Here is a 72089-nt window from a genome sequence, read left to right as displayed (position 1 = left end):
TTATACCATAGCATGAGGTTTCGTTTAAAGACTACATGAATGTGCCATGAATTAGCCCAGATATGAAACACCGATAAAGAGAGATTCAATTCCAATCAGACTAGAGGCACTGTGCCTGTTAACTTCCTGAACACAGCTTCGACTCTCTTTTAATCTCCAATCTATGTGTTGTATTCATAGTGTACCACTCACCATACTATTTCCATGCTCCTAATAGAACAATCCATATATTTGTGTAATCATTCACAGATGTGGATGAACTAGTCTTTCTTCAGATGTACAGAATATTGCAGAAATAATAACTGATCGTCTTCCCAATTTAGTTGGCCATGGTCTGAGATTGGAGGTTGGGAAATGGAAATTGGGGTTTGGAAATGATTCATTGGGGGTTGGAAATGATTCATTTAGCAAGTAGCAATGTTCTGAGTGTTCATGAGGCTTGTTAACTTGTCTAGTTCTCCTATCTACTGTAAGTGATACAGCATCAGTATAAACTCTTAACCCCCCCAGTTTCTATGCCAGGCTTAAATTTATTTTCCCACTTTGGTAAAAATTTTCCCTGTTCAGTCTCACCGTCATTTGACTTCTACTCTATTTTAAATCTGTCATATATCATGACAGACAGACTTGTAATTTTGACTCTAATCATTTCAGATCCTCCTGTTGTGACACACACAGACTTGTCTCTCTGCACCTTTCCTCCTCCCCCTTTTTATTCCCATTTAATTGGTGACACATACAGACCTGCCTATTTAACCCTTTCCTTTTCCTAATCTGCTTCCATGCGACACTGGCAGCTAAGAACTTGTCTCCAGTTTAAAATAGGGCTATGTCAAATTGCTTTCCAAAAATAACTCTGCCAAACTGAAAATGATACAGTTTGAAATCACAGGTAGACAGGTTTTTTTTTCTTTCTTTTATTTCACTCTCCAAGATTCCAGTGGCTTTCTTTTGAAATGGCTTCAATTACAGGTGTCTTAATTAGCTTGAGGGCTTTTTTTTTTTAAACATGTTAGTTTGATATTTTGATTTTCTGGAAGTTCCCCTCTGGTTTTGTAAATCTGCTACTACCACAATTTTTATTATCTTAATGCTGCAGGGTTAGAATCCGAATCTGGGTTCCTACCCATGAAAAATGAGACTAAACCAATTGCACATAGGGCCACATTGTGCCCTCAGCCTGCCTGCTATCTGGTTGGGGGAGGGTCTGTGTTGTAGTACAGTTTCATGGGAGAAATACTGGCTCAGGTTCCACAGGAAACCACATGCTAGAACAACAGCTTCTGCCACCCTTTGAAAGGTGCAAAATGTGCCCTGCCCCCACCCCGCCTGGGTCAAATCCACTGCTGCGTGCTGATGGGGCAGGGAGCTAAGCCATGACTATACTTTCACTTTGCCTCCCCTGCCAGGTTGAGATGGCTAGCTCCATTGGCACTGCTAGCTGGGGGCAGTGCCTTCATTTCTCATCCGAACTGTTCAGGGGTGAAGATTTCTTGAGCCATCTCTCCCCACCTTATGTTACAATATGTGCATGTTCAGTGGTTTCTAACATTTGATAAAGCTTCTTAATTCCAGGTTCCCTGTATATTTAATAGATTTTTTTAAATGAATGAAGTTCAGCAACCTCAGCTCTGTGTTAATGCTTTTTTATGTTTGAATATTATTTTAAATACACACACGATGTGGGCAAGACCCCTACAATAACTCATGATTTTTCAGCCCTTGTTGCTCACTGTTGTAGCCTCCTGCACCTGTTTTTTCTACCTTCTGCTTATTATATCTCCTGCACCAGTGAAATGATTCAGAGACCTTGTGGTGTACATGTGTACAGGGGTGGAAATGTGCTGTGAGCATATCATTCAAGCTGTAGAGGTTTTATTTAACTATATGATGAATTGACCCCCTCTTGTCCCAGGCTGGCCCCCCTCACCTCTTAGGACTTCATTTTGCTATGCTAGGCTTAGAAATCAGTTCTGTACAGTGTGTGAAAGGGGAATGAAATTGAGTACAGACAATGGATGCTGGGGAAAAAATCTCAAAACACTGGCACTTATAATGAAGCACAGCCAAGAATTAGTCATCTGAAGGTATAGGAAGAAACAACTTCATTTGCTCTTTTTGAGGCATACTGAAGGAAACCTATAGAAATTAAGATGTATTAGAACTTTAATGAGCTGAGAAGCTCACCGGAAGAAGAAGACGAAGTAGAAGAAATGACCACTTATGGTAGCATAAATTACATGAAGGAACTTCTAATTTGCTGAAGGGTTCTGAAGAAGTCAGAAAAGAAATAAAAAATGCTGAGACATTGGTAAATGCAAGGAGAGGGACCCATGGTAATACTCTTTGCCTGTGGCTAATATTGACCATTTCAATGTTATCTTCATCTAGGAAAAGCCTGGGTTTTTGTTAGCAGCATAGCAGATGCCTATAAATGCATAAACCTGGGACAGATGTTTTATTAAAATTTTTCAACAAATTCTTTTTAGCTCAATGTAAAACTGATATTACGTATCTAGCTATCTTCATGTTTTAGACTTCCACCTCTATAGCATCTAAGCTCCTTCCACATAAAATCTACAGCAATAGCGAAGTTTCTAGTGGACCTCATAGAATCTCTGGCACATCCTTTTTTTTGGAATCAGGCCTCTTTTTGGAGTAGGGCAGGGTTTCTTATAGATTTTAATAATTTCCTCCTTTGGTTGTCTGGTAAGGGTGTAAAGAGAGAAGGAGCTGGCACTATTACACAATAATTATGTTTATTGATGGCATCAGGAGAGGTTTCTAGTAGTTTAGATTCTTTGTAAGAATTTCTTTTGAATTTGGAGATTTTCATCTTTCCAGCTTTGTATGTGTGTGTGTGTGCATGCGTGCATGTAATACAGAGATTAACTATCAAGAGTGTGCAATGCACAAGTCAATGCAGTAGTTATTTGCTTACTGGCTATTTTTATTATAGTAGTTTGTATGAAATATTTTAAGTACCAGCTGACATACCCAAGGACATAATTCTGAAACCATGCAACAACCTCTGTAGCAGTTGGCAACATTCCTGGTTTGTGATCTTCAAAAGCATTTGCTGTGGCTACAGATGAAAAGAAAGCCAAAGCAACAAGATGCCTTAAAATGTGGTCTACTCTGAAAAGTGGCAATATAACAATGGTGCCTTCTTACTCAACCGATCTGCTTCCTGTATGTGTATTCACAGTAATAGCCACTAACTTTAGTGACTAAACACATTTTTACTGTGTGTTACTCCTGTTACCCCTGTGGAGCCAACACAGTTAAGACAGAGCTGGATTTTGTTCCATCTTGTGCATCATTCACAGACAGTTTACTAAATTCTAACCAGGTACACCAAGACAAATCTATTGAAGGCAATGCAGTCGAATAGGTGTCACTGAGAGCATAATTTGGCTTGCAGGCCCCTTGTTCCTGGAGATAATAGACAAGAAGGAAATAACCAACCTTGATATAAGGAGATATCTACACTGGCATTTTTCTCAATATCTCCCACCATTGCAGCTCCACTGGTAATAATAACAGTGAAAGAACTAACATAGATAGAAGACAGATATTTTACCCACAATGTTATTTAATCCTGCCTTATAGACTCCTGAGCAGGCAGTGAACAATACTTTAAGTCTTGGGCTTCCTAATGTAGATAACAACAGTTGCTATTTTTACATGGGAGAAATTATTTGAGGTGGTTATTTTTACCTCCTCTGAGAACATGAGCAGGGAGCAATGCAGCTCGTTTGGGACAGATTCAAAATGTGTAACATGAAGAGGAATTTGCCCTTAGCCTTGGAACTGTCTCTACGATGCAGCTGCACACAAAACCATGAGATAATAAAAAAGTATATTCTTTCAATGTCAAAAATATAGAACTGACAGGACTTCCATTGTTAATAGTCTCTGTCGTGCTTGGAATATGACAATACTTAGAGCAAGAGAATCTGGATTTCGGAGAAGAAAAGGCATTGCTGTGGCATTTTGCCTAGCAATTCTGCAGCCTGGGAGTGATCACTTGTGAAGAACATCTGGTTCTGGACAGAAATGTCTGGTGACTTGGGAAAGAGAGCAAAGCTTGCTGGCTTCAACTCCATCCAGTATTCTGCACTTGTAATGAATGAAGAGCTGATTAAGAGGTGGATTGAAGGCCTGGGGCAAGCTGGAATTGGAAATGTTGAAGGGAGTTGGAAAGTTCAGGAGAATTGTTATTTATTTATGTGAAATTAGAGTAAACCATTGAGAGTAAGTGACATGCTCTAGAGAAGTGAACACATTGCATTCATACTTTCCCCATATACTGCTGATTTAGGCCCCACTCCAGCAAAATACTTAAACATGTGCTTCACTTGAAGCATGTGAGTAGTTTCATGAATTCAAAGGGACTCATGTTTAAAGCTAGGCAAGAGCTTTACTGGAGCAGGTCCTTAGTTTGGGACTTGATATTGGCCAAAAGCTATCTCCTTTCATGCTATTTTCAAGAAAAAAATAATTGATGATCCAAATAAAAATATGGAATGAATCAAAGCACTTCTAAAAAATGCCTTGCTTTCATAAAATATTTTAACAGCACCTGTAAAATAGTGCAACATACTCATACAAAAGAATACCTTGTCTGTATATGCTAATAATGATACAGTACTTAAACTGTATTTCCCATATTTCCCTCCAACCTTTCCTGTTGCATAAGTAATAGTCTTGGCATTAACAGCCCAGATAAAGGATGTTATTTCTGATGTGTAATCAGAATGGTAAAGTTAATCATTTAGCACTTCATTTACATTCACATTCCTAGTGGAAAACTGCACCATGTATCTTATTAGCCACAACAGAATCTGTCTGTAGACAGATTTGTGGACAGTTATGTAATACAGTTTAACAAAAGGCTGGCTATTTATTATAGTTGTGCAGTTTAATATATATATTTCTGCTTTCAAGTTATTTCACTTACTTCCAAAGAGACATCCTAATGCCTGAAAGGTATGGCAATTTTTAATAGTGAATAATAAAAAGATGGGTACTTTAGTATTTCATAGTACATTTCAGTTGATGATCTCAAGATGCTTTACAAACTCTACTTAATTAGATCCCACAACACCTATATGAGTCAGATTAATATTATCCCCATTTTTACAGATGGGTATAATGAGACAGAGCAATTGGAATTGATTCGAAGCCCATGGAAAGACTCCCATTGACTTCCATAGGCTTTGGATCAGGCCCTTGCTTGGGGTACCAGGCCCAGATTTTTAAAGGTACTTAGGCATTGCTTGACAAAGTGCAGCAAAGCCTAATTGCCTTAAGGCTTGTCTACATGGCAAGTTAGCTACATGGCATGAAAAGCTGGGGTGTGAATCTACAGTGCACCAGCTTGCCATGCACTAACATACCATGTGGTCACTGCTACAGTCTATGTGGAGAATTAGTAGTGGGAAGCTGGTGCACTCAGATTCACCCCAGCTTCCTGAGCAGTAACTTGCGATGTAGATAAGTCCTTAGGTGGCTAAGTTCCATTTTCAAAAATGATTTAGGTAGTTAATAGCCCAATTACCATTGATTTTCAGTGACTTAGGCATCAAAGGCCCAGATCCACAAATGTCCTTAGGCACCCAAGTTCAACATGTAAGTGCCGCTGACATTCTCAAAGGCACGGCTTAGCAGTTGCCTAACCCCTAAGCACCTCCTTTTTCTCCGGTTGGCATGCATGAAGCTGCCTAAGCACTGCACTGCACTGCTCTGTAGCTAGTGAACTACTTCAAACACTAATGCAATCTGATGGCCTGGTGGCCCTGAAGCAGGGTTCTCATGCTAAGCGTTCCCCTGTCTATTTCACCTGTGGGTCCTGTTCCCTTAGGCATTCTCAGAGGATGCCTGCAGGATCAGGCCTCACACAAAAGACAGAGTGAAGAGGAGTTCTCTGTGCATCCATCTCCAGAATAGCCAGCAGCCTGGTGGCTAGGGCACTCTTCGGGGATGTGCGTTCAAGTTCCTATTCCAAAGTGAGGTTGTGAACCAAAGGACCATTGTGCTTCTGGGCCCTTTTCTCTTCATCTCACTCCTGGCTGGCTTACGTGGCTCCCCACTCAGCTTGATGGCTTCTGAGAATCCTCTTCTTAGGCACCTAACTATTCCCAGAGATTGTATAAGGAGCCTGGGCATCTAACTGGGGGCTGAGAATTCGACTAAGTGTCAGGGCTCCTAGAGGTTAGGTATTGCCTTGCACTGCAATGCCTAAATCTCTTTGTGGAACTAGCCCTTAACTCCTATTGATTTCAATGTGAGTTAGGTTTATGTACTTTTGAAGATCTGGGCCACTTTTGAAACTGGAGCTTTGTCTTCTAAATTACTCCCCATTGATTTCTTTGGGAATAAGGAATTTAGGTGCTTTTATAAATCCTATTTGGCACCTATCTGTATGTTTGGGCACCTAAATAATTTTAAAAAAAACCCACCTGCATCTCAGTGATGTAAAAGTCTCCTGGGGTGGAAGAATAGGGCCTCTGCTGTGTAATTTGCACTACTCTTACATGGCCTCTGAATTTGACTGGATACCTGGAATTAACTACACTGAGGACCTACTTGTGGGTTACTTCAGAATGCCACCTTCTCAGAGGGTGAGGAAACAGAAAAGGCGTTTTAGTTTGCAATCGTGTTTTCATGACATGGTGTAACATATAAGGCACAGTTTAATAAATCACCTTTAATCAGATGAAGTGTACCAGCTGGCAGCTCTTTTTGCTGACTACTTAAATTGCCACTAAATAATATAGCATTTCTCCAGTTAGCTTCACACATGCCAGCAAGGGTAAATTTGCATAACAGGAACACATTTATTAACAGCTGCATACAATAAACTGACAAAATGTATCATATCAAAGATTCCTAATTTAAATAATGTCATACTATGCTGTGAAACAATATAACCATTACAATAGCTTGTGAAGTGCACATTAAAAGCACTAAGCAGGTTCTACATAATAAGCAATGCCATTTGTTCTTGGTGATATACATCTTTACAGTAGATGTTGACAATGATTATACAATATTGAGATGAAGTTGAAATGCTTCCGTTCATGTAGGACTTAGAGAAAAACAACTTCCAATCTAATAATTATGGAATTAGGACATTTTATCTCTTGACATTTCTCTTTACAGTTTTAAAAGGTATTATATATTTTTGTTCTATTTTATTTTTAAAATAATTGAACTTAAAAAATGATGTGATAGTTTTGCAAAACTGACAGTAAACAAGAAAAGTAGTGTTTTTTAAAATTTTAATTAAAAATAATAATTTCAATTAACACCCAAACCAACAGTAGGGTCTATACCGTGTGTTACATCAGAAGTAAAATATCTGGAAATATTACATTAAATAAAGATTTAATGCTGGATTAAAATGGAGGATTATGCAGGTATCATTTTTGAGGTGTGATATATGTATTGTTTCAATTATCCTTTGCCATAGGCATGAATTAGTTTGTAAGTTCCCAGAGTTAGCTTATTTCAGCAAGTCTTGAAATGACACCCAAATGACCTCAAATATAATCTGTCTTTTAGTGCTGTTTTATACGTTAACCTCTTGTACGATATTGATAGAGTCAAAAGGCCCAACCATTCCATGGATGTCTCTCTTTGCCAAGGAGAAAGGGAGTGCATGCCATTTCCTGAGTATTCCTGAGACTTGCTGAACAGCCTCTATATGAAGAACTACCCTGGAGGCTGCTATAGTGTAAGGTCCTCAAGTTAGACTTTGGCTTTTGTATTTAATTTTCTTCTAATATTAGAGAGCCCCAAATTACCTACAGTCTATCTGGAGAAGGTTTGCCTGCTGATATAGATAGAGGCCTGTATTCAGGCTAATGAAAGCAGTAAAGTTGTGGTGCGCTGAGGGGAAGCAAGGGAAACAAAGGTAGGAGAAGTGGCACTGGCTACTTCCTAGCAAATTTTGAAATGCTAGATACAATTTCCTTCATTTTGGAAGATTTTAGGTTAAAGAAACAATAAAAAGAAGGAAAATAAAAGCAGAACACATTGTGACAAAGTTCCTTCTCTACCTTGGTGGGTCTTGCGCTTATTGGTGGATTTGCTTGCCTTGGAGCTTCACGGCAGCTCTCAGTTTGGCCATTTTCCTGAGCCCAAAGTCCAGGTCAACTCCTCCGGTGTCTGACCAGGAATTGGGAGGTTTGGGGGGAACCTGGGCCTGCCCCCTACTCCGGGTTCCAGCTCAGGGCCCTGTGGAATGCAGCTGTCTAAAGTGCCTCCTGGAACAGCTGTGCATCAGCTACAACTCCCTGGGCTACTTCCCCATGGCCTCCTCCCAACACCTTCTTTATCCTCACTATAGGACCTTCCTCCTGATGTCTGATAATGCTTGTACTCCTCAGTCGTCCAACAGTATGCGTTCTCACTCTCAGCTCCTAGCGCCTCTTGCTCCCAGCTCCTTACTTGCACACCACAAACTGAAGTGAGCACCTTTTTAAACCCAGGTACCCTGATTAGCCTACCTTAATTGATTCTAGTAGCTTCTTGATTGGCTGCAGGTGTTCTAATCAGCCTGTCTGTCTTAATTGTCTCCAGAAGGTTCCTGATTGTTCTGGAACCTTCCCTGTTACCTTATCCAGGGAAAAGGGACCTACTTAACCTAGGGCTAATATATCTGTCTTCTATTACTCTCCTGTAGCCATCCGTCCCGACCCTGTCACAACATACAGCTCGCCTCAAAACAAAAAAAAGAACAAACTAAATGTCTGCAACTACGTATTTTGAATTGTGGAACAACCTGTCAGTTTGCAAATAATGATAAACATGCACTTGAGTGATCTAGGCCCCAAAACATTCTATCTCCATAATGCTGTAGGAACACTAGAGTCTCACAGGCTGCACCCAACCTGAAGCACTATTGCATCACTACTGGACATTAGTAACAACCATTTCAGTCAATGGGAGCAATGAGTTCTAAGCATCTCTGAAACTCAGGCCTCAAATAGGCAGTCACAAGTGAGGTATGTGGTATTAATGATCACTTCAGAGTATGGGTCTGCTTGTCAAGGGACTGACCAAACTGTGCGTTCCTGTCATAACCAGTATCTTCTCTTCCGCCATCCTACAATGAAAACAGTTCTCCACAGAGAACAATATGATGCCACCTGCCAGGAAACAAGGAGGCAAAAAGACAGTCACTCTTATAGTATTTGGTATAAATAACCCAGCCCACCCATTTCCTCCTCAGCATCATAAACCTCAAAAATGAAAGGGGAAAAAAACCAACACAGATACAGGAGGGAAGAGAAAGGGCAAAGTAGAATGCAAGGACAGGAAGAGCAACAATACAATATACACAGTTATCATGAGGCAGTTCTTCCTTGTTGAAAATATACCGTTTTTTCATCCTACTTTCTCTACCGTCCTCCTATGTCAGACAGATCTATTTTCTAAGAGAAGAAGAAAAACTAATGAGCAACCAGCATTTTAATGAAATAGTCGTTACATTTTTGATTGCTTGCAGACACCAGCCCTGACAAATTCATAGCCGGAAACCAGACCAGCTCACCTGTGTGTTAATATTGTTCAAGACAGGTGTTTGACTTGTAAGGATGTGTTTAGTGTTTAGACTCTATAAAATGCTTCTAAATTGCTGCATACATTAACCTTACTTGTAATGTCTGTATCCCAGGCTATAAGGTAATATGTAAGTTTTGCTTTATCATTGTAAAAATGCCTCATTTGAACTTGTGTACCAAGGCAGGAAATGTGGTAGTGGTTCTCCCACCCATACAGAAGAACGATCAAGACTCAACAAGTCTGTTACTCCCTGGTAAGACTGTTACAGTGATCCAGGAGTCCACATTTGTTACTGGGTTGGTGAAATCTAAGTATGGAACATACAACCAGTTTGGGGTGTGTGCCCTGCTTTCTGGCACTGTCGGTCATGAGCCACTTCAGACAGTGTGACACAGCTTACCATAAGCCGTGCTGATAAAGGATCTATAGCTAACTATAGTTAACTAAATAGAAGCTTTCTGTAATATGGCAGCAAAATATAAATATTTAGGCTATATATCTTACAATGAAGGATGATAGCAGTAATTTCAAATCAGAGACCAAGAATAGTGGTTTTTCTCTATAGGGTTGCTGAGACAACCTTAGAATACTGTGTAGTTCTGGGCCCCTAAATACCAGAGCTGTTATCAAACTGAAGTGAATCCAAATAAGTGATTGCCTGTGTTATGCAGGAGGTCAGACTAGATAATCATAATGGTCCCTTCTATGAAGAACAACAGAAATGAGTAGGGGGATGAAAGTGTTGTTCTATGAGAAAATATCTGAAAGAACAAAATATGCGTAACTTGGATAAATAGTGGCTAAAGCGTCTGTAAGTATTTGAAGGATATAAATACCAGAGGGAGATTTGTTTAAGGTGGTCAAAAAAGGATATAACTTGGATGAAACTGGGCAAAGTGAAATGTAGGATGAATACTGAAAAAAGACTATCCTAACAGTAAGGTCTAATAGACTGTATAATAATAACATAAGGTACGTTATGTAATACCACCTTTACTTGAGTCATTTAAAACAAGACTTGAAAAATACTAGAGTATGTATTGTAGAGAATAATCCTGGAATTAGCAGAAAGGATCATAGAATCATAGAATCATAGAATATCAGGGTTGGAAGGGACCCCAGAAGGTCATCTAGTCCAACCCCCTGCTCAAAGCAGGACCAAGTCCCAGTTAAATCATCCCAGCTAGGGCTTTGTCAAGCCTGACCTTAAAAACCTCTAAGGAAGGAGATTCTACCACCTCCCTAGGTAACGCATTCCAGTGTTTCACCACCCTCTTAGTGAAAAAGTTTTTCCTAATATCCAATCTAAACCTCCCCCATTGCAACTTGAGACCATTACTCCTCGTTCTGTCATCTGCTACCATTGAGAACAGTCTAGAGCCATCCTCTTTGAAACCCCCTTTCAGGTAGTTGAAAGCAGCTATCAAATCCCCCCTCATTCTTCTCTTCTGCAGACTAAACAATCCCAGCTCCCTCAGCCTCTCCTCATAAGTCATGTGCTCTAGACCCCTAATCATTTTCGTTGCCCTTCGTTGTACTCTTTCCAATTTATCCACATCCTTCCTGTAGTGTGGGGCCCAAAACTGGACACAGTACTCCAGATGAGGCCTCACCAGTGTCGAATAGAGGGGAACGATCACGTCCCTCGATCTGCTCGCTATGCCCCTACTTATACAACCCAAAATGCCATTGGCCTTCTTGGCAACAAGGGCACACTGCTGACTCATATCCAGCTTCTCGTCCACTGTCACCCCTAGGTCCTTTTCCGCAGAACTGCTGCCGAGCCATTCGGTCCCTAGTCTGTAGCGGTGCATTGGATTCTTCCATCCTAAGTGCAGGGTCCTGCACTTATCCTTATTGAACCTCATTAGATTTCTTTTGGCCCAATCCTCCAATTTGTCTAGGTCCTTCTGTATCCTATCCCTCCCCTCCAGCGTATCTACCACTCCTCCCAGTTTAGTATCATCCGCAAATTTGCTGAGAGTGCAATCCACACCATCCTCCAGATCATTTATGAAGATATTGAACAAAACGGGCCCCAGGACCGACCCCTGGGGCACTCCACTTGACACCGGCTGCCAACTAGACATGGAGCCATTGATCACTACCCGTTGAGCCCGACAATCTAGCCAGCTTTCTACCCACCTTATAGTGCATTCATCCAGCCCATACTTCCTTAACTTGCTGACAAGAATGCTGTGGGAGACCGTGTCAAAAGCTTTGCTAAAGTCAAGAAACAATACATCCACTGCTTTCCCTTCATCCACAGAACCAGTAATCTCATCATAAAAGGCGATTAGATTAGTCAGGCATGACCTTCCCTTGGTGAATCCATGCTGACTGTTCCTGATCACTTTCCTCTCCTCTAAGTGCTTCAGGATTGATTCTTTGAGGACCTGCTCCATGATTTTTCCAGGGACTGAGGTGAGGCTGACCGGCCTGTAGTTCCCAGGATCCTCCTTCTTCCCTTTTTTAAAGATGGGCACTACATTAGCCTTTTTCCAGTCATCCGGGACTTCCCCCGTTCGCCACGAGTTTTCAAAGATAATGGCCAAGGGCTCTGCAATCACAGCCGCCAATTCCTTCAGCACTCTCGGATGCAATTCGTCCGGCCCCATGGACTTGTGCACGTCCAGCTTTTCTAAATAGTCCCTAACCACCTCTATCTCTACAGAGGGCTGGCCATCTCTTCCCCATTTTGTGTTGCCCAGCACAGCAGTCTGGGAGCTGACCTTGTTAGTGAAAACAGAGGCAAAAAAAGCATTGAGTACATTAGCTTTTTCCACATCCTCTGTCACTAGCTTGCCTCCCTCATTCAGTAAGGGGCCCACACTTTCCTTGGCTTTCTTCTTGTTGCCAACATACCTGAAGAAACCCTTCTTGTTACTCTTGACATCTCTTGCTAGCTGCAGCTCCAGGTGCGATTTGGCCCTCCTGATATCTTATAGACTAGAATAGACAAGATGACCTAATCGATTTTTTTGCCTCTAATTTGCATGTAACTGTGCTAAATCTTTGCTGTTTTGGAGGTTAATGAACATATTTTTACTGATTTAAATGCAGACCACATGCTCAGTTAATTTTATGGTACATTCATTTCTATAGCTTGTCCATTTACTGTATGTTTCATTCTTTTTATAGTGCACCTACTTTCTACAGTAAATTCTATGAACACGATTAACACATCAGCATACATTGCAAGGAGTTCTTTCAAATTAAGACATCCATTCTAAGTTCATGGTAACAATATTCAATAAATTGCTACTAAATAAATACAGCTAATACTGAGAAGCCTGATTGGTTCACCTGCATAAATAATCTTTACATTAATAAAGTGACTGGTGATTCCTTCTGTTTACTCTCTGTTACAATGGTCTTTTCAATTGTCTTAGCTAACTAACCTTATCTCAGCAATTACAGTTTTCAAGGTATTTTCTGAGTTCAGGGAGGTGCAAAGTAATAGTGCAGTAGGGTAACTTTATATATTTATCTATGGCTCCAGTTGTGAGAAACAATTATTTATAAAACTGAAAATCTACTTGAATCTGACCAGCTTGAAACTCAGACCAGCCTGTTGAGCAAACAGGGGCTGATTTTATATTTTGTGTCAAAACTACACAAGTCTCATGATTTTGCATGAGACTCAAATTGTACAACCCCCCCACACTTCTACCCCAAATGAAAACTAAAGGAAAGTTCAGGAAAATCATATACTCTTTCTAGATTTCCTTCTGTGCCCAGATCTCTCTGTGATTCAGTTGTATGGGTTCAAAGTTAGTTTCTGTTAGTTAAGATTAAGAAGAAAGAATTAGTAACCTAGAAGTTGTAAATCTGCTATTAGTTAGTACGGCTTCTGCTCAGTGATGTCTCTGATTACATTACTAGAGAAGGAGATTTTTATATTGTGTCCATATTCTTGCCATTTTAGGAAATACTCTGTATATACTCTGTACTGTAACATGGCTATACTAGCCACATATTAACTGTAATAATGACATAGGATTTTAATTATTGGATTCAATTGTGTGTTCTCTTGAAAACGATCATTACTGGATGAGACCTAAGGAAGAAAGGAGCTTTCACTTCCTCATATGACAGAAACTATAGTCAAAAGAAATGGAACAACATCAATCTACTTTTCCTTACAGTGATTGTGATGAGACTAGGAAATGTAACAATACAGTTCTGTTTCAGTATTAAAATTATAATCTTGTTGCAGGAGTGACTTGCTGTAAGAGCTTTTCTAGCTCTAGGCTGAGATTCAATCCAGACAAGTTCACTAGTGACTGAAAGTAATTACTGATCTTCAGTGACAGCTGTGGGTGCTCATCACCTTTGAAAACAAAGCCCTACCTAATGTAATTTGTGACCTTGTGTGAAATATACTGGTGGTCTCAGCCCAAATCCCCACAGACTGGTTATAACATTATCACTCTAAGAAGCATGGGAATATATGAGCCTGAACATCCCTCAGACCCTTGCTAGGTGGTCCTTCTAGGACAGGGTTTGAGACACAGTTAAGAATCATGAGACTGCGTGTGGAAGTTTGTACTGCTGCCTGTGATTTACAGGTATTATATGTGGATACAGAGTGGTTAATCCAGCACACTTTACCACCACAACATTCAAAGAACATTTACAAATATATATTTTTTAAAAAATATAAATAAATTAGCAAAATCTTGTGGTTTTCCTTGGGGCGCATGTAAGGGAAATCAGAGATTTATTGAATGTGTTTCACACAATAGCATCACTACAAGCACCCAGGAATTATCTGCAAAGCCACCACATTGTAGCACCTTTAAATTCTCATTGAAACTCTCCTCTGCCATGATGCCTACAGAAGACATGACAATGGTTTGACAGCTGGTGGACTTATACGTCAAAATTATCTTGTTACCTTGTAATTAATTCCTTTTGTTTGTTGTTATCCCCCTATTGTCTCTCATATTATCCTTACATAGTAGGGACTTTTTGTTAGGTGTTTTGTTTACACTGCAACTAGCACAGTAGGGCTGGGTCCTCTAGGTGATACAGTAATACAAATAATCAATATTAAGAATGATGACATTGGCAAAGTTCATTGTCAGAATAAGATTTACATTATTGCTTAGTACCTGAACCTGAAATTGTTGAAGCTTGGTCATATATAATTAACTTTTATTTAAAAATTCCTTTTATTAATTGCTTCCAAGAAGATATTTGAAATCATTAGTGTGGTAAGATTTGAGTGTCTGTGAAACTTTATAGCTAACACTGATGTGTTTGTGATGTATTCTTTTCACATATGATACATCACCGTGCAGTTAGCACAAACTATCAGGGACCTTCAACATATGACTACTACATATATTCAGCTCAACATGCCTCCTTCTTTTCCCATCTTTGTCCTTTACCTAAACTATGGGTTCTCAATATGGACAAATGTGTTAAACTATAATTAATTCCTCCACACACAGATGCACACAAATGATACCATCCAGAAACTGCTGGCCATAAAGATAATGGAAGGGTGGACGATTTTTATTGGCTTGTAAATGCAAATGTCACTGTGGAAAGTGAATCAAAACAGCAATCAAAGAGCTTGAAGGAAAAATAGTATTTCACTGACATCTATGACCAGTACCTTCAACTAAGAAAAATATGAAGATCTTCCTTAAAACTGGGCATACTTTTCTGTTACTGTAAATTACAGGATTTTGTTGTATGTATTCATGTTGGTTACTAGGTGCCTAGTCAAGGGGAAGTGGGTGTGGTCACTAAATTGCTGAGCCCCAGCTGCTGAAAAAATTAAAATTACCAGTGAAATTCTGATTTTCAGCTGTGCCAAGGTCTAACTAGCTATACTTGAAGATCTGTTCATTTAACTGTATGCACAACTCCATACATTCGAAGGCTAGAAGGGACCATTGTGATCATCTAATCTGACATCCTATATAACACAGGCAATAGACTTTCCCCAAAATAATTCCTTTTGAACTAGAGCATATTTTTTAGGAAAAAAAAATCCAATCTTGATTTTAAAATTACCAGTGATGGAGATTCCACTGTGGCTCTTGGTAAACTTGTTGGTAAATTGTTCCAATGGTTAATTATCATCACTGTTAAAAATGACCCTTTATTTCCAGTTGGAATTTGTCTAGATTCAATTCCCCTGCACTGTAGGTTCCTTTATATGCTGAGCATGGCAGCTTCTCTCTTAATTCAGAGTTCCTTTTTAACTAAAAACAAAATGATGGCATAGGGCTTCCTGCAGAATTTTAATAAAGCAGCTTTAGACTGACTTAGAAATACAGATTGTTTGCAGTGTTGTTGTAGCCATGTTGGTCCAGGATATTAGGGAGACAAGGTGGGTAAGGTAATATCTTTCATTGGACCAACTTCTGTTGGTGAAAGAGAAAAGTTTTCGAGCTTACACAGAGCTCTTCTTTAGGTCTGAATATTGAAAGTTTGTCTCTTTTACCAAAAGAATTTGGTCCAATAAAAGATATTACCTCACCCACCTTGTCTCTTTAGAAATACAGAGACATTTTCTCATTCCATTTTGTTTCTTAAATGGAACTCATACCTTTCACTTAGATATTTTTTCTGGTACATATGGCCTTTTAAGTGCCCCTCTTAAGCCCTTATATTCCATCTTAGCCATTTCCTATGAAAAATCTTTAAGCACTCACTGCAAATATTGCTCTTTCGGATTTTCTCCTCTCTTTCTTTTATAGCCTTCTTCTTTCTGAAGTTTCAAGTTCTTCACATATATGGAGGTAGCTTACAGTTTTGTGGGACCCTCGGACAGAGCAAGTGGGGGCCCCTCCCCACCCCTTCTGCCTGCAGTCCCCCACCGAGGAGCGTGGTTGGGGCGCTGGGGCTTCCCCCACTCCCCGGCAGGAGCACCGGGTGGGCTGTGCAGAGCAAGCCCCTGCCCTGCGACCCTATTGTCTAGCAGGAGTGCTGGTTGGGTGGAGAAGGTTGGGGTGCAGGGGTGCCCATTTTTCTGGGCTCCCCCAATTAGCAGGGACATATATTACTGTTCTTTTTGCATGGAACTGGAATCCTTCCATGTTACTGTAAGTGGTCACAGAATACCAACCCAAGAGTCCAAAAATAGTGAGTCAGGATCCCCAAATTATTAAATAGGCTTAAAAATCGTGAGATTTTAAAAAATCACAATTTTTGTGTCTTTTTATTTGCCTTCTGGTGTTTGAGGCTTACCGAGGGCTAGAAACTATTTTTTTAATAAATAAATAAATTAAATAAAAAAGAAGAAGAAGAAGAAATGTGAGATTCTCTCATTTGGCTCCTGGCAATAATTGGGACACCAAATATCACCTGACTCAGGATAAAATTAGGAGAGCTTGGAGAACTAGGGTCATTCAACCATTTCTATTTTTTACTTTTTTTAACCAACAGATCCTGAGCTCTTTGTTTTACAATCCCATCCTCACCTTCAGAATTCATATTGTGTTTTCCAAACGCAAAGAGCAGCCATATGCATTTGGTTTCAATCCATTTTATTTTAGATTAAAGTAAAAACAACTAAACAAGACAAATCAAATGTGTGTGTGTTTCTCCTCTGTAACAGGGTGCAGAAGTTCTGAGAACACAATGGTTCTTGTCTCATCTCTGCAGACAGGCAGAGCTCTGAAATACTTAAAGGTGCAGAATATAGAAAACAAGCATAAAAAAACATAACAGTAACCAAGATGAATATATTGGACCGACTATGATCTTACCTACTGTATATTTTATCCTATTCTGGCTTGTATTACCTACTGTATATTTTATCCTATTCCATTGAGAGCCTTAAAGTACTTTACATACGCTACTGAATTAAGCCTCACAACTCTCCTGTGAGCAAGGATAATATTATTGCTGCTTCCAAGGCTTGTGTTTAAACGACAAGCTGATATTCCCTCTCCTACGACATACAGTATGGACCATAAAAACTAGACACTTTTATATAACTATCTGGTAATGCTATAGAGTTATAGAGCAATCACTTTAAAAGTTTATGTAGAAGGTTGAATTTTGTGTTTTATATTTCTGCTGGCAAATTGTTGCTGTGAGGTAGGTTTAGGAGGAGCAGCAGCAGGATATTTTGTTACTTCCTTGGCTTTGGGAGTGATATCTGTTTGTAGGTATTATTTATTATCTCTGTGTGGGGCCTGCAAATCAATTCTATTTCAGGAGTGGCCCCTGGCTGGTAGATTCCAGAAAGCCATCTGTTCCCAATGGGACATCTTGAGTGCCTCAGCCATTAGAAAGTAGCAGATGAATACTCAAAGCATATAAGAGGGATATGGACAAGTAGAAATAGAAAATTAGATACGAAGAATCTAGTTTAAGAGTTGCATTAGCAAATTATGAAAAGCATGGAGGTAATAAACATGTGACTGAAAGAGCTAGGTTTGAAAACACTCCATAATAATGTGCTATTCTCTTCAAGAGACACTGATTGAGTTACTTTAGTAGCATAAGTTTCTGACGATACCAAATAAAAAAGGATAGACACACACAGCATAGGTTATGGGAAAAGTTACATGTTGAGCTGTCATACAAGTATTTCTTTATGAAAGTGTATGACTTTGATTTATCTCCTGTAGAGTTTCTTTCTTTCTGGATCACTTTTGCACCTTTTTCTAGTCACTGACCCTTGATACAATTATGAGGCACTTGAAAGGTTAGAGAATGAATTATAATCGTAGCATAGATATGATTCTGATCTATAGCCTACAGTGCGTTTCCTTAGGCTTCCATTCTTGGACCGCAGGCAGAAATTGTTTCACTTTCTTTATACTATACTTAGGACACTAACATTGTTTATTGAGGAAAACTGTTTTGAACATACATTGCTGTCATGACTGTCAATATAACTTCATTGTTTTGCACCAGCCTTATAAAGATTGCCATTTTAACTTTAATTATATTACTGTATACACAATATATTATTACACTGAGGTACAAAAGAGAAGGCTTCTTAGAGAAAGAGAGGAAATAAACTACATGTGTATAAATACCTATTTGTAAAGCACATTATTTTCAATGAAGCACAACCTTCTTGAGTTACATAGTTATTACAAGAACATGCACTGTAATATTCTTTGATTAAATCTGTTTGCTGCCTAATGTTTTGCCTTGGGACACCAGAAGATACCAGTGTTTTAAGTATGATGAATTTCCTGGCATTTCCAAACACAGGACAAAACTAAGTAGAAGCTTAGGCGAGACCAGAGACCTTTAATTGGCTTCATAAATACCAATACAATAATTAGTCAATCAAAAACAATCATGCTGAAAATAAGCCATGCATGTATCCTCTCACCAAACATAAGGGATCTGAGATATATACATTTATATCAATTGTTGCTAAACTCTTATGTGAATCCATATTATGTCCACATAAAAAGCAAATGTATTCATCACGAGTAATGTTGTGACAATGAATATTGTTAAGTGGATGTGAAGACTTTTTTTCCTTCTATAATCAAAAAGGTTCGGCTTACATATCCTGGAACACAATGTGAATTAATTCCAGCACTAGAAAAGGACTGTGTGTGTGTGTGTGTGTGTATGTGTGTGTGTGTGTGTGTGTGTGTGTGTGTGTGTAGAGAGAGAGAGAGAGAGTGCACCCTATAGGGCTGCATACAGCTGAAAGGGAATAGCCAAAAAACATTCAGTTCTGTGGAAAAAATAGTTTGTGATCCTATAATTAAAGACGGTATCATGATTTAAAAGATATGCTTTAGGTTCAGTAGTTCTCAAACAATAGGGTGGGCCTCTCAAGAGAGTTGCAGGAATGTGTCAAGGGAGGCCCTAGGTGTGTGCTTTTTTTTTTTTTTTTTTAAAGAGCTCTGGCTGTCAGCCCTGGGTGGCCGGGGTTCACGTACAAGGGCCATGCACACCTGAGGCAGGGATAAAAGGTCAGCCGGAACCTTGCCACTAGGGCGCAGGTTCTCCTTCCCTCCCGCCCCATCCCTCACCTGATGATGGCGGGGTGTCTGTCAGCCCTGCAGTGTTAGCAGCAGTGCAGAAGTAAGGTGGCAATGGGGTGGTAAGTCTGCTGTGAAAAGTGATATTGATAAATATCTTTACTTCTGTGCTGCTGCTGGCATGGTGCTGGCTTCAGAGCTGGGTGCCCGGCCAGCAGCCCCTGCTCTCCTCTCTGCCTTCGGTACATATACTGTGGGGGAGAGGGGTGGAGGTGTAAACAACTACAGACATAAAGAAGGAGACCCGATGAAATACGGTTGAGAACCACTGTGTAACAAGTTCTACGTTCTCTGTTATACAGGAGGTCAGACACAATGCTCAAAATTGTCTCTTCTGGCCTTGGAATCTATAAATCTATCTATACAATAAGATTCCAAGAATGTCACTTTGTCTGTCATTTTGAAGCCTAAATGGCTACTAGAAAAGGAGTACTTGTGGCACCTTAGAGACTAACAAATTTATTAGAGCATAAGCTTTCGTGAGCTACAGCTCACTTCAACAGACTAACACGGCTGCTACTCTGAAACCTGTCATAAATGGCTACTGAATCAGTGTGAAGCCATGGAAGCAGCTACAGTCATGGCTGAGAGTGCTTTTTGTTCAGAATATCACCATTTTGAATCATCACTGGGTTTTGCTGTCTTTTACTGTCCAACTTTTAAGTTCTCAGCCATTTTAATGTTACAAATTACATCCATGTGGTGTACAGCTACAGTAAGGCATGTATCTATGCCATCCCAAGAGTCCTAGGCCATCATGATACCAGAGGTAACTCTGCCAATAACTACCCTTTATCCACAGCTAATTTGCATGCAACAATTTTATTCATTGTATGAGGAAGACTGCACAGATGACGGACTAATTGGTTTAACTGCCACAGCCCTGCACCAAATTTCCACTCACACAAATCAACACAACCCACGTAAAACACAACCAGCACACACAACAACCCCAAACACACACAGCCCCTCACCACAGCAAACACCCCTAATTCTCCACCTGCACAAATCCAGAACAACCCACAAGGCTTCATCAAAGCTCCCCTCTAAGGGGAGATGGTCAGTAGGGTGGCTGTGCAGAAGCGCAGTCCATTCTTAAAGCTTTTGGGATCTGTACCAATTTCCCAAAGTCAGTTTCTTTCCGTTGTCCTAGATCCACTGTCTGTTCCATGAGAGATTTTATGTGTACAAGGGGCAGGATAGTGGGATTGGACCTGGGGTAACAAACTGGGACCCCAAGACCTCTTGATGCTGGCTGTCAGAGGACACATGGGTACTTAGAGATACAGAAATCCCTTGGGTTTACCAAATGGGGTCATGTAAGGACTCTCATGAAAGTCTGTGTCACACCGGTCACCACAATCATTGCAAAATGTATGTACAGAAAATATATGAAGAATTATGTAAGTATACTAAAAATTATGTTCTCTAGGTCTGTGAGCTAGGCAGGTCAGCAACTGGTGATCTGCATACTCCTGTCAGGCAGGGGAGGAAGAAACACTTAAGTTACTCTGGCTGGTCATGTGCCAACTGAGTATTGTGTGGTTCACAATGGATGCCCATTTATAATTGAAGCAAAATGGTGAGAGATGCAGGGGAAAAACAAAAACAGCAAGAGTTATCCTGTTTAGGAGTAAGATAGTGAACTTTTGAAACTTAATCTGCAGTGCAGATGAGCCCCCTGTTATTCCTTTTTAGTCTGTAAGGATAAGCCACCAATGGGCCTGATCTTCTGAGAAGAGATCTCAGCTAAACTGATTGAAAACACTGGGAAAAGGACTTGGGGTAAGCTATCTTGCAGGAGACAGGGAAATGCCCTGTGAGTTAAGTTTAGGCTCTAGAAAGCATGTTATGATTTGGTTTTATATGCAACCATTTGTTTCCAATATTCTCAATCTCTATCACTGGAATCTCTGTTCTTTGATAATTTTTGTTTTCATTACGTATATCTATCTAAGTGCTATGTGTTACGTGGTGTGGTGATCCTGAATTAAGTATAATAAGCTGGGAAGTACTACTCCTTTGGGAACAGATGATCTGTGAGTGTTCAGTGGAATAGGTGTTGGGTACTCAAGAGGGTTTTTTTGGAGGACTTGGTGATTGGTGTGTGTCTATTGCTACTGGTACAGAGACTGAGGCCCGCGGAGACCTGGAAAGTAGTGGTTGTGTTGTCAGAGGCTGAGGGAGTCAGGGAGATGATCCACAGCAAGCACACACATGGGCAGGTGGCAGTGAGGTGCCTCACAACACTGGGCACCCCCAGGAAAGATCACACAAACCCTTTCCTCAAAACCAAACTATGAGCAGGAAGCTCTGCAAATCGAAATCTGACTCTTTTTTGGTCCATCACTAATTGGAACATAAAGCTGTGCTCATGAAGCTGAGCTCAGCTTCTTCAAGTTCCACCTTTGAAGTTAGGTTAAAGTCCCGGTCAAAAGAAAATGAATAAAACCAGGGGGAAGCTAAGATCTGAGTCATATTTTATGGCAAATTGTTACCGGAAAAGAAGGGGGTAGATGTGTGCTACATAATGACTTCCCTGATCTTTCAAATGAGCACTGGACTAATCTAAGACTATTCAGATTGTCTTCTGAATATGGGCTAAGATTTTATTCTTGGCTACCTCTGTGCAACACCAGATGAGGTTGCACTGTTGTAACTGAGAGCAGAATTTGCCCCATTATGCGTGTCTAAATTATTATGATTGTTTTATTATGGAAAAAATATACAAACCAAACCCCCTAACCAGCATGTCAGAAGCATGGAGAAGAATAAAGCCTTCCGATCCAGCAGTGTCTTGAGTTACCCTGGCTCAATCCCAGAGATTCATGTCATACAGTAATGCCAAGTGACGTTATCATAAATAATTTAGAAAAATAAAAAGACAGGAAACAGCTCAGTAACCCCTTTTCTAGTCTGAGCTGTGGATGGTTAAAGAGTTCACAGTGAAATGTCACTACTCCAGCAGAAGCAGATTCTTGTGGTTTGGCACACATTCAGCTGAGTTTACAATGTGTCAGAATGTTGAACTGTGTGAGAAAAGAGCAATGGGTGATTCAATGTGATCTTTTGGCATTTTATCCTGGGGGCTTTGCTGCATATGCATGTGTGCACAGGCTGGGGGAGGTGGAAGAGCTGTGGATTGAGCTCAGCAGTGTGCCCTTGTTGCCAAGAAGGCCAATGGCATTTTGGGATGTATAAGTAGGGGCATAGCGAGCAGATCGAGGGACGTGATCGTTCCCCTCTATTCGACACTGGTGAGGCCTCATCTGGAGTACTGTGTCCAGTTTTGGGCCCCACACTACAGGAAGGATGTGGATAAATTGGAAAGAGTACAACGAAGGGCAACGAAAATGATTAGGGGTCTAGAGCACATGACTTATGAGGAGAGGCTGAGGGAGCTGGGATTGTTTAGTCTGCAGAAGAGAAGAATGAGGGGGGATTTGATAGCTGCTTTCAACTACCTGAAAGGGGGTTTCAAAGAGGATGGCTCTAGACTGTTCTCAATGGTAGCAGATGACAGAACGAGGAGTAATGGTCTCAAGTTGCAATGGGGGAGGTTTAGATTGGATATTAGGAAAAACTTTTTCACTAAGAGGGTGGTGAAACACTGGAATGCGTTACCTAGGGAGGTGGTAGAATCTCCTTCCTTAGAGGTTTTTAAGGTCAGGCTTGACAAAGCCCTGGCTGGGATGATTTAACTGGGACTTGGTCCTGCTTTGAGCAGGGGGTTGGACTAGATGACCTTCTGGGGTCCCTTCCAACCCTGATATTCTATGATTCTATGATTCTATGATTGTGTACAATACGCGAGCTGTTATATTTTAATAGAAGGCACACAGTATTTTGGAATCTTCCTGCATAGCACTGAAAGCCTGGCTTTTGTGTCCTCTGATGGGCAGAGGGTGTCATAGCTCTCACAATCTCATTCTCCTACAGAGGCATGCGATGACATCACTGCTTCTCTCACACGGGTCAGAAGAAAGCACCTCATTTCAGATATGTTTTTTCTTATTGGATGGGCTTTCAGCAGTGTAATCTGCTGCCAGCCAATAATTGTGAATTCTTTGAGTGACATTCATCCCGTCAGACTGGACAAAGTCGAAGGCAGTAGCAAGTAGCCTGTATTGATGAATTCTGTTTAACAAGCAAATGAATATGTGTGTCCCCATTAGCTAGCTGGAATGGTCGATGCTGTCAGATAGTTGCTTAGCCTCTTTGTGCATTAACAACATGTATGAACTGCAAGGACAGGGAAACAAAAGTTGTAGAATCCATGTAATTGTTCTTCTAAAAAATCTCAAGTACACCAGGGGTTTGCAAACTCTTCAGTTAAATGGATTACATTTGAATAGAGAGGTTGTCTTCTAGATTATGTTGAGGACCTTCTCTCCTGTATATCATCCATGTTGCAACATTACAAGTTTCTTACATTGGACTGTACCAATAAGAAAATATTTAAATGCTTTAACTTTATTTAATTAGCAGGGATCCTACTTTTCCGTGATAAAAAAACCAATGTTCGCTAATAAAAAAACATAAAAATCTGAATTTTTCCACAATTAAAATGAAATGCTGAACTTTAGTTTCCCTAGTCACAATATATACAAGTATCAGTTGAACACAAAGTTTTATTGAAAAACTGTAGAACTCGTTTATCCGAACTTCCATTTTCTAGCTCTTTGTATTAACTAAAGCACCAGCTGTCTGGGGCTGACAGCCCAAGACCCGCCCCAATCTTAAAATAAGGGATAGAAAGCTCTTTGCCAATTCTCCTGAATTTTGATTATCCAATCTAGCTCCAGTCCCAATTAAATTGACTAAATGGGGTCCCACTGTAAATTTAAAGCACATTCAAAAATCAACCACAAGAGGGGGAGGTTGTGCTCATTGAATAAGTGACATTTGTACTTTCAACAATATTTAGTTAAAATTTGTTTTTTATTTTTTTTACAAAATGTAAAAACTAAAGATTCTCTGTAAAAATGCAAATTTCACATTTTTCTGCATTTTTCCATGGCTATCAGATTTCTAGGATCCCTGTTAATTAGATAGTAGAGAGGCAGGGCGGGTGATTTAATATCTTTTATTGAACCAACTTCTGTTGGTGAGAGAGACAAGCTTTTGAGTTACAGAGCACTCTTTTTCAGGTCTGGGAATGTCACTAAATACAAGATTGAACAGCGTATGATGCTCTAAGTACCTTTCCCAGAACTTAAGGAAGAGCTCTGTGTACCTTGAAAGCTTGTCTCTCACCAATAGAAGTTGATCCAATAAAAGATATTTCCTCACCCACCTTGCCTCTGTAATATCCTGGAAGTGACACTTTAATTAGATAAGTATTTTGACATTTTTTAAAGGTTTAATCATGTTGTATCCTCATTTCATCTCCCCTTCCCATATGTTCTATTCCCATCTCCTCACTACTCTCCACTTGGTTCTCTGACACTATATTTCCTTCTCCTCTTCTTCCCCTCAACATCCTGTTTCCTGCTTCTTTTCTCCATTTGCACAAGTTTCGTTGCTGCATGATGCCTTTCCTCACTGCTCCCATGAACATACAGCCCAGACCCTAGGCCTCTTCTCTTCCTGCTCTTCTGGATGTATTGCTTGTCTGCTTCATTCCCTTCTCCCTTGCAATCTTGGACATTTCTTTCCCACTGGTGCCTGGAAGCTCCAATCCAAGTGGTAGATCCAGTCCCTGAGGAAGACTCCTGTTTCTCTTCTCCTTCTCCTTCTTCTCCTTCTTCAATAGTGACTCCCTATAGAGGCAGCTAGCTTGGCTCTTCTTTCATTTCAGACTCCATAGAAAGCTTTTGTTAGTATGTTTCTCCAGAAGTTAAAAGTACTGCACCATCCCAAATTTACATCCTCATCCACATTATATATATTGATATTAACCCAGTGTGGAGCATTATGGTCCTGGTTATCTCCTACAAACAGGTCTGAGAAGAGGTATCAGCCACAAGCCATTTTGTTATGGAGAAGCACAGGTCTGAGTAACAGGCTCCTTTTTTATTCACATGACTCGTGCATGTGTGATAGTGACTTCCTTTAGTTTAATTTGCTTCTTCATTATGGTAAACCACAGACAAGAGCTGCAGGCTTTCTTTTACCACAATTCTTGTACTTCAACTTATTTAAAAAACATTGTTCATGTTTTTCATTCCCATGCATTGGAAATCTGGATCTCTCCAGTTTGCTGATGTCCCCCTGAATGTAATGGCTTCTTATGGATTGGACCTTCATTCCTTCACATAATGCGTGGTAGAGTTTGTCTCAGACAATTCTTTTGGTGGACTCAAACGCTAATCTGCATGAATCAGTCCTTCCAGGTTTAGTTCCTTTATGTGAACAATTCTCAGCAGGTTTCAGAGTAGCAGCCGTGTTAGTCTGTATTCGCAAAAAGAAAAGGAGTACTTGTGGCACCTTAGAGACTAACAAATTTATTAGAGCATAAGCTTTCATGAGCTACAGCTCAGCAGTCTGTCTCTTAATTCTCAAGTAATTCCTGAAGACGTCTTACACACTATTACCAAAATGAGGAGACATGAACATCTTTTAAGACTAGCCTAAACATCAGATGTGCTTTCTCCTTCTCTTTATTATCTTAAGTGAAATATATATTTCAGGTAAGAGGTTTGTTAGTGTAGGATGTGCTTTTTAAACATTTCAGTCAAGTTATTGTAGTTCATATGACCTGGATCTTGGGGCAAAAATACAATTTTTCAGAACAGCAAATGTTTCTTTTCCAACTAAAGTTAGAAAAACGGATCTTTTCCTTGAGACTTTCTTCAATACCATGGGCATAAAAACAGTATATCGGCCTATGTACAAAAACTTCAAAATCCTTGCCTCATCAAAGGATCAAATCATCAAAGCAGAATGTATCTATTTTTCAATTTTAGACATTTTTACCTTCCTTTTTCTTAATTTTAACCAGTGATCTCTCCTAGCTTCTGTTTCACTGGTCACCTTGCTCTATTAAAGGACCCCATCAGTGCAATGCTAGCAAAGGCACCCTGCTCTAGTTAATTTTCTCTTTATGTCTTCCAAATTCCAGTCAGTCAGTCAGTCAGTCAGTCAGTCAGTCAGTCATGTCTTTTAACTACAGACAATGGATACTGGATTGAAATAATAAGAACATTAAATAACAGGAAAGTAACCAAGTTAGCACAAAAGAAAAGGAGTACTTGTGGCACCTTAGAGACTAACACATTTATCTGAGCATAAGCTTTCGTGAGCTACAGCTCACTTCATCGGATGCATTTGGTGGAAAATACAGTGGGGAGATTTATATACACACACAGAGAACATGAAACAATGGGTCTTATCATACAAACTGTAAGGAGAGTGATCACTTAAGATGAGCTATTACCAGCAAGAAGGAGGGGGGGAAAGGAGGAAAACCTTTTGTGGTGATAATCAAGGTGGGCCATTTCCAGCAGTTAACAAGAACGTCTGAGGAACAGTGGGGGGTGGTCTGGGGGGAGAAATAACATGGGGAAATAGTTTTACTTTATGTAATGACCCATCCACTCCCAGTCTCTAGTCAAGCCTAAGTTAATTGTATCCAGTTTGCAAATATGAGTGGGTCCTTGTTTGCAAGGTAGATCCTGCCCTGCTTCATTCTTATGTCCAGCCTCCAAAGAACTGTTGGAACTGTTTCCAACCGTTCAAGTCTCCTTGAACTTTTCATCCAGAATGTTCCAGGTTTTAAAGGTTCAATGACCACATCCAGTCACCACAGTTCTGAAAGTGCCATGGACCAATTTCCAGTCATTTTTTACAAGCCTCCATACTCTTCTTGCAGTTAACAGCCTGGACAGTTGTAGCTGTAGCTGGAGAGCCAACATCACATGACCAGTCAGCTATCTTTCAGACCACCAGTAAACTACCGTATAGCAGACACTCAAACCTACTTTGGGGGTTTATAATGGGATCCCCTCCCCATTTTTGCATTTTTCCCTATATTTCCATTTTTAAAAGTCTCATGTCACATTGGCCCTCCTTATGGAGAGGATCCCTGGATGTCAGTCATATCATCAACGCTCCTTTGGTCAGTCAGAAAGGTCCCTTGTGATCAGCACTGGCTGCTCCTTCCTTACCCAAGTGGCTGGTTGAACAATTTGAACATGTTCCAAGGTTCAGCATCTGATTGAACATATAACCTGAACTAAGATCCACTAGGTTGGTAGCCAGCTGCATTCCTCACTATAAATGTTATTCTACTATTTGCTAAGAATTTCTCCATATACCTTGGCTTGCCCAGAAACAAGAGGTGATGTTAGCAACATCCCAGTGCTGGCACTGCAGAAGTAGAATATTAGATTGTCCTGTAAAAGACACAGTTCAGCATATTGGTGTCTATTCACATAATTCTATTAAATAACAATTTTGAGCCTAATTTACACCAGTTTCCACTGGTTTAACTCCATTGGCTTCAGTAGAGTGAGTCCTCCCTCACTCTAGTGCAAGAGCAGCATCAGACTCTGTGTGTGCCCAATCTATCACTGTCAACCCCAAATATTCAAAATCATGAATCAATGCCCAGAAAATCATCACACTGGTTTAAAACTCATGAGATTTTTAAAATAATTACCATGGGTCCTTTTATTTCCCCTTTGTGAATCTTTAGAGTTCATGTTTTACAGCTTTCCTGTGCAACCACAAGGGCTAGCAACTTCCTTTTTTTTTAAAAAAAAAGAAAAGCTGGAATTTTCACTTATTCACATGACCCCAGAAGCTGGAGCTACCAGAAAAACCAGATTCATACATTCAATTTTGTATGTATAATGGCCAGAAGGGGCCATTATAATCATCTAGTCTGATCTCTTGCATAGCACAGGCCAGAGAACCTCACCCAATAATTTCTAAATTGAACCAATGACTTCTGTTAGCGCTAGAACACAGGTTTTGGACAGAAATTAAAATATTTTTCAAATATTGTGAGAGACAAAAAAATTGCGAGCGTTACTATTACATCAATGTATCTCCATTGAGTTCACTGGAGCAATGCAGTGGAGAATCAGGCCCGATATCTCTGAAACCCCAGAATCTTAACTTTGTGTAATAGACCATCTGCTCTCTGTATGACAAACTCCTATCCAGCACTTTGTCAGTATTTACAAATGATAAATAATAATAATAGCTCTGCTTTGACAGTACTTCCAGTGGATAACAGCTGATTGTGCTTACTGCCTCCAGGAAAGAAAAGTCAAGGGGAAAACAAAATGAATCCAAGCAGCTATGGAGCTATTTTTGAAAAGATGGTGAATTAAGATAGTTGCCCAGTGTTTTCCCCAGGAATTGAAATTAGGGGGTATGTTCAAACTTACGGGGTGGGGGGGTTAGGGCCAATGAGGGGTGAGACCATGAGGGTGAAGGTGGGCTGTATGGCACATAGTAAAAACTGAAAAATGTTTCATGACCATTTTATTAGATTTTAAAATCATCACACAAATTAAAGTTGGTTGCTCAAGCCTTCTATGAAGCACTACATCTACATCCTTCTTGGTTTCTTGTTATAATTTTGCACAACTCTGTTAATGAACTTCTTGAATGCAATGCATTCATCTTTGGTGGCTTCTCGTGTGTCCAATACTTCCATTACTTCAATTGATATGCTCATTAGTTTATTCACATGATCAGGCAGAAGATGACTTCTTTCAAAACACAAAATTCTATTCAATGATGAAAAAGAATGCTCAACTGTAGCTTTTGTGACTGGGAATAGTAAGAGATGAATTCCTATTTCTTTCAGCGCAAGAAATATAGCATAAAGATCAAGTCAAGCTACTAGTGATGATAAAAAAGAAGTTGAAGTCAAATCTTCATTCATTCGTCATATGATATTCCACTCTGTGTTCAAATTCTCTATTCTGTCCTGAGCACATGGCAGCCCCATTGCTGGTAGTGCCTCACTCCACTCAACTGTCGGTGTTTTATAAGACAGGGATCCGTAAAATCTACGCAGAGGTTGAGTAGAATCTAGAAATTGCTGTTGTAGATTTTTAAGAATCAAGTCTGTGTACTTTTTCAGTTGTCTTAACAAACACTTCTTGTCCTCTTCACTTAAGGATTCAATATAAATGCCTTCATTAGTCAACTTCTGGTCTGAAGTCTTTGCTTCTTCTAGTACTTTTTCAATGGTTGCTTTCTGATTGATCCAAATGAAGCTTCTATTGCTGGACAAAGATCTACGCTGTTGTAGCAGATGCCTGGATGGCATTGGTTAATGAACCAAGTGGTTTCAACAGTAGACTTACAAGAGAGAGAATGACAGGTTTCAGAGTAGAGAATGGCAATAGTCTTCTCTGAACGTAGTAGCAAAAGTAATCCACCAGCCTCACTACTTAGATCCATCCCATCTTGGTAGATACTTTCCAAAGCCAGTAATAACGACTGGAGTAATTTAAGATAACAGCCAAGGATCACTCATGAGAAAGCCAGAGGGTTTTCCCAGGTTGGACTAATTTGAACTTCAGTCCCAGTGTATCTTCTATATTTTCCAAGATATTCAGTCTTTTTGGACTCTTGCTGAAAAAAGAATATAATGAAGACTTTAAATTTATAGCTTTTTAAATGTCTTTTGAAGAGTCTGCAGCTCATACTAGCACTAGTTGGAGTAGATGGCCTCTGCATTGCGTATAGGAGAGACTAGGGTTACTCTTTTCTCTGAGCAAAGCTTGTGCTCCACCATGTCTTCCAGAGAAGTTTGCACCTCCATCAAATGCACAAGACACCATCTGTTTGGGGTCCCATTGACAAGCATTTAACTCTTCTAAGATGTGGATTGTCACAGATGCAGCCAATCTATCTTCTATATCTTGAACATCTAGAAATGCATCTACTGGTCTACCACTGACATCAAGATAACGTACACAATGACTTAATACTTGATGACCATTTGCATTGGTGCATTCATCAGCCATGTATGCAATTTTTTTTAATGTGGTGAGAGAGTTCTTCACTTTTTCAACTGTTGAGTCTTTCACTGTTGCACCACATGCATCTAGCCAGTCAGTTGAGTTTCTTGCAGAATGATAGTGAGCATTTTCTGGTCTTGTTCGGAACCAGTGTTCAACTTCAGGATGAACAAGTGACAATGTACTTAACATTGGCCTCCAGTTTGTCATGTGTGGTATCTCTTGCTTAAATAGAAAGTATGATGCCACGGCCATGTTTGTTCGCATGAACTGTGTTCTGTCTCCAACATTCTTAACAGCCTCATTAACATCATCGGTGTTGTCCTTCATCAGTGGACACTCAGAGTTCACAGGTGCTTTCACGTGATTTCATCTCCCAGGTGGGGGGCAAGAAGACACCTTGTTCATTCCTCCAGCTACTCACTGTTTGCTCTGGCCACTGTTGTGCCACCATTTACTCCATTGCTCTGATGCCAATGGCCCTGCACCATCACCTTCTGCTGCCACTTGCCACTGTGACGTCTGCAAGTTGGTCGCTTGAGGTTCCACCCAGCTCTCAGTAATTTTAGCTGAGCTCTCAGTGCGGGAACCTCGCTGCTAGTGCAGACTGGGCCATCTTTTCCATGGAAACACTGTCCCACAGCAGGTCTAAGCACTTAGACCTGATTATCAGTGATTTCAGCTGTAGTGATCACTTAACAAAACAAAGACTATCTATGGAACCTAATTAGCTCTGTCTTTAAACAGTGGAGAGGGGCAGGTCTAATAGTACTTATGACTCAGACAGACCATCAAGCAAAACACCTGTCCCCACCCTCTCTCTTGATGCCCTCAATCAGCACAGGCTAAGTACAGTTCTACTGCCCTTTACTCATACAATAACAACATTTCATTACACCTTCCTGCCCCCTTCCCCCCTGCATTCAAGTGATTTGTAACCCAACCCCAGCCAAAATCTATCACTTGGGCAACACAGCTCTGTTTGCTGGATACCTAGGTAGATTAGGTGTGAATGTAAATACAATCTGGTCCTGAAGCCTTTCCCCCTAGCCCCCAGTTCATCACTAGCTGTCAGGGAGAGCTCATTTAGACTTTGCTTACAAATCATAATTTGAAATTATTAGGTTGGCCAACAGCACCGAAATGAATGCACTGACATTATCATAAACAGCTGTACAAGGAAGCTAGTCTATGTTCATACTTTTCAAATCTATTATACTTTTTCAGATACACGTATTTTATCATACACTGTATATGCTTTTAAAGTGTATATTGTTTCAATTTCAATTCACATTTCCAAAAAATCACTAAATTGGCAACACTGCATGTAACTAGTTCACAAAACTTGGGGTAGGGGGTTGGGGAAATTCAGGGGGGGTAAACACCCCCGGGGGGCATATAGGGAAATCCCTGGTTCTTGTTGCCTTCAAAGGTGCTATCGTCAGGGCCGGCCCACAAGATTTTGGCCCCTGAGGCGGGGAGCTCAAATCATGACCCCATGCCCCCTTGCTTGGGCCAAAACTTTGAAACTCTGGGTCCAAGTGGTGCCCCCACACAGTCTGGCACATGAGTCGGCTGCCTCAGTTTGCCTCATGGTAAGGCCAGCCCTGGCTATTGTCACTCCTCAGAGTTCGCCATGTGTCCTTTAAGTGAAACATGCACATGTACCTTTTAAATGAGATGTGAACTAATTTGCTTTTAAAATAATGCATAGAAACTGTAAGAGATCCAAGCAATTGACACAATGCATGTAACTATAAACAACGCATAGGAACTGAATAAATGTCTTGATTGATATACTGGTGTACATTTACCATCTGAGGTTCAAGGCCCCTAAGTGCCTTAGCTTTTACATTGAAGGAACTACAGCATCAAAACTCTATGCCTCAGTGTTATAACTCCAAGGCCTTGTCCCTCAGCACTTACTCTAGGGCACATGCATCATCATAACTCCAAGGCCTCTTTGTGCATCAGTTCTGACACTGATGCAAATACGACACTGTAGTTCCAAGTTCCTTGCTGTTGCCAGGACAATTTAAATGAAGACGATTTAAAGATAGGGTGATTGAGATTTTAAATGTCGCATTGAACACACTGCAAACCAGTCCTCATAAGAAAGGGAAATACTGAAAAAACTGCCTTACACTTTATTCTGAATGATGAAGTCCTCCTTTTTAGAAGTGAAACTTGGCAGTTCTTCCTCACTGTGGACTTTTGTATTGTTTGGCATTAAGCCTTAAAGAGACCTCAAAGCAGTTTATATGCTGACCAAGAAACACTTTCTATAAACAGGCAAAGAAGGGTTTAGGTTAAATGAATGTTGTTTATCATTGCCATTGTTGCAGTATATTAAGATAACAGACGAGACAGAACTCTGACAGCTCCTAAAGCCACTGAATAAACCTAAGAGTGCACGTAGTCCTTTGCCTGGGGCTGCCTAAAACTACTGCCTTGGTTTTCCTCCTGCCTCTGCTTGTTGATTTCCTTCAAAATCAGTTAGAAAGGAACTCATCAGGTCTACATAATTCCATGCACACTTCCTCTCACCTCCAAACTGAAAGGTCAGCTCCTGGACAAACTTTGATTCCACTCCTTTGAAAGAGTCTGTTGTGTTTCATTTTTTTTGAGTGGAGCAATTATCAGTAATTATTGGGAAATGAGCAGGAGTCAGAGGCAATTCCAAAGCCACCCAGAATAAACTGTGCATTGTTGAAGGGTTGTAGCAGAGCCTACGGAAACCCCATGTTTCAGAGAATTAACATTCTGCAATGGTTAGAAGTGACAGTTTCCTTTTCAGGACTGTAAGGAGAACAAGCCACTATATTACTGCTTTAAGGTAAATCTTGATATTAGGAGAAGGAGTTCTATAGGGAGAACTTCAAGGAATGTCATAGATTCTTTTGCTGTCCTTTTTCTTTTTAAGAGAGCCTAGTTGTATTGCACATGGTTGATGGGTGTGCTGAAAGAATCATTAAATGCCAGAAAAAAAATATATCTATCAAAGTTAGAGCTGGTGAAAAAATTTCTTTTTAAACTTTTCTTTCCCCAGGAAAAATGGCCTTTAATTGAAAATGAACATTTTCAATATTTTCCAAATTTTTTGATGTGGAAACTAGTGAGATTGCAAGATGATACATGAGAAGGAAAATATGAAAAGTGTGATTGTCATAGGCTTTAAAGTGGAACAAGCATGAGCATTGAAAATTGAGTTATTAAAATATTTGACCCTAGAGTTTTGTCTTTATGGGCCTGTTTCTCCTTTTACTTGCACTGGTGGAAATAACTGAACTCAGCAAAATTACAGTAGTGCAAAGCTAACATGAGAAAATAATCAGGCCCTATAGATGCAGGGAAAACTGTCAGTTTGTCGGTGAGTCAAATTTAATTCATGCCAAAATACCTGCTGAAATAATTATATGGGGCTTATTTTTAAAGAGCCATGCACACTTTTACCACTACAGAAATATGTTAAATAACAATAATAACAATCTGTTATTTGCTTCAGGTTGGGGGGCTGTCTGTAAGCTGTAGACAATGGATCAAGCTCTAAGATACATTGGCTGTAGACAAGCTCTAAGATACAACCACATTTGCTCCAAACCTTCAGAGAGAGACAAACACCTACAAGATCTCTATCAAGCATTCTTAAAACTACAATACCCAGCTGATGAAGTGAAAAAACAGATTGACAGAGCCAGAAGAGTCCCCAGAAATACCTACTACAGGACAGGCCCAACAAAGAAAATAACAGAATGCCACTAACTGTCACCTTCAGCCCCCAACTACAACCTCTCCAGAGCAACATCAAAGATTTACAACCTATCCTGAAAAATGATCCCTCATTCTCACAGATCTTGAGAGACATGCCAGTCCTCACTTACAGACAGCCCCCCAACCTGAAGCAAATACTCTCTAGCAGCCACACACCACACAACAAAAACACTAACCCAGGAACCTATCCTTGCAACAAAGCCTGATGCCAACCCTGTCCATATATTTATTCCAGTGACACCATCATAGGACCTAATCACATTAGCCATGCCATCAGGGGCTCATTCACCTGCACATCTACAATGTGATATATGCCATCATGTGCTAGTAATGCCCCTCTGCCATGTACATTGGCCAAACTGGACAGTCTCTACGCAAAAGAATAAATGGACACAAATCTGACATCAGGAATCATAATATTCAAAAACCGGTAGGAGAACACTTCAACCTCTCTGGTCACTCAGTAAAAGAATTAAGGGTGGCAATTTTGCAACAGAAAAGCTTCAAAAACCGACTCCAAGGAGAAACTGCTGAGCTTCAATTAATATGCAAATTATATACCATTAACTTGGGTTTAAATAGAGACTGGGAGTGGCTGGGTCATTACACATATTGAATCTATTTCCCTAAATTAAGTATCCTCACACCTTCTTGTCAACTGTCTAAATGGGCCATCTTGATTATCACTACAAAATTTTTTTCTCCTGCTGATAATAACTCATCTTAACTAATTATCTGCTTACAGTTTGTATGGCAACTTCCAACTTCTCTGTATGTATATATATGTATATATATATGTCTTCTTACTATATGTTCCATTCTATGCATCTGATGAAGTGGGCTGTAGCCCACTGTGAGCTTATGCTCTAATAAATTTGTTAGTCTTTAAGATGCCACAAGTACTCCTTTTCTTATAATAGGATACAATCTTCAACCCAGGTTACTGGTTCAACTCTAGGCCAAGTTTAAAGTTATTTAGGCTGTTTAATGGGTTGGAGGACTGAGTCCAGATCCTAGAGGAAAGAGGTCCACATCACAAATGGCACTCACTGGGTGAGGCAGAAGCAAGTTTGTCAGGGTAATGTAGAGAAGCTCACACTAAGCTTGGTCCAATGCCTGTTGAAGTCAATGGAGATATTTCCCATGAGAGGTGTTGTGATAATTGGGCCTAGAAATTTGCCCTAATTGTGAGCTCAGCTGTGAGGAATGAAAGTTCATGAATGTCACAATAACCTAATACAGTAAATGTGGATGGGAAAAGGTGCACAAGCAAGGTAGAAAGTCTGAATTAGTCCAAACAAAAAGGCCTATTGATATAACTCAAGAACTATGTTAAGATCATGCCTGGTAAACAAGAACAGAGTGAAACCAAAAATCAATTAACCAAAATTGGTGTGTTGGAAATTCGGCCTAACTGGTGGACAAAAATAATTAGTGGATGAGCTATTCAATCCACCACTTCCTTTTGGGGGTTCTCAAAAGGAGACTTTTTTGTGGGGAGGGGGAAGGAAGGTGGCTACCACAACGTTGGTTGACTGAAAGACAAGAGAAGGGGAAGAAGCAAGCTTCACCATCATGGCTGCGACCCCCACTGTCTTTTGGGACCCCAGACCTTCTTCATGCTAATCCCAAGAGACATCCTGATGAGACTGGGCCAGAGAGAGATGGATCCAGATGACACTGACCCTTCCACTGGCTCTAGCTGAATCACAAACTCCATCTGGGATGTGAGATGTTGTCTTTCCTCCACCCCCCACAAAAAAGGTGTCTTTTTCCTTCCCCACCTTATTTCTTCTCTCTCTCTCTCCGTTTTTTACTTCTGTCTGATAAGAATCTGCCTTAGCCAGCCAGGACTGTATATTTTGCAAGACTGCTGTAAGTCTGTGACTAGAAAGAGGCAACTAAAAGCATTTCCCTAAACAGCCTAATGATGGTAAAAGTTTGCCCTAGTGTTGCCAACCCGCCAGGATTGTCCTGGAGTTTCCAGGAATTAAAGATTAATCTTTAATGAAAGATTATGTCATGTGATGAAGCCTTCACCAATGCGTCCAACCAAAATTGGTAACCCTAGAACTTTGCCAGTCTCAGAGAGGCTGATAGGGCCATGTGGAGTGCCTATTTCTCCAGCAGTGAGGTTGCAAGTGAAAGTAAACACCAGAGACAGATGTTGCATTTTCTATCTTTGCTGTTCTTTCCTCTCCCCTTTTGTGTGTGTTTGTCTTGTTTTGTCTTCTTAGAAATCTTGGACTTTAACAGCAACAATAACAACAGCTCCAGCTTGAGTCAACTTTTCCCCAAAAAGGACAGTTATTACTATCTTTAATACTATTGAAAGGAAAGTCAAACAAAGAATTTTTCCCTCTAAACACTGTCTCCAGCTAGAGAGAAAGGGAACAAGGGATGTTGTTAAAATGAACGGCTTACTTAATACTTTACATTTCAGATGCTTTAACTGGGTTTTCTTCTTTTTCTGTATCTTTAATAAAAGGTTAAAAGGCTTTTTAATGGTGTGTTTGCCATGGTACTAAGCAAGCTGAAGTCTCTGTATATCAGACCCTGAACTTTGTTTAACACTGTTTAATGTTGGACAGTGACAAGGTCTTGTTAACACTTTCGATTTGTTGGGCCCACACATTCCATCTAAATTAATACAATCGTGTGTGAATTGAATTCAAGGGGCTTTGGGTGAGGAACAGCTACTGCCCATGCTGTTCTGACCAAGGTTCATCTTGCCCCTGGCAAGCTTATTATACCAGGAAGGCTAGGAATAGGTGGGGCAAAGCCTATTATAGTGAATTTACTAGGCAAAGTATCTCTGTATGCCTGTATGCAGGAGCAATTCTGCACAGCTCCGTAAGTAGCAGTGATGGAGGAATCTCAGAATGTTGGCGGTTGCTGAGCAAGCTGGACTACCTTTACGCATCTTTGTTGGAATGGGAGCAGGTAAGTACCATTCTCTGCAAACTTAGCAGCTGCTTCTTGTCTTGCCGGCCAAACACTTCAAACCTGCAGGCCTGAGACCTACTAACAAAAGCTTTGAAGCATATCTTCTGAAGTGGATGCAGCATGTTTTTTTTGGATAGCCAGTGTTGTGATACTTTTTTTTTAAACAGGGAGGTTCCTTGGGACTCTATTCTTGTTCCCATAAGTAGAGTTAGATTTCATTGCTCACGTGTGCTGCCAATATATAGAACTATCTTTGTATTCCTGCCAAATGGAATGAAGTGATGGCATGACTTAGCACTTGTGTCTCTGAGATTCATGCTTGGGTGAGTTTTACCTTGTGAAACTGAATGCTGAGAAAACATCTCCTTTTGGTTGTACTTCAGTTCACCACCTGGAAGCATTTACTTCTCTGATTTTACACTTTGAAGCTTTAAATCTGCTTCAAGAAGCAATGTGACCTTGGAGTCATTTTGATTCTGAACTTTCTTTTTTCCAGTGCCTGTTAATAACATCAGTAAACATTCTTATGACCACACTTGGAATATCTCTTGGTTTTAGCCTATGCTTTGGTCTCTTCTGCACTAGATTGTAGTAATTGGCGAAAAGCTGGCATTTCTGTTGGTTTGCAGGCAGAGTTCACGTGCCATGATTAAGGGTGGCCAGTGTATATTTTTGTGAGCAGAAAATGTTCGAGTTTATTCACGTTTCATTTTATAATCCAGGAATTGCATGTTTTATGAATTACATCAAAAATACGATTGCAGTGTGAGATTAACTGCTCACTCAGTTCTACAGTAGGAGAAGCACACTCAAGTTTCGAGACAAATTGAGATATTTTACATTTAAGAACCTAAATGAAAACACTAAAATTAACCACTTTGTATAGTTCAGTGACTTTTATTTTGGAATTTTTTGGCATATCCTGAAATCAAATTTAAGTCATCCATGCTGAGTTATACTTTCCATAAATGCTGTATATGAGTGATTCTCTGCTTTTATCATCGCTAGGGTAAGATACTTACCGTCTTGTTTTGAAATCTTTTCTCATCAGGAAGTTTTGATAGTATTAGAAGAGCTTCTATGCGGAAAAGCAGAAGGACTTGCAACAGCTAGTAAGGATGACATCACTAAAAAGCAATGAATGTTAGGAATATTTCTGTGTTCTAATCCAGGCCACACATCCTGCTGCCCTGGAACGCATCCAAACCCAACATCCTTTTAGGGTGACAGGGCAGGCTGTAGCCTTTCACAGCGTGCTTTAGTAATCTCTGCATGTGGAATATTCACTGGCAGACATTACAATAAAATCTAAAATTACTCCATCAGAAAGCTGCCGTTCCACCCTTCCTGCATTCTTCCCTGACACTGAAATTTCCCAAACAGAGCTTTATTATATTTCATGGGTTTATCTGAAGAACTGTGCACCGCTGATGGGATCTTTAATAACTGACTATGAATAGGTTAACAGTATGTTCCACTAGAATCCTTAAAAATACAGATGACATTGATATTCTAATTACTGGCAAATTAGAACCACATTTAGGGCTCAATCCTTTACTCCATAATCACAGTGGAATTCCTCATGTGAGTAAAGGCTGCAGGGTTTGCATAGTATGAATCTTATTCTCTTTTAATTCACACTAGTTTTACAATGGAGTAGCATTGGACCAGATGCTCAGCCACACTAAGTCCCTTTTCACCACCACAGCACAAAGGGGACTTAAAAATGCACTAAATGCACAGCTGAATACACTCAGGAGATTCTCTGAGCAGTGGGGAATCCTAGGCTGGGTAAGAGGAAGCACAGCTGACTCTCTATGCCACCCCCATTCTTCTCTCCTGCTATAGGCAGTGTGTTGGGGGGTGCAGGAGGCAGTAGGGATACTGTGGTAGCAATAAGAAGCCTCAATTAGGTTAGAGCCCCATAGCTTTAGGCTCTGAACAAACACACAGCAAATGGTAGTTCCTATCCTAAATAGCTGTCTCTTTATCTATGCATTTGTCTGCCAGGCACCCTTATGGTGCTACAGAATATAAGTAATAATAAATTATTTTTTTAGCCCAAGATGCTTTACAGTATGTTAGGCAGATGTTTGATAACAGAGGTGGCATTTTGCATCCAGAGTTCTTTGGTAGTGGTTCAATTGGAAAGCTCAGCATGAGCACACTGCAAAGCACACTATGCAAAAGTTGCAAGCATTTTGATATTTAAAGCAATCTGTATAAAGTGAACTATTGTCTGGAAAAAGAAAATATATAGGTGAAGTATAATCAGAAAGACAGCAGGAACTGAAATATCTAGGAGTGATTTATAACAAATGGCAGTACCTTGTAGTCAAAACAACCACTGGGAGACAAGGTGAGGGAAATGTAGACACTGTACAGTGTATTGTTACACTGTTAATCTCATCAATTTTTCATTTGGCCAGTTTGGGTTGTTATATGTGTATAGGAGGAAAGGAAATCTAGTCACATTGTAAAAGACGTCTTTTGGCTTTTGTCTATGGCTAACTTCTTAGAGTTAAAGCCCACCTCTTTCCTTGGTGGTAGAAGGCTTTAATCATAAAAAAATTATAGTGGCTCATTTGTACAGGTGGCAAGAAAAGGCTGTGCAAGAGACCAGAGTCTCTTCGCTATGTGGAACAATGCTTCATGTGTATCTCTGTGTGGCAGCATTAGGAAATGGTATAATGGTCTGCAGCATGGACAATGGGTGACATGCCCCCTTTGCCCCCCCCCCCATGCTCTGGCCCTTTATGCCAGGTAAAAGGGTGTGGCAGTATAAAGGGGCAATAACAGTCCCATTTCTGGATGGGGAAGGATTCCCCCAGTGCAGGCACTGTGGAACACAGCTTTAAGGTTGCCTTCTGCAGGCCCCCTTGCAAGTCTGGTCTAGGGAATGTATCGTGGATAAAACAGAGGATAGGAGAAGTGTGGGAAGCTCTGTGCAGCACTCTGGCCCATAGGGCAAGCTGGGGAAGCTGCCAAAACTTAGATAGGCTCCTGTACCTGTCCCATGCACTGGGAGGGCATAAAGATGGCTTAGAACCATTATAGCCACCCTCCCAATTGGCTGTGAGTTCTGAGCTGCATCTCTTAGAGGCTCAGCATAGAATTTCACCCAATCAGTTTACACTGATATGGTGGACTAGGGAAGCAGTGATTGCCTTGATACGTTGCATTGTGGAAGGAGAGGATTCCATCCTCACCCTGCCTCTATGGAGATTCCCTATGGAAAACCTGTTTAATCTGTTTTTGCAGAGAGGCCAGGATTCAGTCCATATGGAGCACCATATTTATTTAACTTTATTTAACTGATAAGAGGTGGTAGTTGGCACTTGTATGCTTTGGAAAATATTCAGTACAGAAAACTTCTGTATAAAGTTTCAGTTCTCTCTGTTTTTAATTTCTTTCGTAAAAAAAAATTAAATTGCTGCCATATAAATCTCCAATACCATGCAACAGTTTTGTTAAAGATCCTCCTTGTTAAGATCCCATGAGGAACTTTGAATGAGAAACTTTGCAAAGATCTGACATTTGATAATGCTTTCCCCCCTCTCCACTGCATTGAGATGGCAGAGCAGGTAAAGATGAGTGAGTACGGTTTGAAACTTCTGGATTATTTTTGTTTTGTTTTGTTTTGCTTTGTTTTCTTAAGCACTTGGAAATGTTGTCAGAAAAATGTTCTCAGAGACCTTTGATAAATTAGAGAAGGGATTAATGCCTTTTCTCATATGCCAACTCTAGCAGGTACCATGCAGTGCCATGAACAAGAATAGTCTGAAGGAAGTTTGCTGATTAATGTCTTTGGGAAAAGAAAAGCTCTAAAGTCTGCTGAGAGGTGGCACAAAATTCGTAGCATTCCTGAAAAGACAAAGAGGCCAGAAACCTAACAGGGCTTGGCATGAGCAGCTCACCCAACACGCTAAAGTAACTCTCAGAATAAAGAAGACATACATATTTATTTCTATCACCAGCAATTCCTTTGTACTGTACTATTCTTATGGCATTGAGGATATTATTTTTTACCATGATCAGTGACTGAACAGGAAAAATACATCCTGTCTGCATTATCACTTTGCTGCACAGGGAACTCCTATAATGCTACTGTGGAAATGGTTAGTTTGCAGGTTAACATAAAATACTAAAGGTCACTCCTTTCCTCTTTCTTTTTCCTTATTGTTTGGAATTTCTCAGCTTGGAGGCACACTGCTCCAAGCATGGATCATCCACCAGTACACCAAAACCACCAATTCATCCATTCCTCAAATTCCCAGTGAACATGCCCAGCTACCACAGGAGACGTGCCATAGTGATCAATACAAACCTAGATGACCTGAGAAATTCAACTGAAGGCAGTGTAGCTGGGTGGTTGGAGATAGACAGTGTGAGATAGGGAGTACTGGAGGCTGCAGGCGGAGGAGCACCTGAACTCTTGAGGTAATGCTGATGGTAGACAGAGACCATCATTGCTACTGGGCTGATGCAACTCAGCTTTCTGAGAGATGTTAGAGGCATGGCTAGTTGTAGCATCACCTATTATTAAGATTATCTGACAGTTTTCATTATAAGACCTTGGTTTCATAGCTTATAACTTTTCCAGACCATTTGATCTGAAATTTTTCATATTGGTTGTCTGCCTTAGGCTGAAGTTTTTTGAAAACTTGCCACCAAAATGGTTCAACTATTTTCGAGGACAAGGGTAGGGAAAAATACATTGCTGTGCCTTGGTTAAAGTAGTCTGACAACCTTTTCTTTAAATAGCTCTAGTACCCCCATGCTTTGTAGCAGGGACTGGAATGAGGGATGGCCTCTGTGTCAGGGATATGCCTTTTGCCACTTCTGTGAAAATCTGCCCAAATTTGGCCAAGTTATAAACTTTTGAAAAACCTCAGTTTGCACGTGCCCAAGAGAGACTTCTTTGCTTTTCACTGCTAAAATCTCCAAAGATTCCATCCTCACTGAGCACGCTAGAGCCTCCCACAGCTCCTACTCCTAGTACTACTCTGATTGCACGTGGCCATCCCTACAGAGTGACTGAGCATGAGCTCTCACCTGTGAAAGGACTACATATGTGCCAGTATCTGGATGAAGCTGGACTTTCCCTGCAATGGCTGCTCCAGCTTTTCCAGGCTGGGTGGCTCTGGGCACTAGCAGTGACCCAGTCACTTCTGAGCTCTCAGCAACGCTCCTGCTGGCACTCAGATAGCATGGAGGAGGAAGCCATTTGATGTGAATGAACAGGAGACAAAAGCCAGACCAGGGTGAGGGAAAGACGTAGATTGAGACATGTGGTCTGCTAGGACTGGGACTGCAGGGAGGGAGGGTAAAGGAAAACCAGGATTGGGACTGGCTGGCTAAGGAGACTGGGGCTGGGAATTGGTGAGGGAAATGGGGAAGGGAAGTGGGAGCTATTTGGCTGGAGGTGGAACACTGAGATTGGATGAAGAGCGGGAGGGAGGAGGAGAGACAGGGACTGATTGTACAAGGAGACTTGGAGTATGTGTGTGGGGGAACCAGAGTGGGGAAACATGGGATTGGGGAGAAGGAAGATGGGGTTCAGGGGGAGAACTAGAATTGGCTGGGCAAAGAGATTAGGGACAACGAGTTGGCTGGAAGGGGGGAACTAGGACTAGATGGACTAGGAGACTGGGAATGGGTGTAGTGAGGGAGATTGGGACTCAGACAGCAAGTCTGGAAAGGGAGATTAGTACTAGCCAGGCAAGGAGACTGGGATTGGGTTGAGAATCCTGAGCAGAGGAGACTGATAGTGGGTAGGCAAGAAAAATGGGACTAGGGCAAGCAGCCATGGGTGAAGAAGAGACAGGATTGGGACTGGGACAGGTTGGAGAAAGAAGGGGTCATGCTGATGGGATCTGTGTGCACTAGATCACACTCCCCTTCAGAGCCTGCGATGGAGCCCAAGATTCCTGAGTATCACCATTCCTCTGCTGTCAGCAAACATCTGTGAAACCCACTGACCACATCTGTGTCTCATCTCCTTGTAGGGCTGGTCCACACAGAAGATGGCAATCTACTACTGCTACTAGTTACTCTGATAACTCAAGTGTCAGTGGTCTGTGTGTGGTAGAGCTAAAGGTCCCATCTTGAACCATGTGGATGTCAATGTGGTGCAACAAATGGAATTTCTATTTGTTCAGTTTGCTTTTTTAAAAACCTAGAAAATTATGCCTCCCCCCTTCCCCCAACACACATTAAGATTGCAAAGACAAAGGCTCAGAAGTTTGGAAATGCCAGAATTAAGATTACCTAGAGTAGTCAGGAGGGTATTAAACTAATAATAAAGGGGAGGGTAAAAAAATGAAAGATATGAGCACTCATTAGCACAAAATTAAGATGCTGAGAACAAAATCAAGGCACCAAAAGACACGAAGGGAAGAAATTTCTTAATTGCCTATATACCAATACTAGGAGTCAGGTAACAAAGAAAAGGCATTGAAATTGCTCATTATTAGCATAAATTCGATCTAGTTAGTATTAGTGAAACCTGGTGGGGTGATCCAATGACTGGAATTTTAAAATCAATGGTTATAACCTATCTAGGAATGATTGAGTGTGCAAAAGAGGGGAAGGGAAGTGGAACTCTATGTCAAAAACAGAGTTACTGATAACTTGGAAGAAAATGATCTTAAATACTTATAGTTCAATCTCATGGCAGATAAAGTACAAGATGGGATACTAGTTGGTATCTGCTATAGATCACACATTTGCACAAGGGAACAGGATATATAATGTATGGGAGAAAAAATGAATGATCATGGGGGACTTCAATTTGAGTGAGATATGCTGGAGGTCTCATGCTGCCAATACTAAAACAGCATTGAAATTTCTGAATTATATAGATGACAATTTTCTATCTCAAAAAGTGTTGCATCCAACCCAGAGAGATTATATATTAAACATTGTCTTGAGAGATAAAGAGGAACTGAACTGAAAATTAATAATAATTTAGGTACAAATGATCATGACTTGATCACATTTATAATGTGCAAACAGAATAAAGTCCCAAACCAGTAAGGTATATACTTGGTGCTTTAAAAGGGCTTGTTTCACAAAGCTGAAGAAAATTATGAGCCAATTCAGCTGGGAGGAAGAATTTAATCAGAAAAATGTGACTGATACTTAAGTATTGTTTAAGAGCACTTTACTAGGTACCCAAAAATCCACAATTCCTAAGTTAAGGAAGAAGGCTGAACTGCTTAAAAAACCTGTCTGATTTAGAGGGAAAGTGAAGTCAGCTATACAAAATTATACAATACAATGACCCCATTTTATTCCATGTTGACCCTTGTAAACCGCACAGTTTGGGGATGTTACTGTGGCTTGGTGTAGTATTTTTAAGTGGAAACTAAAACTATTCTTTCAGAACCACCCTCTTCCTCTCAAAGAAGAGAAACTCAAAGGTCTGTGTGGACTGTATATGTAAAGTTCTTTGCAGTGTTTGTGTATGTTTGTGTGCATTTGTATGTCTAATAGGTGAACATCAAAGTTCCAATTCTTTGTTACAAGGTCAAATTAAAACAATTTTCTAATGAGTTTTCTATTTCCAAGGCAATAGATATGAACATTAATTGTGAGGTACTTAAGTATGAAATGTTAATAGCAGTTACTTATCTTAACTTGTAGTTCTCTATGTTTTCAGGTACTAATCAATGGGGTGGAAAATTAATTTAGCACTAGAGGTGTTTTGATGGCATAACTCTCCATCAGGGAATTTCGGAAGGCACTTTGTACACTGGGGGGAGTGGGAGCGTTACAATTCTATAATTACCTTTCAGAATTGTTATAGAAGAGAAAGACACACACTACTATTATTAGATGGGTGATTAGCAGAGAATCTAAAATTAGAAAGTTTTCTGGCAGTCATGAGAACTCACCCTTCCAAATTTGCAGACCTTAACACAGAGCACTTTGGCTGGGAAAAGGACAAGTCTGAGAGTTAAAGCTCTGTCACTGACTCCCTGTGTGGCTGTGAGCAAGTCACTTCACTTCTCTGTGAGTTAGGAAGCAGCAAAATTTTGAGCCAGATGAAAGGAAATGTACCCGCTGAAGATGTATCTCAAAATGTGCAGAACAGAGAAAATATGCTCTCTTCCTTAACCTGAGTTAGTTCCACATTCAGTTATTGTTTTTTATTGATATATTTGGTTATTTACAGGCATTTCCTGGAGAAAGCCTGTGTGGATATGGTATATGGATAAGGTGTATCTTATATTTCGCTCTGTTCTTTCTCAGGCTTGTGCTCAGTCTGATGATTCTCTACCCGCAACCCCTAATAATCTAACCCAGGATTTTGCCAGCTTCTTTATCACGTTAGGACATAGCTGTCTTGAAGTATTGTAAGAAGTAAGGTGCTCTCATTGTATATTTTAGGCTGCAAAGAAAACCCATAGATGTTTCTCTATTACATTCATTTTCCGTTAGGGATAGGAAAATACCTAATTACCCTTCTGAATTCAGTTTGTTTCCAATACCAGCATCCATACCTTCAATGGCTAGTGTAGTACAATTAGATTAACAAGATTTGTTTTGTATCACTCTGTTAACAGCAAACTGCAGTATACCAGATTTAGCTTCTATGCTCTAATCCTCTTCCAGTTAGCTACACTGACTGCCAAGCTTGCTTCACTTCCCTTGTGTATATGATGACACTGTGGAGTAATCCAGCTGGCATAGTAAGAGGGAAGCAGTGTGATGGCAGCAAGTACTGCAAGGTCATGATTATTTTGTCTTCAAACAAGGATCCTGCTAATTGGTTGGGAAACTTCTCATTTTAGGCAGTGTGTCCCAGATCCATAAAGGTATTTAAGCTCCAAACTTCTGCTGAAAGGAGTTTAATGCCTTTGTGGATTTGGGCCTAAGATACTACAGTGCCTAGTATATATGGACTTTGATTTTAACTCGTAAACTGCAGTGAATGCCCATATTTATTCTCCCATGACATGTATTTGGCTTTTTGAATAAAGAAAAGAAAGATCTCAATCATTTTTTAGATATCAAAATTCAGTCTGTTTCAATCACTAGTGTTTCTGCCCTACCTAGATCTAATTTGAGCTAAGGTATTTCTTAGGCCCCTGTCACTGTGATATCTAAGTGCCAATAGTTCAAGGATGGGACTGGCAGTCAAGAGATTTATCTGTGTTCTTCTGGCTCTAGCAAGTCATATGAACTTCACTCAGAATCAGTTTTCCCCATCAGTTCAGTGGAGACAATAATTATTTATTACCTCACAGGAGTGTTTGGGAGTTTCCTTCATTCGAGTTTGTAAATGCTTTGAAATCCACAGACAGAAGTTGCTATAGACAGGTAAAGGATGATGATTGATTGATTATTATTATTGGCTTATATTTGAAAAGCAATTGGTGAGTTTGGGTTCCTCAGTTTTGGGGGCCATGTCAGCACACCCATCCTCTGTAAATCAGGCCCCTTCATGATGTCTCTTTGGGCAGCCCAAAATTGAGGCACCAAAAATCACTAGTCACTTTTGAGGATCTTGACCAATAGTAATAACAATCTGTCCTCATTCTTTGCAGGGCTTTTGCACCTTCTGTCTATGGCTTTTAAATAATTTTACAGACAAATGAATGAACCTCCAAACACTACTTTGAGTGTTTTATTATTATTAATAACAGGTGATGGATTTCAGTAGAAGAGCTACTGAAAATGATGAAAAAAGGAACCCTCCCACAATGCCATTCCTCCAAAGGGACCTCTTCTGTGTTTATATTGGTAATTATTGTGTCTATGGGGAGAATTTCTGTGGAAGCAGAGAGCTGAAATTACACCTGCACGAAGTTGAATGTGTGGACAAGCTGACATGAATTTAGTGAAATAATGAACATGTTTCTCAAGTGCTTACCAGTGTTCTGCACCCCATGCTATAATTTAAACTTGGAAGGGTGATTGACTATGAAAGCTGCTTTGTTGGAAAAATGAGAACTGTACTTGAGAGTAAACCCATCATTAATAATTTGGGAGCTGTTTATTGACTTGTCTGCTGAGGCCGGAAAATAAAATGAAAATAAAATGGACTGTGATTATGCTCATTTGACTTGCACATAGCAAAAGGATCACACTAATTTTCCTCCAGCTCTTTCAGTCTCAAGGGAGCTAAGCTTCAGAGTGAAAACAAACAGAGAAAAACTGGTAGCATGAGAGGAGACTTAAACAAACAGTGGCTGCCAAATGATTTGCAGGTGTCAACCAAGTCCAACATCTGCAAGAAGCTCCATGCCCTGACCTTGCTGTTCATGACTCCATTCCAGAGCAGCTAATATTATGTAATTGGATCAGCTGTTAATGCTCTTGAGTTTCAGATTTCAGAATGGATATAGCTGTAGCAGACTCTCTTTGGTCTCAGACCCTTATATTTTAAATATATTTAATTTAACTTGTTTACAAAGGACACTAGTGTTTTCACAATGTTATTTGTAGGGCAGGACAGTCCAGTTGCTCAGTCATTGTCCTTTCCTTCAGACGAACAAACCAGCATTTAAAAAAATTCTGTGGGTGTCTTCCCCTTCAACCCACTCCCCTGCACATTATTTTAAAAGTTTGTATTGCATATTGCACTGTACAAATATAGGAAGCTAGCAGAGGAATACCATTAAACAAACTATAAGTTGAACTGCTGAATGGAATCATTAGAAAATGGAAAAATGATTTTAAGTGTAGATTTTACTAGGATATCAACAATGTATTGTATATGGGTAAACTTCATACTTGTTTGTGCTACTCAGTATTTTGTTAGTACCTAGAGGCTCCAACTGACAGAGCCGTACAAATGCATAGTAAGAGTCAGTTCCTCTCCTGAAGAGCTTATATTTTAAATAGACAATGGAGGTATTATTATCCCCAGTTTAAGAACATAAGAATGGCCATTTTGGGTCAGACCAATGGTCCATGTAGCCCAGTATACTGACCTCTGACTGTGGCCAATGCCAGGTGCTTTAGGGAAAATAAACAGAACAGGCAATCCCAGATAAAACAGGCAATCCTAGATTTTGGCAGACAGAGGCTTGGGACACCCAAAGTATGGGGTTGCATCCCTGACCATCTTGGCTAATAGCTATTGATTGATCGATCCTCCATAAACTTATCTAGTTCTTTTTTGAACCCTGTTATAGTTTTGGCCTTCACAACATCCCCTGGCAACAAGTTCCACACGTTGACTGCATGTCATGTGAAGAAGTACTTCCTTTAGTTTGTTTTAAACCTGCTGCCTATTAATTTCATTGGGTGAACCCTTGTTCTTGCATTATGGGAAGGAGTAAATAACACTTCCTTATTCACTTTCTCCACACCATTCATGATTTTATAGACATCTATCATAATCCCCCTTAGTCATCTCTTTTCCAAGCTGAAAAGTCCCAATCTTTTAACTCTCTCCTCATATGGAAGCTGTTCTATACTCTTACTCATTTTTATTGTCCTTCTTTGTTCCTTTTCCAATTCTAATATATGTTTTTGAGATGGGGTTACCAGAACTGAATTCAATATTCAGGTATGGGACTACCCTGGATTTATACAGTGACATTATGATATTTTTTGTTTTATTATCTATCCCTTTCCTAATGGTTCCTAACCTTTTGTTAGCTTTTTTGACTGCTGTTGCACATTGAGCAGATGTTTTTGGAGAACTATCCACAATGACTCCAAGATCTCTTTCATGAGTGGCAACAGCTAATTTAGACTCTATCATTTTATATGTATAGTTGGGATTATGTTTTCCAATGTGCATTATGTTGCATTTATCAACATTAAATTTCATCTGCCATTTTGTTGCCCAGTCACTCAGGTTTGTGAGATCCCTTTGTAACTTCTCATAGTCTCCTTTGGACTTAACTATCTTGAATAATTTTGTTTCATCTGCAGATTTTGCCACCTCACTGTCTATCCCTTTTTCCAGATCATTTATGAATATGTTGAACAGCATTGGTCCCAGTACAGACCCCTGGGGGACACCACTATTCACCTCTCTCCATTCTGAAAACCAACCATTTATTCCTACCCTTTGTTTCCTGTCTTTTAACCAGTTACTGATCCATGAGACAACCTTCTTTCTTACAGACAGGAACTGAGGCACATAGAGATTAAGGCCCAGATCCTCAAAGTGGTTAGGCATCTCCTCTCCACTTAAAATCTATAGGAGGGAGGTGCCTAAATACCTTTGAAGTTCTGGGCCAAAGAGGTTTGCTCAGAGTCATAAAGGAAGTCTATATCAGTGCTTGGAACTGAACCAGATTTCCTGAGTCCCAGTTCAGTTCCTTAACCACAAGACCATCCTTCCTCTCATTTTGATACAGCCCTACATTGGGAGTGTGGTGGAGGTTCACCACCAAAGGAGGACTATAAGTGAATACTGCCTTACAGAGCTTCCCAGGTTCCCTTTTAAGGGTTGCAGCATACTCCCCACTGTGCAACTGGTCACCTCTGCAGGGCAGCAGGTGTGAGGATTTGAAGCCAAGGCTCTTGCCTACTCTTGTCCTCTCCCGGACCTCTTTGGAGTTCTGTGTTCCTTTAAGACAGTAGTTAGTGAGCAAGACCAGCAATTGTGCCTGGTCCTTATTCAGGGTGCACAAAGGGAGAGGCTTTTTTCTCCCTCCATCTCCACATGGCACTTGCCTAAGGGTAAGGTGGAATCTTGCCCACTGTATTTTATGCTCTCACATTGGCATATTAGTAAAGACACATTTAATGTCACCGTAGCTTCTGTAATTAATTGGATGTGTTCTAAAACATCCCTCCCAGACATTGGGCTAACTCCTGGACTCTGTGCCCAGATATCCTGTGATGGGCGCAATATAAATTCTTGGATGGATGGAGGCAGAGATTCCTGAACAAAGCCCCATTAAAAGACCGTGCCCAGGAGATCTCCATGGATGGTGGCGGGGATAGAATCCTCACCTTTCACAGAGCACCACATATTCAACCACTCTTGTCACTCTCTTGTAAAACCTCTCTGTTCTGTTTTTGAAATGGCAGTTTCCTAACTCTTAGGTGCTAAAATAGGCTGGACTCTTCTTTTTTCCTTTTTCAACTACTTTAAAAGTGCTGATGTTAAACTGCTAATTTTAATGATATTTTCCTATTTTGCTGAAGTGCTTTTGGTTCACTGTTTATTGAACACATCCATGTAAGAATGATGCACTCAGAATGGAAAGAAGGGTTAAGAGGGGCATATAAGCACAAAACCTCTCATTTAGGAAGCTGAGCTTCACTGCAACCTTCATTTGCCTGAACCCCCACTGTTAACGTTAGGTTTCACAGAGTCATAGATTCCAAGGCCCGAAGGCATCAATGTGATTATCTAGTCTGGCCTCCTATACAACACAGGCCATACAACTTCTCCAAAATAATTTCTAGAGCAGAATTTGTAGAGAAACATCCAATCTTGATTTAAAAATTGTCAGTGGTGGAGAATCCACCATAATCCTTGTTGTTCCAATGGTTAACTACACTCACTGTAAAAAATTTACCCCTTATATCCAGTCTGAATTTGTCTAGCTTCAGCTTCCATGGATCATGTTATACTGTTCTCTGCTAGACTGAAGAGCCCATAATTAAATATTTGTTCCCCATGTAGGTACTTATAGACTGTAATCAATCTTCTCTTTGTGAAGATAAATAGATTGAGTTCCTTCAGGCTATCACTATTAGGAATGTTTTCTAGTTCATTCTCATGATTCTTTTCTGAATCCTATCCAATCTATCAACATCTTTCGTGAGTTGTTGACACCAGAACTGGACATGGTATGCCAGAAGTGATTACATAACTGCCAAATACAGAGTTAAAATAGCTTCCCTCCTCCTACTTGAGATTCTCCTTTTTATGCATCTCAGTGTCGTATTTTCCCTTTTGGCTACAGCATAGCACTTGGAGCTCATGTTCAGCTGATAATCAGTCATGACCCCAACTCTTTTTCAGAGTCACTGCTTACGAGGATAAAGTACTTCATCCTGTAGGTATGACCCACATTCTTTGTTCCCAGATGTATACATTTATGTTTAGCAATATTAATTAATTAGTAGTATTTATACTGCAGTAGCAGCTAGGACCCTCAGTCATGGATCAGGACCCATGTGCTCAGTTGGGCTTGTCTGACTGTCCTATAGTTTACCCAGTAGATGGGAAAAATCCTTAAGTCATGCTGAAGGTCCCATTTGTTTCCTTACACCATCATTAACTGCTGCACCATCTTACTCATTCTTTTTTGCAGGAGAAATCAGATAATTAGAAGGCTGAATTCTACTGTTTTGCACCTCCAAAGGATATGTATTTGCAAAACTAGAGGTGCAAATAATTGCTAATGACATGTTTTGAAAATTTAGCCCCAGTTGACCCACCACCCGGTTATACAGGAAGTCTGTGTGGCAGGGACAGGAATGGAAGCAGGATTTTCTGATTCAGGGTCCTGTGCCTTAAAGAGAATCTACAAATAAGGATGTTGAATCTTCAACACAAGTTTCTTCAATTCTAAATGTTGGTTATCTCATTATCTTCCTTCAAATGCCAACTTAAAACTGAAATTTTTGGTTGCTGAGGTCCAACAAAATTATAGTTTTTGGCCTTTCAATGAAAGCATAAAAATTCCCATGGAAAATTGCAACCAAAGTAAAAAATGTTTTCATTTTCAGTGAAATTTTCCTCAGGGGGAAAAAAATTGCTGACCAGCTTCACTAAAATTATCTTCTTCTTTAATATCTTAACTTTCTGGTCTTGTGAGATCACCACTTCACTTGTTCTCCAGTTATCATAGTCTTCCAGCCTAGACAGGACCTTCATTTCTAATATTAACAACAAGCCCCTCCAATAAAATCCTTTAAAAGAGAACAACTTTCAGACCCTCTTTATCCATCATAAAGAAGCAAGAAAAGGGCATAAGCCTAATTTTTTTTTCCTTCTCAGTTGACATTTAACCATGACATCAGCCTTCTTACTAAACTCTGGGCCTTATTTTGCAAACACTTACTGCTTTCCTATATTAGGATTATTCACTTGAATAAGGGCTATAAGATTAGGTTCTAAATCTACAGTTTTAGGGCCTGGTCTATGCTATGGTGTTAGGTCAACATAAGGCAGCTTATGTCCTAATTATTGGACCTAATTATGTCAGTGTACACCTACACTGACATAATTCCACTTCCACAAGAGGCGTATGTGTAGTTAAGGTGATGTGGTGTAGAATATAGTTATGTCAGTGTAGTTAGGGCAACACGGTGTCCTTGTAGACACTGTGTTACGTACATCTATTGGATGTCATTCTTGTCAATTTAATGGCATCCTACTGCCTGCCACCTCCCCCCCCCGCCCTGGGGTCACTGATCCCAAATGAGGTGCTGCCCAGGCTCCCAGCTCCCCTCTCCAATCTGGCTGCCACCCAGGCTCTCGGCTCCCAGCTTCCTGCCAGGAACAGGACAGCCGACCAGACAGTGGGTGCAGATCTTCCCACTGGGAGCTTGACTTCCCCCTGGGCTCTCAACTCCCCACTGGGAGCACAGCTGCCCCAGTGGGGAGCTCTTTGCCTGGAGTCCGATGGGCTGCCCTGTTCCCACTGGGGAGTGGGGAGCCAAGGGGTGGGGAGCAGCTGGGCCCCCAGTGGGGAGCAGGGAGCTGGGTTACTGGCAGGGAGCTGCATGTGGAGCTGAAAGCCCTGGCTCTGAGCCCCCTACACTGCCCCTCTAAAGGTGGTGGAAGCGCTGCTGGTGAGGAGGGTAGTGTGGACATGAATCACTGCAGTAATTACTGTGGTGGCTGTAAGTCAATCTAACATAGGTCAACTTAAGTTTATAGCATAGAAGTGCCCTAGGTGATTATTTCTAACACAGAAAATACTAAATAATCATGAAGTAAATTCAGATTTAATTTGTTAGATTTATAAGGTATACTTTATCCTAAGATATTGATAGATGTCAGCAGTGTTTGTCTTTACCCACCACAAAGATTAGTTCCCCACAGATAGTTGAAACATTACATACCTGGGAAACACAACTTTGTACTGTATTTACAAAGTCTATGTTCATTTCTTTGAGCTGTCAACAGATGTGTCACAAAAATTCCCAGTTGTGTGTTACATTATTTTATTTGTAAGTTCTGCTCTATTTATAGTTCTGTAGCAGGCACCTACCTGGAATAATTAGAAAGAAACTTTTGTTCTCATGTATCATAAACATCCTTGGCTTCTAAACAGCCTAGAATTATTTTATGTTTTTAGGCTTTTATGTTATCTTTGCATTATATTTTTTTGTGTGTGATAATATGGCATGGCCAATGACTATCTATCTATCTATGTATCTATCTATCTAATTCTCAGTATTTAAAAATTTAAATAACAATAGTATTCTCATAGACTCATAGACTTTAAGGTCAGAAGGGACCACCTCAATCATCTAATCTGACCTCCTCCATTTGCAGCCACAGAACCTCACCCACCCACTCCTGTAGCATGCTCATAACCTCTGGCTGAGTTACTGAAATAATGATTTAAAGACTTCAAGTTACAGAGACTCTGACATTTACACTTGTTTAAACCTGCAAGTGACCTGCACCCCATGCTGCAGAGGAAGGCGAAAAAGTCCCAGGGTATCTGCCAATCTGACCTGTGGGAAAATTTCTTCCTGACCCCAAATACGGCAATCAGTTGGATCCTGAGCATGTGGGCGAGACCCACCAGCAAGACACCTGGGAAAGAATTCTTGGTAATAACTCAGAGCCCTCCCCAAGCTCAGTCTTGAAGCCAGTTAGCATATTTGCCCACACTACTCCCCTTGGAAGGCTGTTCCAGAACTTCACTCCTCTGATGGTTCATCTAATTTCAAGCCTAAACTTGTTGATGGCCAGTTTATATCCATTTGTTTTTCTGTCCACTATGGTGCTTAACTTAAATAACTCCTCTCTTTCCCTCCCTGGTATTTATCCCTCTCATGTATTAATAGAGAGCAATCAAATCTCTGCTCAGCCTTCTTTTGGTTAGGCTAAACAAGCCAAGCTCTTTGAGTCTCGTCTCATAAGGTAGGTTTTCCATTCTTCGGATCATCCTTGTCGCCTTTCTCTGCACCTGTTCTAATTTGAATTTATCTTTCTTAAAGATGGGAGACCAGAACTGCAAACAGTATTCCAGATGAGGTCTCACCAGTACTTTGTATAATGGTACTAACACTTCCTCATCTGTACTGGAAATACCTCGCCCGACACATGCTTTAAACAAACATTAATGAGCTCACTGTTACAGGCAGATAAATATGACCAGGTTGGTTTTAATCGGTTAATAATTCATATGTGATATAGGGCAGACTTAATGTTAAGAGACCCGTGGTTTTTAGGGTTTGTCTACACTGCAGTCTGGGTGTGTGATGGTAGTACATGTAGATACACCCAGACAACTTTAATGTCGCTAGTGTGGGTACCAATAACAGTGAAGCTAACCCAGGACACTGAGTAATTTTTTGGGCGGTTAGCTCCCACTGAAGGCTGCACTGCTGTGGCTTCACTATTGGTAGCAAAGCTAGAATGATTAAAGCTTGCTCAGATATGTTTACACATGCTGCACTCAGACCTCTGATTCAGTGTAGACAAACTCCTAGCAGCAAAGCAGAACTGAGGTGTCTGCTCAGTTAATGCCTTTTGTCAGGGACAACAGACATCAGAAAGGAGGCCATACCCTAAGCGTGATATGGGTTGCAACTGTGAGCTGAAAATCTGCAGATGAAGGTGGATCAACCTCAAAGGAATATTTGAGTCAATGCAAAGGTATAATACACACACAGAAATAACAAACTGTTTAGCAAAAGCACTGAATACAATACTGGATTAAATTTTGGACAGACTGAAGGTATACCACTTAGTTGAGAAGGATTGTCTGGTATAATGGTAAGCCAGGTGCATTAAAGAAACACTTGAGGAGGCTGAAAGCAATGGGGTGTGACTTGGACAGCCTGGAAAGCTGAAAGGGTTAAAGCGGAGACAGGAGAAAGTGCTTTCCAGAAATGTAAGATATATTTTTTATTCTTTGTAACTAAACCTAAGGTGAACCTTTTTTAGATGAGCTCTGCAAAGTGTCAGACTAAATATCTCCTGCACACTTGTTTCCTTTGTTTCAATCTGATCTTCTCTTACCATTCTTAATATAGTTATTATTATGATTTGATTTTATTTATTCATTGTTAATTTAGTGTTACAATAGAGCCTAGAGACCTCAGCTGATGCAAACGAATCATTGTGCTAGGCACTATAAAAAAATTACACCAGCTCTGCTTATAAATATGAGCCATTAGGTGCCATCAGGTGTACCACAAGGTCTACCCATGTACGTTTTTAAATACAAATGCTGAGTCTCCTTACAAATCAAAATACAACACTCTTTGAGGCACATATGGTACAGCCCACACTGCTGTATTCACCACAGCAAAATGTGTTTTAGGCTTCTATTGTGCACATTGTTTTGAAGCACATTTTCTTGCATGTCAGCTTTTGATGCTGTCGCATCTTTCTATTCACAGTGCATCACTAGGAGTGAAAATAAAAAATAACAGCATGAGCACGAATACAGACTAAACGGCTGCTACTCTGAAGCATGAGGAGAGTAAGCTCTATTTTCAGGAGGATATTTGATAACTCAGAACAGAAAAACTATATGGACAATTGTTGGTACCATGGCCTCACTCAAAGCCAGAAGGCAGAAAGCAGTACAGAAAATTAAACTGATGAAAGAGTTATCTTGAGTTCTCACCTTGCTGTACAAATACTGACTGCTGTTTGGAGGAATTAGTGGACAAACCAGTACCCCATATGCTACTGTATACCTATATAGTTATATGTTATGCCAGTAGCCTTGAGCATAATGATGACAGAAGATCTAAATCCCCATCTTTACGCCTCTCTTTAAAGTGCCTCACTAGCTGTTGGCATTATACAAGTAATAATAATAATAATATGATACAGATTATGAAATCTTATCAGATAAGGAAAAAGGATGCAATTAAGGAAGGCATTTGCAGTTGATTTTGTTATTTCCTGCATTTTGTAAATTGATATGGGGCAGCAGATGATACAGAATGAATCTCAATGACTCTTGTTCAGGTATTTTAAAATAAAATGCAAAATGAAGTATATGGATTTTGTGTTTACCAAAGCTTTTAAAATAATATTAAAAGTTGTAGATGTTCATTAGCATTTTTCAAAGAAACATTTTGCCAGGAAAATAGGACCATGTAATGTAACAACTTTCCCTTTCATATCCCAGCTTATGTTTTCTCAACACAACAATTCATAGCCACTGTACTGAAATATGCCCCATGTGCATAACGTCAGATGATCTCCAGCCCTGAGTCTACTCATAGACAGCCTTTTACCCTTTCATACCAAACTATTAATTATCCATGAACATGTTTTTGAAGCTAACAACTGATCCAAGTCTTGATTTTTGCAGGCAGTGTCCCCTGTAAAAAAGGTCTTTTTGTCCCTTGTGATCTCATACTTACCTGTCCTACACTAACCACAAGTCTCCTAAATTTTTGTAACAGTGATCCAGCCTTCAGGGAAAGAAAGAAAGAAAGAAAGAAAGAAAGAAAGAAAGAAAGAAAGAAAGAAAAAAAATTTATTGCTTCTTTGAAAAATTAAAAGCTCCATTTCATTAGGAATGGGAGAAACACCCTAATAAAATAAGAATGTGTTCCCCAAATTCGAAAGTTTCTGAGATCTCAAAAATGTGGATACATTTTCTCTAAGATTTTTCCTTTTGTAAAAATCCCAGGTTTCAGAACTGTGATTGGAAATCTTACTGCTAAAGCACACTGAGAAAACTTTGTTCTCACAAACCTAGGATTCTATCTATGCCAGCATTGCAAACACCAGTTCAACTCCACCAGTGATAATAATGGCAGGAGACCTAGTGTATATTGGCCACTAACTGCCATAGGAATTTTAAACACTGTGTCACGTAATCCTGCTCAGAATAGGTCTAATCAACACCAAGTTGAAAATGTCTGAGACAGCTAGAGGCCTGTCTATTCTAGGTCTCCCAAATTGATGAACATTAGTAGAACTTAACTGGTATTGGAAAGAGTAGGAAAGTTTTGGATAATTTTCAGGGCATAGGGATCTGATCCTGTGGCTTTCAAGATGATTAAGGATAATGGGAGTTGAGGGCACCTATCAGGCCCTATTTTTGCTGTCTTGGCTAAAGATTCAATCATAATTCAAACTTTTGGGTGCTCATCTGTGTGGAACTTGAACTTACAAAGTTTTCTCCAGTGGTATCAGTTATCCTACTTTTCCAAAAAACAATTCGGGATGGCTGTTGAAAGGGTAAATATACACAGGTTTGTAGAATGAATGCGTTTGCTAAACAAACATTGTTTCTGCCCTCATGAGAAATGACTTCCCCCTCCTCATTCTTAACACTTGCAATGGGTTTATAGCCTCCATAGCAAAGGACATAAATAGGATTTGAGGAAGATGTTTTTAGGTCTCACATCTGGCGTAACCCTGTTATTCCACTTTTCTTCCCCCTCTGTTCAGTTGGGATATCAATTCCCCGTAACTTTATTTAGTGTTCAAAATACACAGAACTCCTTATGTTTATTTTGATCAGAGTTTAACTAAACTGAAGCTTTAACCAACTTCTATGGTCCGTTGGTGATTGATGCCCCAAAGCCACAAAGGACGAAATAAGGCCCCGTTGCTCAATCAGTTGCTTTTCAGGAAGTCACCTATGGCTCTGCATAATTTATAGGTGACCAATCTTTTATTTAACAGCAGCTCATCTTACAGAAGGGTTGATACACTTGGGTACCAACCTAAGGAAGAAAAGTCAAATCTGATAGTGCTTAGCAAAAAAGAAAGCCTTCTCTGTTTCCTGAAACCTCAGGACTAGGATGGAGTGGTGGTTTTATTTCTTTAAGAAAGCGTATGTAAGCAGGATTTACAATGTACACCACTGATGTGAAATGCTACCTGAAGAGAGAAATATTTTGAATTTTTGAATTTCTATTCAACGAGTCAGTTCCTAGTCTCTATAAATAGTAATTTAAAGGAGAAAATAATGGGTTTGTAGCTTAAAAATGTAAATCTTCTCCATGGGAGATCATTTTCCTTAATGTAAGAAACTGCAATTCATAATTTACAGGAACGCCTTCTCTCTGTGAGTGCAATCTCTGAACTAACCCAATTTTGGGAGGGTCTCTGGGTCAAATTGTAGGGACCTTGGTGAAAGAGACAAGGTCATCTTCAGGTCAGCTCTGTAGAGCTTGAAAGCTTGTCTCTTTCACTAACTGAAGTTGGTCCAATAAAAGATATTACCTTATCTACCTTGTCTCGCTCATATCCTAGGACCAACATGGTTATAACACCACTGCAAACAATTGATGTCAATTGCAGTTCCATGCACATAGGGATAGCAGACTATGATGTCCATGGTGAAATCCTGGTCCCACAGAAGTCAGTGGGATTGGGGGAAGCCTCTTCCCCCAAAATTTCTCATCTCCATTTCTGTGGACTTATCCTGCATGCACCCCAGTGTAATGGAGACAAATACTTGGTCCATTTTTTCCCCATTGTAAATAGATATGTATCCAATAGACTGAAACTGGAGAGCCACCACTCTCCAGACCCCCAGCCTGAAGGCAGAAGCACAGAAGCAAGGGTGGCATGGGGTATGGTATCTCTACCCTTACTTCTGCACTGCTGCTGGTGAGGTGCTGCCTTCAGAGCTGGGCATCCAGCTAACAGCTGCCACTTTCCGGCGCCCAGCTCTGAAGGCAGCACAGAAGTAAGGGTGACAATACTGTGACCCTCCTAAAATCTTTGACCCCCCTGCAAGTTCCTTTTGGGTCAGGACCCCCAATTGGAGAAATGCTGGTCTTTGTGAAATCTGTATGGTATAGGGTAAAAGCACACACAAAACCAGATTTCACAGTCCGTGACGCGTTTGTTTATGGCCGTGAATTTGGTAGGGTTCTATTTATGAGATTACCAGTGATCCCAAAAATAAGGTGCCAATAATTTGTTTGCCATCATATTTCCTATGTTATTGCAAAATGGAAAAAATGATACTTAGGGACCTTTGGCAAGTGCTTTGAGATACAGGAATTGAAAGTATTGTGTGTAAAGGGTTCTATGATATATCTCTTTGGTTGGTAAGCATTTACAGTACTTATGGGGGAGGATGTTACTACTCGAATGAGTAAGTGCTAATCAAAGTGAATAATAGCTATACATGGAATATTATTACTGTATCATCATTAATATTATTGTTTCTCTTCTCATTCCAGCCAAAACCAGGGATGTGCAAAAGAAAATAAACAACAGAAAAGAAAAGAAACATGACTATGTTAGTGCACACTAGGGAACTTTTAGTGCACACCAGCAGGATCACACAGGCCAGTTAGTGCATGACACATTGGCACTGAGCACAATATATACCCCACTAGTGCAGACCAATGCATTGTGTAGACAAGCCCTAAATGATTTGCCCAGGGCCAGACAGGAACTCCATAACTGAGCAGGGACTTTAATGCAGGTTTCCTAAGTAAGTCCCTTAACCACTGGATCATCTTCCCTCTAAGGGGGCAGTTCACAGTGGGAATCTTTACAGAGATTGTCCCCTTGTTCCCTCTCCCGCAAACCCCATGGGTTTTCCTGTGGAAGAGGATGATCCAGCCCTTTTGATCTGAACTGTACCAAGAAAACTCACACAAAAGCCTCTTCCCCCAAAATTTCTCATCTCCATTTCTGTGGACTTATCCTGCATGCACCCTAGTGTAATGGAGACAAATACTTGGTCCATTTTTTCCCCATTGTAAATAGATATGTATCCAATAGACTGAAACAGCTGTATTGTCTGTGTGCAGCCCCAACGCTTACTTTGAACTTTTTGGCTTTTGCTGCTTTGTGTCTCAGTTTCAACATAATTTAAATATTTTTATTTTTCTAAAAAACATTTTCATGTCCATGAAGGGATGCTCCTAATACTCTCAGAAGAAAAACAGAGAATAACAACTCAGTATACACTTCATTGTAACCCTTGTGGACACTCTTAACTGAAATTCCTTATTTACCTCAAACTCCATTCCCTCCCGCATCTGCTTTTCTGGCGGCTCACAGTTTGCTTCAGTGCTGGCTACAACCGACCAAAATATTATGGGATGGATGAGCTGCATTTTACATAAGAAAATAGTCGGGCTCATTATCACAGGGGGTTCTTACTGTAACTGGGCACCCCAGCTCAAAGTTCACAGGCCACATTCTCATGGTAGGAAAGCTACCAGGGGAGCTTGCTCTGTGGTCAATAACAGGTGGAAAAGATTAACCCTTTTAGAGTCATGCCCCTCAGAACTCCAGGGGTCATGACATGTAAGGCAAGGTCTGTTGTCATCAGTGAACAGTCAAGCCCATTCAAGGCCTTTTGCTGGATTTATTATGTACATCACAAAGCACTCAGCGAAATAACGTATTGCTCTCTTCCTCCCATTTGTGTCATTCCCTGGAGCCGATCTAGACAAATGAAGTAGGAAAATACAGATAACACAGGTTAGCTACTGAAAGCACAATAATCCCATCTCTATCACCTCGCTGTGTTTATTAACTGTTGCTAAAGCTGTTTTCCCTATGTGTTGTCTATATTGTCTTTGATCTCCTTGGGCTAATTCAAAAATAGGCTTGGCACAATTCCGTTTGTATTTTTTTATAATTTTGACACATACTATTGATGTTTATTGTTAAGATTTTTTTTTATTTATCTATGTACATTTTCACAGTTGTGCAAAATTATGGGTTTTAAGGATGTTTTCTATTGTTATCAATTAACATTTTCACAGTTCTGGAAAATTAAGAGGGTTCAGACAATAATTATTTAACGATAGTAAATGCTGAGCTTCGAAGAGGTAAAGGTTTATAACTGTTGAAACACAAATTGTCAACATCACGTGTCACAAAATAAATTTCTCCTTAAATCAAAGTCTAAGAAGTTCTCAAGCAGCATTATTCTTACTTTGCTTATCTGTAAATTTCGATTATTACTGATGGAAGTATTGTTTTGTCGGTTTGTGGGTATACAGTAAAATTGACATTTACTGATGTCTACTGATATAAATCTAAGCTTTCCAAGCCCATTCATAAAATACAGTCTTTGGCCTTTTAAAACTCCACTGCTTAGCTGAAACATATAGTCTGAATTAAAGACCAGATAATTAAGAATATTTCATTTTATATTATAACCCTTTTTTAAAGGCCTTTTGACCAGAGCAAGCCCTCTGCAGTATTAGCCACATTTCTTCTGTCATCCTCCTCCAGGGGCTGAGTGATCTGCAGGACAGGGACAGTAGTCTGTGTACTCTGTGGCTTCACCTTTCTTACAGGGCAAAAGAGGTCAATGAGAGAAATCCTGGTCCTATTGAACTCAATGGCAAAACTCAAATCCACTTCAGTCAGGCCAGGATTTCACCTAACATGTGTAGGGATTAATTTTGTGCTGAACTGTGGAGCATGAGCTGGACTACACTCAAGATAAACATCCCATATTTTAAAATATTCTCCTACCTGTTCCTCATAACATCTTAGATAATTACTACTGAAAGACTGTCATAAATTGAATGTTTGTGTACAAATGGAAACTTCTGGCATCTCATTCAGCTTAGGCAATGAAAACTGTTCAGCTTCTTGTTCTGATGAACTAACACAATACTGCTGCGTTTGGATTTCTAACAGTACGGGGAGCTTTTAACCCCTCCCCGTCCCCTTCAAATGATCTACCTTTGCATGTTTTTAAAATGCATAATTGAAACATATCATAGCAGATAGAGCTTTAAAATGGAAGAAAAACTAAAATGTAAGTTTACATTATTTTGCAGAATTTTTTAAAGGGACCCCATCAACTTAACATCACATTTATGTCTGAATGTTTTTCACATGTAACACCTTATGTTACCAGAGATGAAAGAAAAATTAGAGGGAAAATATTTTTCTCCCTTTTCTTTAGCTTTTGTTTTGTTTTTAGTTTTTTCACATAGTGACAGCACTTTGGTCATAAAGGGATTTAGGCACCGAATTGCCACTTTAAGTGCCAAAATCCAAAATTTAGATCCTCAAAACCCCTGTGCAGCTGCTGTCTAACCCTTGGGCCTGTACGTTGCCACTGGTGGGCATGTGTAACACTGCTTAAATCCCAGCCTACCTTGGCTGCAGGGACCAATTCAGTAGGCAATCTCAGAGCATGCCTCATCCATGCAATGCCCTGCTAATGGCAGTTAGTGCTTGTGCCCTGTTAATAACCTGGTGGTTAGAGCACTTATTTGCACTGTGGGAGATCCAGGTTCAAATCCCTATTTGTGGGATTTATAATAGGGATTCATGCCTCCTAGGTAAATGCTCTGGATTATAGGGTATTCTGGGGTGAGTAGCACTCACTTGCACCTGCTGAAGCTGTTGCCATTTCATAAGAAATACTTAAATATTCACTGGGCAGAGAGAGTAAGAATGACTCTAGAATCTAGTGGTTAGTGCACTCTCCTGGAACAGCAAAGTTCCAGCCCTCTAAGCTAGAGGCAGCTTTCTCCACTAGGTGTTTTTCCAGGGGTGTAAAAACAGCCCCTCCCCGAACAACATGAGCTATGCAGACAGAAACACTCTTTGTTGTTTTAGCTATGCCAGTCAGGGGTGTGTTTTTTCACACCGCTGACTGACATATATATGCTAAAATAAATAGTAAGAGTAGACCAAGCCTAACTTTGCCCATACATTGTATAGGGAACCTCAGTACCTCACTTGGAGCTGTGACTTCCACTCAGTGGTAAGGCATCTAAAGTTAGGTATTTCAATGCTTGAGCCTAAATCTAAATCCTCTTCATGGATCTAGCTTTTTGGGTAGACTCAGTTTCACTATTACTTGGTCTGTTTACCTTGCTATTTTTGAATGTAACAACCAGGGAGAGAAAAACATTTTGTAAAATAGGAAAATATCATGGTTAGAACTCCAAAAATTGGCAGAGTGATGCTAGGGGAAGTATAGTAACTGTAATTACCTTAAATTCATTTTTAAAATCATGCTGAATTTCAAGTTGTCTATTTTAAGGTTACATTTGATGTACAGTAACTGGATTATCTTTGCAAAAAGAAAAGGAGTACTTGTGGCGCCTTAGATGCATCCGATGAAGTGAGCTGTAGCTCACGAAAGCTTATGCTCTAATAAATTTGTTAGTCTCTAAGGTGCCACAAGTACTCCTTTTCTTTTTGCGAATACAGACTAACACGGCTGCTACTCTGAAACCTGGATTATCTTTATTCCTGATACTTACCCCTATCACCCTGTCTACTAAAATGTGTATACTGCTCTGCTTGGGGCACCTTAATGGAACTGGATTTGAGGCAATTCATAACTGACCATTTATTTTCTTCTTCCTGTTGACTCACATTAGAAATACTGACCATGGCATTAATAGATGTGCTTCAAAACCCAAAGGGAATATCTGGCCTTTTATGAGAGAGAGGTCCCAGTTGCAAAGTCTGGATCTGGATTAGAACTCTTCCAAAGTTCAAGGTTGTTTGGAGCTAGAATTTTGAGAAGACAGGGGCTTTTGACCAAAGTTGGATTAAGGCATAAGAACTATAAGCCCCTAGGGCCCCAGCTCCTGGAGTTCTGGTTGCATCAATATCTAAATTTTCTAAATTAAAAATTGTTTCTGTCCTTCATGGTTGTGAAAGAAAGCTTGAAAATATGACCTGAATGTAAATAAATCAGTGATGTCTGGGTTTGGAAACAGATTGAAGCAATAGTTCTGAGAGGTCTGAATTGTCCCAAGCATCTCTATGGGGTATTATCTCCAAGACCCATTGGTCTGAGGGATTCTGCCAATTCCACCCCACAGAAGATTCTTTACATAGCTGGAAGGAAAGCAAATGCAGAAGGCCTGGCCCACCCATCCAAGTAAATACACCTGGCTGCTGGGGCAAGTATTAGAGAGCATTGCTGCAGCCATATCTACCTCTCTGTGAGTTGAGGGATATCTGCCACTGCCTTTTCAAGTGGGTTGCAGAGCCCTCGTACATGCTTGGGATGTGGATGCAGAGCTACACAGACCCTATGTCATGGTGTGCCTGGTGCCACAAATTGCATTAATCCAGCTCTGAAAGTGAGGTTTGGCTCCAAATTACGAATTCATCCAGCTATTATTCTATACACCCCCCACCACAACCTATTATTATGGGCAGGTGTTTATATAAAAATAGCACAAAAAGCTTCAGAATTTGTTGTGGGGTTTTCATAAAAAACCCAAAGGCACTGCTGAGGTGGAAAATACACTTGGCATGAGTGGATGTATTAGCAGGTCTGTGGTGCTTTTTAGAGTAGCTTCCCTTTTTACAGTCTAAAGTGCCATCTCTCTGCTGGGATGCAAACCTGAGCGCCCAAGCTTTTGAAGTCATTAGGAATGCCATGATCCTGGCCAAGGTTTTTTACAATCACAGTTTCCTATTTTCTAACAGTTTTTCCTCTCCCTTGATTCTATGTGAAAGACTCCAGGGAAACAACTGACTAAATGATTGACTGACAGTAAGGGAAACTAATTAGCCCACTAACAACAAAGGAAACTGACTGACTATATGCAAAGGGCTGTCAAATGTCCAGCTGAAAAAAATTGAGAAATCTTTTTCTGTGATACGCCTGGTGCAGCTCCCATTGGGATCAATACCCAAACTCGCACTGACTTCATTAGTGGAGGACAGACTCTATAGTATTTTTAGGTGTTACTTTTCATGCAAGCAGGTGAAAAATATTCAGTAGGAGCTTTGATTTGAATCCCCCCTGTATTTTCAGTCAGAGTGAATATGGCAATTGTTTCCTTTTCCTTTCTCAAAATGTTCTGTAGTGTTGGTGCGACATCATACCATAGAGGTGCCTATATCAGGATGTGATTATTGCTATACACCTTTATTCAGGGGAGAAAACTGGAGGTAGTAACACAGTCTTTACCCAAATACAAAAATCCCATCACTTCAGTGGAGTTTTGCAGGAGTAAGGATTGCAAAATTTGGTCATTCATTTATACAATAATTTGGGATCTTTCAGAAAGAAAATACACTATAAATATATGAAAATTAGGTATAAAGTACATGTTTTTGCTCCATAAAAATTCTTTTTTTATGGAAGGTTCTTAAACTAGTGGTCAACAGGGCATTTGCTCCCCCTCCTCCTCCTTCTCCTTGTGTGTTGCAATTGTATTAAAAGACAGTTAAAATGTAATAGCTGGTTTCTTTCAGTTGCTTTTATATATCAGCAAGTTGCTGTGGTTGCCAAAGCATGGTATGTGATTGTGAGTAAGAGGGTAGATGGTCTCTGAACTCAGGAATGGGAGAAGTGGCCATGAGACATGTGCTCATCAGTTTGGCCATGCAGTCCCTTGCCAAATCTTGGAACAAACACAGGAAGGTGACAAAGCCATGACAACAAAGGGGTACTTGTGTTTACTTTCTCCTGTGTTACAAATGAGTCACTTCCTCAATAGGAAGGGGAAAGAGCCCATTGTTACAGCCCGTTACAGTATAGTAAAAATCCAGTTTATCTGTGGCTGAAAACACCCTGTGATATGCATAATTTTTTTGAACCCTCACATTTTAGTGTACAGTACATTTTAATTGGAGGCATGGTTGCGTCTATTATTCTAATTTATGTGAAATCCCTTTATGGGCGCCATCCTCCAAGGAGTGCAGCACTCTGGCCCCAATCCAGCAAGGCACTTAAGCACATATTTAAGTTAAGCATGTGCTTTAACTTCTTGCTGGAGCAGGGCCAGAGTGCTCAGCACCCTGCAGAATCAAACCCCCTATACAGATTTCCCATTGATTGTAATGTGAGTTCCATAGATGGTGCAGTTACAAGATTGGACCCCGGTTCTGCAGGATATTTAAGCATGTATTTAACTTTAGGCATATGAATATTGAAGTCAATTGGGCTACTCATGTGAGTAAAGTTTAACAAATGAGTCTGTGTCTGGAGGATCAGGGCCTTAGTAATAGTCATAGGGTTCTTTCCTGTCTAGGGGACAGAACCTGCACAAACAGACCCAGGCACAGCTGCAAGGACTGCTGGCCCTGCAGGTGAAGTGGCAGGATTGAGGCCTAGATCATCATCTCAAATCTAGACCAGATTTTTAGTGATAAAAAATCATTACTATCCAATGATTGACACTCTGTTTGTAATGAGTGAGTGGACACAAGCTAGTTTCTATTACTAATATGTGGCCAAATACAGAATGAACTGTTCTTTGCTATACTTGATTCTGAACTGGACCACACCTGTGGTTAGCTAACTGTGGCTCTAGTCCTGCAGCTGGGTCAGGCTGCATAGACCCAGGCACCTGCAGAGAGCTCCACTGCTTCCGTTGTTGTGGCACATGAGTGTAAAGTTCCATCCACATGGATCTGGGCCTACTTTGGCAACAACACATGGTCTGCTGGATAGAAGACTGAATCAGAACTGAGGACTGACCGTGGCCTCCTGGGTGAGCATGGGAAAGTCATTTCATGTCTCTCGGCATGCAGCTGACAAAGTGGGTATTCACACATGAAAGGTGACTGCTCCAATACGTCTGTAAGTCTATAAGGTGCCACAGTCTCTGCTGCTTCATCGCTCTGTGCCTCAGTGTTCCCTTCTGTAAAATGGGGATAATGATACTGACTCCTTGATAAAGCACTTTGAGATTTATTCATGAAAATGCCAGGTAAGAGCTAGAGATTATCACAAATTATACAAGAAACCTCAGCAAACACACAAGATGGATTTGTTTTGCATTTATATTATGCAAAATATTTCAAGCAAATGATCCCTGGTTCAAATTTATGTTATAGGCATTACCATAATTCCAATAATACAAAAATTTGTCCAAAGCTGATTTCATCTGTACAGCAGACTGCTGTTTTCTCTTTATTGTACTGTTGTATTTTATTAATTATTGACACGGTGCAATATGCATGCATACATTTTGTAGAAATAGGGTATTATTTACTCAGTAAATAATCTGTAATAGGTATATAAATCAGCTTGCAAGCACTGTAAAATATTTATAGTCTATCTGGAAGGTTAGAAGATGGACAAGCTGTGTGCATTGTATCTGCATGTTAAAAACAACAATGTAACCAGAAGTACAGAAGTCAATGAGTTCAGAATGTTCACCAGGTTTAATAGTTCACTGTAACTCTTTTTCCCAAATCCAGTGTGTGACACCGCTCCCCATATTCTTCATAGTTATATTATTATTATATGATTATGGCATAATTATGATGCATTTTGTAGAAGATGGGTCATGTAAGATGTCATTGGAAAAGTTATGATTTGCTGAATATGATTATCCTATTTGTATGCATGTATCATTTTTGTATCTGAAGTTATAAATACCAACTCTCTATCTGTACTTCAAATGTAGTTATGCCTACTAGACAAGATGATTTCAGTCTAGATAGCTGGTTGGTAAGGGCCTATTCAGGATAATGAGCCATTAGGGAAAACAGTAGACCTTAGGAAAAGCTTATTTCCCACTTGGTGAGCCTTCCTGAGAACACTCTAGACAGCCTGTAAGTAATGGCTGCTATGACGCTACAAGGACATGTGACCAGACCACATGATTCTGGACTCCATCTTGGGATGTCAGTATTTTTCCACAAACTGGTCTGGGAACCAAGTTTTGAAACAAAGGGTTCCCACCATATGCTAAAGCTATATAAGGCAGGGAGTGACATCATCTGGGGTTCTTCACTCCCCACACAACAGGACTCCTGGAAACACCAGAGGAACAGAGACTGATCTGGGGGAAGTGCTGGACCCAGGCTCAAGGGATTTCTAGCTTGTGTATGAAGAGCTGAGAAACTCAAGATGTAAAGCTAATGCAGCTTGTGCCTTAAGAATCTACAAGTCTGCCTGTACTATCAGTTAGGGTGAGAATCTGCTAATTCATATCCAATCTAACTAGTATATTAAGCTTAGTTTGTGTTTTTGTTTATTTGCTAGGTAATCTGCTTTGATCTGTTTGCTATCACTTATAATCACTGAAAATCTATCTTTTGTAGTTAATAAATTTATTTTATGTTTTAAGCTAAACCAGTGACTTTGGAGCGAAGTGTATGGGACTCAGAGGGGCTGTTGCATTTCCTCTCCACATTGAGAGAGGGGCGACTCTATGAGTTTGCGCTGTACAGTTCCCTGTGCAGTGCAAGATGGTATAATTTTGGGTTTATGCTCCAGAGAGGGTGTATGCAAGTGGAGCTGAGAGTTACCTTGGCATTAGCCTTTCTACTGTTGGTTTTAGCAGTGGCTAGGCAGAGAGCCTGTATATAACTGCAGATGGGTGTGTTCCTACCTGTGTGTATGCTGGTGGAAGTGACCAGGAGCAGATCTGCAGTTCGTCATAGCAGCACAATGTGAGAGGGAGCCCAGGCTGGTGGTCAGAGGGCTCAGTGGTACCCCAGTTCCAGGTGGCACCCTTGAGGGAACCTATCGCACAGTGATTTTTTTCTTTGTATTCCTCTAGTCAGTAAATTGTGGTTTGCCTTTTGTGAAGCTTTTGTGGTTATGGCAGACATAGTATTTTTGTCTTTAGCAGTTCAAAGCATGAGTGAAAAAGAATGTCAATTTATTATCTCTTTGCATCGTTCATTTTGATTTTTGCCACCACATAGCTTAAAATTTAAGTCTTGGACCTGCAAAAGGTAGAGGCATAGAGCTTATTTAATTCTCATTGTCCCCCAAAATAGGTAAGGAAGAGAATCATTTCAACTCTGAAATACAATCCTCCTAAAATAAGACTGGGTTTTTGTTTCAATCTGTTTCAAGAGCTTGCAGATGTTCTGAATTGTATAATCTGAAATGCTGGTCACTGTGAATATCATAGCCTCCAAGCCCATCCGGAAGTCATTCTAATCTGGAAATATTTATGAAAAAGACCAGCTGGTGAATCCTTCACTTCTCTGACAGCACATTGATTTTTAGTTTATCTTTATTTATTTGACTTTATTGTGGCTCGTCACCTAATATCAGCCTGCAATTTCAATTGCAGCATTTTCCACTTTCTGTGCTAAACTGGCATATAGTTACTTAAAATAGTTTCTGAATTTCACCCCAGTAGCATTTTTTCAAAATGGTAAGTGGTAAAATATATGTTTTACATCTCTAATTTAATGTTGTTTGATTATATAAGGACAGATTGTGTCCTTGTTTTACACCAGAAGTGAAGCGAATTAAAGTTCCTAGACCCCCTTGCTCAGCCAAGTAAGACATACCTAGATTTTGGGTCTACGTCTGGCGTGGTGCAGAAGCCTAAGAAAACCCAGCAAAAGGATTTGGGGAGAAAGACAGAAGGGGAAGTTGAAAAAGTCAAGGCCAGAAAAAAGCAGGGCCTGGACAAGAGCTTTAGAAGTGGGAATAGGGATAAATGAAAGTACTAAGAAACTGCTAAAAAAGTAAAATGTCAGGATATTGTAACAAGCACTGATATGGAAGAAAAGCTTGGCTGGGAGCTAAAGATAGACAGATTCAGACTAGAAATAAGGTGCATATTTTTAAAAAGAGAGGTCAATTTGCCACTGGAATATCTTAGCTGGGATGTTGTGGGGTTTCCATTCCGTGAAGTCTTTAAATCAAGACAGTGTTTTTCTAAAAGAAACAACTCAAACCTGGGCTTGATGCAGAAATTACCAGGTGAGTCTGTATTGTGCAGGAGAAAGTCCATAAAGACATTCATAATAGTTCCTTCTGGCCTTAAACATTGATGAATTTATGAAGCAAAGAGAGAAAAAATTGCACCCAGGATATGTGTCTGTGGAGTAGGAAGTATAGTAGATTTGTGAATCCAAGTAGAGAAAGAAGGGAGAGGAGGGGTCTTGGCTTGGAAGATGGGTAGGTTCAGTTTTTGTCATGTTGAGTTTGAACTGATGGTAGGATACCCAGGAAGAGATGTAGAGGCATTCAGAGACTCAGAGTTACAGGTCAGGGTGAAGCATAGTCTTTCCTTTAATCTACTTCATCAGGCAGTAGCAAATCCTTGCTCAATTACTTGGGAGGTTTTGCAATCTCTCTTGAGACCCCTATCTGGATCAGGAAGCCAGGAAGTGGATCCAGAATCAAACTTCCAAGCAGGGAATGGGGAAGGGTCTGCCTATTTATAACTATATGCATATGCATACATTAAAGCTCTGCAGGACTGAAATAGTGCCTCTTTCTGTGTTTGTACAGTGCCCAGCGCAATGAGCTCCTGATCCTGACTGCTCTGAGTGCTAACACCATATACATTATAATAGTGGGAGAGGGAAATCAGGAAATTCAGTCTCTGCTTTGGGCCACAGACAATGGAGTAAGATAAGGTGTTATGGGTAGCACTCTGGCTGGTGGAATGAGAGTATGTTTGCAACTCCAGGGTTCCTCGATGAGTCAGATGCCACATAACATAGGGTGCATAGGTTATGGCCATTGCAGCTCAGGACTCCTGGGTTCTGTTTCTAACTAGCAGTGACTCACTGTGTGGCCTCGATTGAGTCACTTAACTTCTTTGTATACCAGTCTAACCACCTGAAAATATAGCACAATTATATTAACCTGCCAAATTGGGGTGTTATGAGGCTTACCTAATGTTTGTAAAGGGTTTGGGATCCTTCCACAAAAGATGCTCTGTGACTGACGTGCTTTGGGGTCCAGACACTACATATTAGTATATGAAAGATATTATTCTTGTTACTAATTTCCAGTGCTTCTCATCCTTCTGCAATTCTTATCTTAATACCAGTGATGCACTCCAAACAGCAATTAACCCAACGTATTGTCTTTATACCAACACATTGTGCATTTGTGATAATGTATGGATTTTCTAGGGAAATGTTGATACACAGAGTCAAGATGAAACCTACAATGACATCCTTCCCAGTATATTAGATGATATCAACTAAGAAAGAAGTGATTTCAAAACTTGATCTGTTTAGCAGGCATTCATTTTGAAAAAAAAAATTAGCATTGCAGATAGAGAAGGAAGAATAGTGACTTTTTTTTCTTGTGCATTCATTGTCTTGAATAAGCCTATTGTCTGGATCTGTGACGCTAGCGTGTGTGGGAGTGCAAGTCACTGATGGTTGAATTCTACTTACAGTTCTTTCAGCTGTGTTTTGAGACTCCCATTGCTTATATTTCTGTCTGAAGTTCTAATACTGGGGATATTTTAGGACAATGTGTTCTGCATTGTTGAACTTTCAGCACATTCTTTTCGCATAAACTACAAATAGTACCCAAAGCTCATTGGTGGGCCTGAGCCACCCCAGAGGCTCCTGGGAACATACTTTAGCCTTTCCTAATAAATATGAATATGACAAAAATAATCTGCATTCATACAGCACCCTAGTTCTGAGGGATCTCAATGTGTTTTATGAACATTAGATAAGCTTCTGCTCTCTGAAGTGATTAAATATCATTATGTCCATATTACAGATAGGTAACTGAGATACAGGTAGTTTAACTGTAATGTCCATTGTCAACTGTAATGTCCATTGTTCCTTGACTTTAGCAAAGTTTTTGACATGGTCTCCCACAGTATTCTTGCCAGCAAGTTAAAGAAGTATGGGCTGGATGAATGGACTATAAGGTGGATAGAAACTTGGCTAGATTGTCGGGCTCAACGGGTAGTGATCAATGGCTCCATGTCTAGTGGGCAGCCAGTATCAAGTGGAGTGCCCCAAGGGTCAGTCCTCGGGCCGGTTTTGTTCAATATCTTCATTAATCATCTGGAGGATGGTGTGGATTGCACCCTCAGCAAGTTTGCAGATGACACTAAACTGGGAGGAGAGGTAGATACACTGGAGGGTAGGGATAGGACACAGAGGGATCTAGACAAATTAGAGGAT

The 72089-nt window shown here is 40.2% G+C and overlaps 1 long non-coding RNA gene across 1 annotated transcript; it reads left to right on the top strand.

Moving 5' to 3' along the window:
* The first annotated feature begins 41770 nt into the window (after positions 1–41770).
* LOC122459215 lies at positions 41771–46633 on the top strand. The gene is made up of 3 exons (XR_006279744.1): positions 41771–41782; positions 45278–45279; positions 46512–46633. It is a non-coding gene; the product is annotated as an uncharacterized LOC122459215 (long non-coding RNA).
* Positions 46634–72089: the final 25456 nt, after the last annotated feature.

Source organism: Dermochelys coriacea, chromosome 3 (assembly GCF_009764565.3).
Source record: "Dermochelys coriacea isolate rDerCor1 chromosome 3, rDerCor1.pri.v4, whole genome shotgun sequence".
NCBI lineage: Eukaryota > Metazoa > Chordata > Testudines > Dermochelyidae > Dermochelys > Dermochelys coriacea.
Note: the sequence above shows the minus strand (reverse complement) of the source record. Positions and strands in the feature narration are given on the sequence as shown.